Source organism: Silene latifolia, chromosome 1 (genome assembly GCF_048544455.1).
Source record: "Silene latifolia isolate original U9 population chromosome 1, ASM4854445v1, whole genome shotgun sequence".
Lineage (NCBI taxonomy): Eukaryota > Viridiplantae > Streptophyta > Magnoliopsida > Caryophyllales > Caryophyllaceae > Silene > Silene latifolia.
In genome coordinates this window covers 147615669-147687757 of record NC_133526.1, presented here as the reverse complement: position 1 = coordinate 147687757, position 72089 = coordinate 147615669, and the positions used below count along the sequence as shown (strand labels likewise).

General features: G+C 37.3%; 5 protein-coding genes and 1 long non-coding RNA gene across 10 annotated transcripts; 3 read left to right on the top strand and 3 right to left on the bottom strand.

The window, feature by feature from the left end:
• Positions 1-31258: 31258 nt before the first annotated feature.
• LOC141610481 (uncharacterized) lies at positions 31259-33643 on the top strand. 2 transcript variants are annotated; one of them, XM_074428616.1, is made up of 5 exons: positions 31259-31606; positions 31950-31980; positions 32120-32248; positions 32349-32431; positions 32614-33643. In XM_074428616.1, exons 3-5 carry the CDS (start codon positions 32181-32183, stop codon positions 33399-33401), a joined length of 939 nt encoding a protein of 312 aa, XP_074284717.1. In that variant the 5' UTR covers positions 31259-31606; positions 31950-31980; positions 32120-32180; the 3' UTR covers positions 33402-33643. The 2 variants fall into 2 exon arrangements, with proteins under 2 accessions (XP_074284717.1, XP_074284718.1); XM_074428617.1 differs by lacking the exon at positions 31259-31606 and having other exon boundaries at positions 31948-31980; positions 32106-32248.
• A 5514-nt stretch (positions 33644-39157) lies between these two features.
• Positions 39158-49121, bottom strand: LOC141610465 (uncharacterized). The gene is made up of 11 exons (XM_074428615.1): positions 48948-49121; positions 48813-48875; positions 47475-47600; positions 46877-46979; positions 46166-46236; positions 45982-46086; positions 40571-40604; positions 40214-40314; positions 39921-39980; positions 39661-39864; positions 39158-39562 (listed from the first exon to the last, which is right to left on the bottom strand). Exons 1-11 carry the CDS (start codon positions 49044-49046, stop codon positions 39452-39454), a joined length of 1077 nt encoding a protein of 358 aa, XP_074284716.1. The 5' UTR covers positions 49047-49121; the 3' UTR covers positions 39158-39451.
• A 3118-nt stretch (positions 49122-52239) lies between these two features.
• LOC141610434 (pentatricopeptide repeat-containing protein At4g02820, mitochondrial) lies at positions 52240-56530 on the top strand. 4 transcript variants are annotated; one of them, XR_012528339.1, is made up of 5 exons: positions 52240-52642; positions 53522-54825; positions 54965-55010; positions 56042-56099; positions 56226-56530. XR_012528339.1 is itself a non-coding variant. In XM_074428614.1 (2 exons), exons 1-2 carry the CDS (start codon positions 52349-52351, stop codon positions 54773-54775), a joined length of 1548 nt encoding a protein of 515 aa, XP_074284715.1. In that variant the 5' UTR covers positions 52240-52348; the 3' UTR covers positions 54776-54926. The 4 variants fall into 4 exon arrangements, 1 of the variants encoding a protein (XP_074284715.1); XR_012528340.1 differs by having other exon boundaries at positions 55918-56099; XR_012528341.1 differs by lacking the exon at positions 54965-55010.
• Positions 56531-57340: 810 nt separating this feature from the next.
• LOC141610417 (uncharacterized) lies at positions 57341-63769 on the bottom strand. Its single transcript, XM_074428613.1, has 7 exons — positions 63320-63769; positions 62398-62538; positions 61059-61259; positions 59502-59598; positions 58661-58764; positions 58314-58365; positions 57341-57839 (listed from the first exon to the last, which is right to left on the bottom strand). The coding sequence occupies exons 1-7, from the start codon at positions 63541-63543 to the stop codon at positions 57630-57632; spliced, it is 1029 nt and encodes a 342-aa protein (XP_074284714.1). The 5' UTR covers positions 63544-63769; the 3' UTR covers positions 57341-57629.
• Positions 63770-65822: 2053 nt separating this feature from the next.
• On the bottom strand, positions 65823-67974 carry LOC141606320 (uncharacterized). Its single transcript, XR_012526686.1, has 3 exons — positions 67839-67974; positions 67631-67740; positions 65823-65961 (listed from the first exon to the last, which is right to left on the bottom strand). It is a non-coding gene; the product is annotated as an uncharacterized LOC141606320 (long non-coding RNA).
• A 1074-nt stretch (positions 67975-69048) lies between these two features.
• LOC141657619 (uncharacterized) lies at positions 69049-70053 on the top strand. The gene is made up of 2 exons (XM_074464908.1): positions 69049-69566; positions 69654-70053. Exons 1-2 carry the CDS (start codon positions 69049-69051, stop codon positions 70051-70053), a joined length of 918 nt encoding a protein of 305 aa, XP_074321009.1.
• The last annotated feature ends 2036 nt before the right edge of the window (positions 70054-72089 follow it).

Here is a 72089-nt window from a genome sequence, read left to right as displayed (position 1 = left end):
TAGAGGCAGTGGTTATACGCTCTGGCAAGTTAGAGACAGTGGTTATACGCTCTAACGGACGTTTGCTCTATTCGATATGCTTTGTTGCTAGCTTTGTGCCTTCTGTTGTTGTGGATTGTGTGTCACCATGTTTTCTATGCTTCAATGCTAGCGATGTGCCTTAGGTTTTTGTGGGTCGTTTGTCGCTACTGGTCTTGTAAGTGTTCATGGTCTAGTGATTGCATATGATTTAGGTTTGCACGATTTCAATCGTCTAAGGTTGATAAGACATGGTAAGCTTTGTTGGGTTTTCATGAGTATAGATGATCTTGCATGTTTACTGGTTTTACATTTCATTTGTTATTGATTGTTGATTATACTGAATTGTTGTAAACATGACTGGGAGAGCATCTAGTTACTTCCGACTTATTGTCGACCCCCCATTCTCAGGTTGTTCAGATTGTTGCTGACTGGTTGATGCTTGCTTGCGGAATGTGCGAAGCGAGCTTAATAATAAATTAGGAGTTTGCCTTAAGTTTTTAGAACCTTCTGAATAATGTATTAGTTTGGTTTGGATTTAGTAGCGAACCGGATTGGTCAGGTGTTTCCGCCACCTTAACCTTTTTATCAGTATCGTACTCTGATATTTATTTTATACAAGTTTTTCCTTTGTTTTATAATCCGGGTTGTTACAGTTGGTATCAGAGCGAACACCCTCCCAACTCTCGCTTAGTTGACGACTAAAATAATGACCTAGTTAAACGAGTGAGAGTAATTGGGGTAGAAACCAATAGGATTGGTTGGTTTTCTTATGTTGGTAAAGTGTGTGAGTAGTTGTTTGGAGTGGTACTTAGGTTCTACCACTTATAACGAGATTTCGTTCTTGCAGATGGTGCGTAACGCGAATGGTGAGACCGATGTTGACCGCATCAGGAGATTAGAGACCGCTTTGGCATCTATGACCGAAGGTTTCACCAACCACCTCAACAACAACAACAACAACAACAACAACAACAACAACAACAACAACAACAACAACAACAACAACAACAACAACAACAACAACAACAACAACAACAACAACAACAACAACAACAACAACAACAACAACAACAACAACAACAACAACAACAACAACAACAACAACAACAACAACAACAACAACAACAACAACAACAACAACAACAACAACAACAACAACAACAACAACAACAACAACAACAACAACAACAACAACAACCATCCGCAGCAGACTGTGTTTGATCGCTTTGCTCATCACCGTCCTCCGACTTATGATGGGGCGATTGATCCTACTTCTTTGGAGGCTTGGATTCGAGAGATCGAGAAGCTGTTCCTTGCTACTGGATGTCCTGAAGATCAGATGGTGAATATCGCCACCTATTATCTGAAGGACGAGGCCGACAACTGGTGAGCTCTTGCTAGAGCTGGTCTGGAAGTTCAGCCAGGATATGGTTGGGCTATTTTCTCTAAGGCTCTGAAGAAAAGGTTTTATCCCAAGGAGATGCGCTGGCAGAAGGAGCAGGAGTTCCTTCGGTTGCAGCAAGGTTCCATGACCGTTGAGGAGTACACCAACAAGTTCGTGAAGCTGTCACGTTTCGTTACTTCTGTAGCTATGGACGAGGTTTCGAGGACTCGTCGCTATGAGAAGAATCTAGCTCCTAAGGTCCGGACTGCTATGTCTGGTATTCCTTCAACTTCTTTCCAGCAGGCTTATGATTGTGCTCTTAGCATCTATGATTCATTTCTTACTACAGAGGCTGAGGAGGGTGCAAAGAGTAAGTTTGTGAAGAGGCCTTATGTTACTCCCAGTGCTTCCCAGAAGAAGCAGAAGTTCGAGGCTCGTTCGTCTTCTCCGCGTGTTCAGGGTCAAGCTAAGAGGGATTGGTCTTGCTTCAGGTGTGGAAATGCTTACCATCCTGGTAAGGACTGCGACGGTAATGTTCTTACATGTTATCTCTGCAAGTCACCGGGTCACAAAGCTGTTGACTGTCCTCAAAAGCCGAAGAATGATGCTCCGAAGACTAGTTCGCCGAAAGCTGATGCTCCGAAGACTGGGCGAGTGTTCGTTATGAGTCATGCTAAAGCAGATGCTAATCCATATGTGGTTACGGGTACCTTTCTCGTTCACTCTTTATCTGCTTTCGTTCTTTTTTATACGGGTGCCTCGATGTCTTTCGTATCCGAATCCTTTTCCGTCCGAGCTGGACTCTCTTTTTCTTCATCCGTTCATACCTCTATATCCCTTCCTACGGGTGAGATTGTTTCTTGCTTCGTTCATTTCAAGGACGTACCTGTCAGTATCGCAGGGGCGATCCTTCTTGCCGATCTCGTCCAATTCAAACTCAGAGAGTTTGATGTGATTTTGGGTATGGATTGGTTATCTCGCTATGAGGCTAGGTTCCTGTGTCGTGATCAGAAGATCGGGTTTAAGAGTTCCACAGGTTCGAGGGTTTCTTATCAGGGTGTTAGGGTTACACCTACGGTCAAGTGGGTTTCTGCTATGAAGATGGTTAACATGGGTAAAAAGGGTCATCAGATCTATCTGTGCTGTGTTCAGGGTGTTTTAGTTGAGCCTAAGTTAGAGGATATCCCTATGGTTAGGGAGTTTCCCAATGTCTTTCTTGAGGATCTACCTGGTATTCCTCCTGAGCGAGATGTAGAGTTTTTGATTGAGTTGCTACCTGGAACTGGTCCCATTTCGAAAGCTCCTTATCGTATGGCACCAGCTGAGTTACAGGAACTCAAGAAGCAACTTGAGGAGATGATAGATAAGGGTTTTATCCGACCGAGTGCTTCGCCGTGGGGTGCTCCTGTGTTGTTCATCAAGAAGAAAGATGGTAGTATGCGGTTGTGCATTGACTACCGTGAGCTGAACAAGGTTACTATCAAGAATAAGTATCCTTTGCTGAGGATCGAGGATTTGTTTGATCAGCTTCGTGGTGCTAGTGTGTTCTCGAAGATCGATCTGAGGTCAGGTAACCATCAGATTCCAGTTAGGAATGAAGATATTCCTAAGACTGCTTTTCGTTCTAGGTATGGCCACTATGAGTTCGTGGTGATGCCGTTTGGGTTGACGAATGCACCTGTTATTTTCATGGATCATATGAACCGCACTTTCAGTGAGTATTTGGATAAGTGTGTCGTAGTGTTCATAGACGACATACTGATTTACTCAAGAGATAAGGCTGAACACGAGAATCACCTTCGGGTTATCTTGGAGACTCTGCGTAAGCAGAAGTGGTGTGCTAAGTTCTCAAAGGGCGAGTTTTGGTTAAAGGAAGTTACCTTCTTGGGTCATGTGATATCTGGCGATGGAGTTATGGTTGATCCGTCGAAGATCCGAGATGTGGTCGATTGGGAAAGCCCAAGGAATGTGAACGAGGTTCGGAGTTTCCTTGGACTAGCTAGGTATTATCGTCGGGTTGTTCATTATTTCTTCAAGATCGCAAGACCGATGAATCAGCTAATGAAGAAGGAATCCAAGTTCATTTGGACAGAGGCTTGTGAAGCTGCCTTTCAGGAGTTGAAGAAGAGGTTGAGTACCGCCCCTGTGTTGACTCTACCAAAAGAGGGCGTTGAGTTCGATGTTTTCTGCGATGCGTCAAAGTTTGGGTTAGGTTGTGTCTTGATGCAGAAGGGTAAAGTTGTGGCTTATGCTTCCTGTCAGTTGAAAGTTCACGAGATGAACTACCCGACTCACGATCTTGAGTTAGCAGCAGTGGTGTTTGCACTTAAGTTGTGGCGACACTACTTGTATGGAATCTCTTGCAACATTTATACGGATCATAAGAGCTTGAAGTATATCTTCACTCAGAGAGATCTTAACATGAGGCAGAGACGTTGGTTGGAGCTGCTTAATGACTACAAGATTGAGCTGCAGTATCATGAGGGTAAGGCAAATGTGGTTGCCGATGCTTTGAGTCGCAAGGTGTGTCATGCTATGAAATCTGTGTTGGTGTTACCTGATGACTTGAGTCGAGAGTTCCAGAAGATGAGCCTTGAGGTAGTTCTTCCTGGTACTTTAGATTTGAGTGCGATGGTTGCTGAACCCGAGATCCTTCATGAGATCTGAGTTAAGCAAAGAGAGGATGAATACTTAGAAGGAGTTCGAGTCGCTATAAGCGAAGGGCGCGCCAGAGACTTCGACGTTGAATCTGATGATGTTCTACGATTCCAAGGTCGTTGGTGTGTGCCTAGCTGTGAGGTCTTAAAATGTAAGATTCTCAAAGAGGCTCATAGTACTCCCTATTCGGTTCATCCTGGTGGTGATACAAGGATCTGAAGCTAAAGTTTTGGTGGCCGGGTATGAAGAAAGAGATCGCCGAGTTTATGAGTCGTTGCTTGGTTTGTCAGAAGGTTAAGTTCGAACATCAGAGACCTAGTGGTCTACTGCAACCTTCGGAGGTTCCCACATGGAAATGGGATTCGATTTCGATGGACGTCGTTATGGGTTTGCCGAGGTCGTCGAGAGGAATGAATGCGATTTGGGTCGTGGTTGATCGTTTGACTAAGGTTGCGCATTTCATTCCAATGAAGGAGACTTGGAGTCTCGAGGAACTAGCGAATGCTTATCAGCATGAGATCATTCGTCTTCATGGGGTTCCTAAGGATATCATCTCCGACCGTGATCCGAGGTTTTGTTCTCAGTTTTGGAAGAAGCTGCAGTTGGCTTTGGGTAGTGAGCTTAAGATGAGTACGGCTTTTCATGCTGCAACTGATGGTCAAACTGAGCGTACGATCCAGACGCTCGAGGATATGCTGCGAGCTTGTGCTTTGGAGTTCCAAGTTAGTTGGGAGAAGAGTTTACCGCTTGTGGAGTTCTCCTACAACAACAGTTACCAAGCTAGTATTCAGATGGCTCCGTTTGAGGCACTTTATGGTAGGAAGTGTCGTAGTCCTCTGTGTTGGGACGATTCTAGTGAGGCTGTCGTTCTTAGCCCAGAGTTGGTTCAGGAATCGATTGAGCAAGTGAGGTTGATCCGTGAGAAGCTTAAGGCAGCCCAGGATCGACAGAAGACGTATGTAGACTTGCGGCGTAGGCCGATTGAGTTTGACGTTGGCGATAAGGTTTTTCTTAAGGTTTCGCCAATGAAGAGTGTCAAGATATTTGGGCTTAAGGGAAAGCTTAGTCCTAAGTACAATGGACCATATGAAGTGCTCGAGAGAGTTGGCGAGGTAGCCTATAGGTTGGCTTTACCTCCGAATCTATCAAAGGTTCACGATGTGTTCCCTGTGTCGCAGTTGCGTCGTTACCGCAGTGATCCTTCTTATGTTCTACAGGCTGATGTTATCGAAGTTAAGCCTAACCTGACTTATGAGGAACGTCCTGTTCGCATTTTGGAACGTCAGGAGAAGAGGTTAAGGAATAAGGTTGTACCTTTGGTTCGGGTTCTGTGGAGGAGTCAGAAGTTCGAGCAAGAGACTTGGGAAACTAAAGCGTCTATGCGAGAGAAGCATCCACATCTTTTCGAGTGAGGTAGTTCTCTTATCAAGTTTCGAGGACGAAACTTCTTTTTAGGGAGTTTGATTGTAACATCCCTAATTTCCATAATATAATTCTTTAATTTATTTTCCCATATTTCATATTTTATTTTCCGGGAAAATATCCGTCTCTTGTCTTTTGGGCTCGTTGGGCTCGAAAACGGTGAAGACCCGCTCCTTCCTTGGGTCTCACGTGTTTCTTGGTGTAGATGGGTGAGTTTTGGGCCTAAGTTTAGAATAAACCCATGAGCTTCTCTATATATAAGAAGGGAAATCATACCCTTGCTTCTCTTTTCTCACAAAACCCTAAACCTAATCTCTTCCTTCTTCTCTCCCTCTTTGTGGCGCACGCCCTACCCCACTTTTAGGGTTTTCGTGCGCCTCCTCCTTTCTCCTCCATCATCATCTTTCGTGCTTAGATCGATCCTACTTCTTGGATCTATCTATCTTCTTCGTAAGTTTTATGTTTTCGCATAGTTTTATAGTTTTTATAGTTTATATATATATAGTTAGTATATTTATTAGATTCGTTATCTTTGGCATGTGGATGATTTCAATAAAGGCGTGGAAACTAGACCTGGAGAAGACGTTTATATCGTTGAAGACGATCTCTAGGATTTAATTTGCTTAATAAGGTAACTAGTGTTTTCCTTTAACTGTGTTTATGCCAATTGATGTAATTCACATGATTTAATAATTGATTTGTGAAATTGGTGCGTGTCTGATTGTTGATTATCATGTTAATTATGTTTTCGCATGTTTGTATATGATTTAATGTTTTAATTATGTCCCGTATATTGTTTACATGTTTATTATGGGTGTCATGAGCGCAATTAGGGTTTACGAACAAACCCTAGTGGCGGCATGATAGGCGGCCAAGAGTGCTCTCCAAAGTTATAGCTTAAGCTAGTATAACCTTGATGATGATTCAAGTGTTATAGCTAAAGTAAATACAACTTTGGGTAGTTACTCTAGTTATGGCTGAAGCTACTATAACGTTGAAGTACGAGTTAAGGTTGTAGCTGGAACTAACGTACCCTGAGATTTATGGCTCAAGGTTATGGTTGGAACTAGTATAACTTTGAGTTTCATGTCAAGGTTATAGTTGAGGTAAGTATAACTTCAAGTTATATATGTTAAAGTTATAGTTGAGGTTACTATAACCTTGCATCCAGAGTTTATGTTATGGTTAGGGTTACTATAACATTGAATGGTTAATGTTAAAGTTATAGCTGAAGTTACTATAACATTGTTTGCTTATACTTGTTTCATATGTTGTATTGTGTTCAACGTGTTATGTCCTTGTGTTTGCATATAACTTTGGTTACTCTTGTTTATATGATTAGTAGGATGGTCAGTTATACTATCCTATGGGTTGAGTCGTGATGTTGTTCACGCATGTTAGTACTGTCAGTTATACTGTGCATTGGTTTGTTTGCTAGTTTGAATAGATGACGGTACTATCAGTTATATACTATCGGAATGAACCAACGCTACCCGTTGATGCGGGATTTATTTTGGTCTATGTTCGGGGGTGGCCAGAGGCAGTGGTTATACGCTCTGGGTCCCGAGTGTCGTTCGGTTTACCGAGAGTCTGGCCAGGTCTTAGACATATAGACAGTGGTTATACGTTATGCATAGTACCGTGGATGCAGTGGTTTACGCTCCACACCGATGGAGGCAGTGGTTATACGCTCCGTCAGCTAGAGGCAGTGGTTATACGCTCTGGCAAGTTAGAGGCAGTGGTTATACGCTCTAACGGGCGTTCTCTCTATTCGTTATGCTTTGTTGCTAGCTTTGTGCCTTCTGTTGGTGTGGATTGTGTGTCACCATATGATTAATAAGGTCAACCACGTGTTCTCAAATTTCGAGAGGTCAACAAGGGCTATTCTATACTAGATTTGATCAACTCAAAAGGTTTAACAAACTAACTAATTCCAAAGTACGATACCAATCCATTAAGCAACTTCAATGTCCTATCGTATTCCTTTCAAGGCCTACAATGATTAGTGCTAACTATCATTCCTTTAATTCTCCACAGGAAACATCGAGACTCTCAAATAAAGTATCTCAGGTTCATTCCATATTATGTGCTAAGGTAGTATCCATGCTCAATCATCTATAACAAACAAGCTCTCAATAGACATAAATCCCAAGGTGTTTCTCATTTCACTAAGTTCTCATATCAAGCACAACTAACAAGACTAACCAAAGGATCCCAAGTTATATTCTCCTATACAACTCAAACCCTAAACAATCAATTTCTCAACTCGTTCACGCCCTCCCATGATACATTCTCTCAAAACTGGGTTCTCTTGAACAAGGGAACTATCCTGCGGATTAAAAGGAAGGTGCCCACAAGAACTCTTATTATAAGAAGAAAACGAACCAAGGATGAATCGGAAGAAAGAATAGAAGAGTAGTTACCAAGGCGAGAGAAGAGGAATTAATAAGACGAATAAACAACGAAATTGGAAGATTAAGGTAGGATACACTGAATACGAAAAGAAGTATCAAGAAAGTGGAAGCATTCTTCATTTGGCATAACCAATCTTCAACATTCGGCAACGGCCACTCAGTCTTGGTCACCAACGAGTAAAATCACGGTCATAGCTTCAACGGCACAAAAATTAATAACTAATTGCATTATCAACGTTTCTTGGAGAGCCATCTTGCAAAATAGAACATTGGTTAGAACCTAACAAATAGCAATCACAAACAGACTACCACATAAAAATCCTAACTCTACCCATCCTACCCATCTCTCAAGTTTATTATTTAAAGGTCAAGTGATTTTAGGTGGGGTGCACAAACGTGCGTCGGGAGCAAATATTCTCTGATACCAAGTGTGACACCCTTAATTAACGGGATAATTAAACACGTAAAATCTACAGAAAAACTGGTAGGATATGTTTGTAATTGGTTCAACTAGACAAAACCTGTAATTTTTAAAACTTTTCCTAAACCATTCACAAACATCTCCAAATTTAAGAGTGCCAATACCTGCAAAAGCTAATAAACTAATTTACATAACCACGCTAAAGACACGGGGATATAATGATACAAACCAAAATAGAAAAGGGAGACATATGTCCCTTCAAAATATATACAAAACCAAAAGTTAAAAGGTTTACTATAAGAATAGCCAGACTAGGTCCAAGGTTCCTTATGCTCACTAGCTCGTCTGTGACCCCATCTAAATCTTCAACCTGTCAATCGCATTTTATACAAACACGAAAGCCACAATTCAGTGGGGAGTAACTTCGAGTCCTCCCAGCCACGAAACGTCATATTTAATGTAACATGTAATAAAACATGTAAACAACATGATAAACAATTTAATTATCAAGTATTCTAACCTATGACCCCTAATCGACCAAAATAAACTATCATGTGAAACATATAACAAATAGTAATCCAAACTTTATCAATTGTAACCGGCTTACATCTCACCTATTACAATTCATAAAATCACCATACAAGAAAGGGCAATATATCAAAGACATGCATAAGTTCTTAGTACCGTCAATAGTCACTCTGTAACTCGAGTCTATACCACGAGGTAGGGAAGGTAATCGAACCGGTATCTTGGCTCAGCGGTTAATATTAATAAAACATGGCCAAGACACAACACAACCCTAGCCTAAAATCACAAGCAGACCTAGACATGCGGATACACACCACCGCACCCAAGACCCACAATTTTTCTAAAACAAAGTGAGTACCCTAAGGAGTCCACCAAAGGGTTGGCTAGTACTTAAGCTGACCACTTACTATCAAAATAAGTAACGAGGTCATGCCCCAACTTGGATATAAATCCACTAGTCAGGAACACAAAGGCTATTAAGCAGTGAACATATACTCGTCAGAGACTATAAAGACCTATCTATGACAAACACAACAACCTGCAAGAAAGTATTTAATACCAATACCATTTCTAGCAATATTAACAATATTAAAGGCTTCAGGGAATCTATGGTCATTTCTACAATATAAGACACTATTAAATTCAACCAACTATACATGTGAACTTAAAAACTTGATAAATGGCCTAAAACAAGAAAAAGGCCGATTATCCAATTCATATAAAATTTCATCCAACCGAATTTTTACCCGCAACCCCACCTGCGGCAGCACGGGTTAAATTGCGGTGCCAATCACACAATTGATCGACATCGAATCGTCAAAGGGACCAAGGCTCGATTTTTCAAGACAATCATCAAAACATGGCAATTATTGCTATAAAATTTATTTTGAGCCTATTCATTACAATTTCATTTTAAAATCTATCCTAACATGTGTCAACTACCATAATAAGCATACTTTTTACTATTAACACAATTTCACTACTAACATGATTCAATTCAAAGTGTACTCAAGTGTAACTTATACTAAACATATCATTAATGAACCCGAAATGACAAATATTGCATGAAAAACCGCGAAACAAGCAACGGGCTGACCCGAGCCAGCCGTGGGCCAGCCGTGGGCCTGCCATGGGCCTGCCGGGCCTGTCGGGCCTGCTGCCGCCACCCCTACTCCTCCATTTCTCCGTTTTTGTTCATTTTAACATCGTCTGAACATTAATTAATCGTTCCCAATACTAACATGTTAACTTAAACTATGAAAAGACATGTATTAGACATGCATGCAACCCATTTCATCATATAAAAATTAACTACTCAAACAAAAATCACAAAAACATACAAAAAGCAAAGAATGTGACGATTATTCGTCGAGTAACTCGAAATATGTTACCTTAAGCTAGAAAATGAGCAATTAGCACCTTAAAAACCAAACCCTAACAAGCAACTAGCCGCTATTTTCGACAATATACGAGTCCCCAAACTCGTCTTCCAATTCTTCACCTAAATAAACAATAAAAACACAATAATAAGTATAAATACCGAAATTATGCCAAAATTCGTCTTAAAACAACTTCAAGAAAACTGAAATTAAAATATACCAGGAGGTAGATCTCGAAGAGAGGATTCCGAAAATATAAATTATGTGAAAATCCGTCAAGAAATGAAGAAATTATGGCGAAAACTAGCTTGGATTCTTAAGTTTTAATGGTGTTTTGGTTTTGGAAAGATAAAGAATGTAAAGGAAGGTGAGAAAATCAGAAAAAAGGAAGGGGGAAGGAGGTGTCCGCGGGAAAGGAAAGGAGGAAGGAAAGGAGCGGGTTTAAGTCGGGATTTTACGAGTCGGTTTTGGCTCGTTTCGATAATAATTAAAACCGTTTGTCAAACGCAAATTCCGACAAGACCAAAGTTCTTAAACACGAGATTACAAGAAAATTGAATACCCATACGACCCATTTCCAAAATCGTTTGCCCAATTTTCAATAGAATTGTCATTTTCCCCCCGATATGCCCTTATTTCGAAATAAAAAGTTTTTACACGGTTTAAACTATTTTTAAACGTTTCGAAACTATCAAAATAAATACTTTTCTTCAAAATATAATAAAATTATATTTCTTTGAATTATTTTTACTTTAAATACATTAATATCAAATTTTACTTGATTAATAAATTACTTCCGAAATATATTAACGGTCCGAAATTACGGGGTGTTACAATCACCCCTCCTTTTAAAAAGTTTCGTCCTCGAAACTTAGAAGGAGAAATTACAGTAAACAACATCTTCATAATATAGTTATAAGAAAATATAGGTATCTTTTCAATGAAACGGTGATACTCTCGTTGATCAGACAAGAACATCCACATTCATATCAAGATATAAAAATATTTCTACACCAATAAATGAGAAAACCCATTATTGGGACGTCTCCAACAACGAGATTTAACATTCACTAATGTTAAAACCACTGAAAATCATAAAAGCATTTTCAAACTTTTAGTTTAAAGTTCTATAATAAGAATAATATCTTTACTAATTATGATTAAACACGGCTTAGTAACTCGGAAAAAGAGTAAGAAAAGAAATACCTTACGGAAATAAATCAAAATTTCATTTTCAAATCTTTAAAAATAGGTTAGGTTTGCAGAAGTGACATAAACTTTTAAGAATGAATCGAAACTGGTAGCTTGAAAGTTTAGAAGTCGTACAAAAAAGGAAAGTAACTTAGATAGCATAAAAACAAAGTATGTTAAGAGAGCTCAAACTTAACCAAAAAGAGAGCTATAATGAATTTCATGGGGTAAGAATTGAAGTCGAACCTAACAGGGTGTCAAAGATGGAGTTTCAAAGGTTACCAACATCAAACTTATGAGAGGAGTATGATGAAGTAAGGAAGGGAGGTATGAGCGGTAACGCTCATGATCCAGGAAGAAGGGAGATAAGACAACAAGGAAACGCCAGACACTCTTATCTCAAACAACAACATCACTCAAAACGGTTCCAGAAACTTCCTAACAACAAAACTCATAACCACATCACTCCCAAGGGTTTCCTCAATCGCTTATGTTACCTCTTCCTAATATATTCCCTGGAACAAGATATTTCACTATAAGTGTGATCTCATCGCTCCAAATCCTCAAACACCCCGAAACAACTTTCACAAGCCTAAGGTCAAGGCTTCCAACAAAGTTATATTCGTATACAACTAGTGTCAACTATGGATTCCTCAAATATTCTACAAGGTTCTCATTTCAAAACAAGGTAGTAACATACCAACCCCAAAATCCGAAAAATCAATAGGATCACAAGTTCCTCTATCCTTTTACTTATTAAGGATTGCCAAAAGCGGAACTACACTCAGCTACAACACCGTCCCATCATCTTAAGTACTCAATGCGACCTCAAGGTCTATAAAACTATAGGATTAACAAATTCTTCTCAATACTAAGTCTCTCTCAACTCAAGAACTCTCAAGAGCCAACTAATACCAAATCACATCACCAATCCATTATGGTCATCAACATCCCCAAGGAGTATTCTTTCAAATTTGACATCCTAAACTTACTTACCATCAAATTCTCAAGGAACAAGGTCATAATTGTAACAACACTTTATCACCTCAGAGTTCCTAAAACCATAAATTGAAATTATGTTCCTTAGCCTAACAATTGGTGTCAACCATACCATTACTCTTTCTAGTTACCAAAACAAGTGCTAAAACCTCCCAATAATGTAGCTTACTCTCACTCTCATACCATACCTCAAGTAGTAATCAATATTACTCACTAAAACTAACTAATAATCCCACATTTAACATTTCTCACACGGTAACATATACTTTATCAAACCCTCATCTCCAAAGTGATTATGGAAGCCAATCACAAACTCGACTACTTAGTCAATCCTATATCCTCAAGTCACATCTCACTAACTCTGTAAACACGGTCAACAAGGTACCAACTATACTAAGGAGATAAGGAGTGATAACGGGATAGAGAAACGGTAAAATATTTTCGAAGGGTGCATGAGCCTGACAAGTTAGGAAACTAAGGAGTCGGACCGTAAAGATAACGGTCGGCAAAAATAAGAGGTATTCGAGTTAAGAAGATATCTCGGGCAAGAAGAAGACACGTAAACTTTGGCATAAAAACAGGGTTCAATGATCGTTAAAGAGAAGGAAAGGAGAAGGAGAAGAAAGATAATGAAAGGGTCACTGCTTACCAAACACTCATCAAAGCTTATGATCGATGTGATAAGGTTACATCACTAAGGTGCTCAACAAAGCCCCAAAAGTCTACCAAATTATAAGACTAACAAGGACTCCACAATGGTAGGTATTCCTCAACTCAATTGGTTCTAAGAGCCAAAATCAATTCACCACACAAAATCATTTGTTACCACCCATGTCCCAAAGTATCTCCTTTACAATTCTCGTCATTGAACTTCACTTACTATGCCATCCCCAAGTACCATAGCTTGTCTACTCCATCATCTCACCACTTAATACTTCTAGTCTCCGATACCATAAATTGGAATCACATCTTTGAACTCACGAACTACATCGAACAACATTCCACCAAAATTCCCAAATCCAGATATGATTAATAAGGTCAACCACGTGTTCTCAAATTTCGAGAACCTTCTGAATAATGTATTAGTTTGGTTTGGATTTAATAGCGAACCGGATTGGTCAGGTGTTTCCGTCACCTTGACCCTTTTATCAGTATCGTACTCTTATATTTATTTTATACAAGTTTTTCCTTTGTTTTATAATCCGGGTTGTTACATAAATCTTACAGTAACTAATACAATAATAAAATATAATAATAAAAGATGGGATTTACACCCTCAGACTTACATGTTAGCGTCGGAGATTTAACTAAATCGACTTTTAGTAGTAACTCGACTCGATCTATGCAAATACAAAAGTGCCCTTGGAAAAAGATTAAAAACAAATTGATTAATTGATTATGGTGTAGTGGTCAAATTGGTCGGTCATGCAAAACGAGGTTGGTACTCAGAAGGATCCGAGCTTACGTGGTCGAAAGTTCAAGCACGTAGACGCCAATAAACAAGAGCACGGTCTTAGAATTCAAAGGGAGAAGAGAAGGGCGGACACTCGCGTGAGAAATATGAGGAACGAAGGTCCCTATTTATACTAATCACACGCAGAAATTATGGTAAGAATAGGAAAAGATGCGGAAGAAAAGATCCGAAAACAACCGACTTAGGTTAAACACGGAAACTTAGACAAAAAGAAATCCCTGGAGAAAAGGCGCAGCAGGTGCTGCGTCCCTTGGAAGAGGCGCAGCACTTAATGCGTCCTTTCTCGGGTAGGATCCTTCTGCGCGAGAAAACGCGTTTGATAGCATGTCGTATTTTAGGCATAACTTTCTCTACAAGACTCGGAATAAGGTAATTTCGGTGGCGTTGGAAAGCTAAGAGAAAGATTTAGAACTTTCTGTGAAATAGGTCTGACCCAAAAAAGTATTTATGACCTCGTAAAACGGGCCTAAAGGTCGGGTTGTCATTTTAGCCAAATGAAATACACATTTTGTAATGTAAACTTTAAGTTTAGCCCAAAGAAGTGACATGGGACTCAAAATGAGATATACTCATAACATTTTATGACATCTTAACATTAGGCAGACAAGCACATTGCTTTTGACTCGGGATCTGATGGTTTTAGGAAATGAAGACGGTTTTTGACCCGGACTTCAAATGAACTCTAATTACTGCCAAAACGACCGTAATGACACCTAGATTACAACTAAGGGGTAGACACAACTGTATGAGTTACCTTTTATTAACCGATTTACGAAATGTCATATAATATCTACATGTGCTAAACATGCAGCCCAATCATCACTGGGTGTTTGGCGGGAGGTGCAGAAACGAGGTATATACAACTTTCATCTTGTTGATTAGTTTAGATTACACCTCATCTCAACCCAATTTGTGACACCCTAAGACATAGCTACTTGCGATTGAAATCTTAAATCAATACCCGTCCCTTGGGATCCGACATTTACTTACCTCTTTACTAAGAGTAGTTTGTGAAGTTATAAATATTGTTTTGGTTGATAGCTTTGACGACAAGACTATTCCACACCACCACTCCTCTCCCTCACTCCCCTCGCACACACCCAATCTTCCCCCCCTTCCCTCTATATTAACACCCACCTTCACTTATCCTGCCACCCCCATATACCACTCCCACAACCACACCGCCTCACTCGCGCTGACCCCCCATTCTCAACATTTCGAGACCACCGTATGACTACCAGCGCCATGAATGAGATTTTTAAAACCCGTGTACTTGCAGCCACCACCACACCACCCATTTCCTCGCTTCCCAAAAGCCCCCACCAAGCCCTCCAGAACCCTGACTGAAATGCCGCTATGAACAATGAGTATTGTGCTTTAATTGCTAATAATACATGGGAATTGGTTTCGTGTCTGACTGATGCTTTTGTCATATGTCGTATGTGGTTATATTGTCATAAATTTAAGTCTGGCAGAACTCTATGGCGCTACAAGGCTCGTCTTGTGGTCAATGGTAAATGTCAGCAGGTGGGCTGATAGGCTATCGCACACCTATGCAAAAATAAATACCCTAGACACAAATGAATGTAGTACGCAGGGGTCGAATCCACAGAGAGACGGTAATTGTTAATTAGTTGTTATGGAGTGAATTTTATCTTGAGTCGATGCGGTTGATTGATTGATTTGATTTATGTTGATGTAAAAACAATAATAAAGAAAGAGTTTAGGGAAGTCGGGTCACACATGCAAAAATATGTAAATGTTTTATGTCAAACTCGGATTAGATAGTAATGATAATTGTTTAGGCTTAAAGACACTCACCTATCGATATTAGTGTCAACCATAGACCGGGTCGTAGAAAAACTCTCGTTTATGACTAGGTCGTCCTACTACACATGCTTAGTTTGATTCATTTTCGTGCCTCTGGACTTATAAAAACGAATTAACAAATTTAATCAAAGATTGTGATCAAGAATCAAAGATTAACAATAAGGTACAAGCATGTTAAAGAAACTATTATGTGATCACTAAACATCCTAATTTATCATGTTACAAATACTTTTTATGCATGGCTCCCTTTATCCCCTAGACAAGATATACTACTCTTGCATTATGTAAATTAAGCTAATGATGAACGAAATGATAAACATATTGATAAAGAAATAATACTAGAAATAAATTACCTCAACAATGGAAATTGAATTGGAATTGAAGAACAATGCAAAAGGAAATAACTTGGAAATGAAATTGTAATTTGTAATACTTAAAGGAAATGATAACAAACTAATGAAAACTAAACTACACTAAGCTAATCAAACTACTGAAGTTTAAAGAAAATTCTATTGGAAAAATGTGTGTGAGAGAGGTGTGTAAGAAGTGTTGAAGTATACACCCTTTATATTGGAAATGAGGGGTGAAACTTAGAGTAAATACAAGGAGTCAACCTAAAGTATTTTCTCTTAATTGCTTGATTAATTACCAAAGGATTCCTAAGTGAGTTATTAACTCAACTTCAATCCTCCGGTTAAATGCTTAGTGAGCATCCTAAGAGCATCCAATGAACATCCCAAAGCCTGCTTCAAATCTCTTCACTTCTTGATTAAATGCCAAGGGGATCCAATGTGAGCCACTAATCCCATCTTAATTCAGCCGGTTAAATGTGATATTAGCATCCAAAGCTTCACTAAGCATCCAAATTTTCCACCGGCTTGACTTTGCATAAGACCTTATTTTGCATTTCTCATTTTAATCCACATCTTTACGCATGAAAAACCATGTAACACTTCAAGGTTGGTCCAATGTTTGCTTCTTTACTTAGCCTTACTTCTAGTTACTTGCACAAGTGATGGAATAAGCTTCTTAAAGCTCAACTTCCTACAAAATGTGACAAAATATGCAAAGATAACTAGAATACAATATTAGCTCGTAAAATCACTAAGGTTAGTGCAATAATCATATATATTAGAGCCAAAATAAGGAGATAAAGTCTACATAAAATGGACTTATCGTGGGCATTTATTGTGATAAAACTTTTAGCCTGTTGGTCAAACCAACGATGATACGTGTTGTTCTTAGCCTTGGCCTATACATCAGTTGGACGTCAAGAATGCCTGCTTACATGGGGATCTTGTTGAAACTGTTTATATGCATTAGCCAGCCCTTATCAGTGGTTCGCGACTTTTATTTTGTCAAAAGGATTTTGATGAATCATATTTATATATACTTTTGTGGCTCCCTTTAAGTTGTTTTTTATGCGATTTTCGTGCTAATTACGTTATTTATATGCTTTTTGCATTAGAATGTCGATACTGCCGCTATTTGGCGTTTAAATGCAGGAATGGTGCATTTATGAAGCAAATGAGTAAAGTGGAGCACCGCGGAATTGGCATGATGAAATACATGAAATATGGCACGAAAATCTAGAAATGTGAAAGATAAGAAGTGAAGATTACACGAGAGAATGCTGAGAAGTGTGTATACTCGATCGAGTTGACCTGTACTCGATCGAGTAACCAGTTAGCTGAAGACTTTTTCCGACATTTCCTAAAAGTCGTGTAACAACCCGGATTATAAAACAGAAGGAAAACGTAATATAAAGTAAATATCAGGGTATAATACTGATAAAAGGGTCAATGTGGCGGAAACACCTGACCAATCCGGTTCGCTACTAAATCCAAAACAAACTAATACATTATTCAAAGGTTCTTAAAACATAAAGCAAACTCCTATTTTATTATTAAACTCGATTCGCACATTCCCCAAGCAAGCATCAACCAGTCAGCAACAATCTGAACAACCTGAGAATAGGGGTCGACAATCAGTCGGGAGTAACTAGATGCGCTCCCAGTCATGTTTACAAGAATAGAATATAACCAACAATTATTAACAATTGAAATGCAAAACTAGTAAACATGTGAGACCATCTATACTCATGAAAACTTGACAACAACTCACTACAAAACAATGGCATAAGAAGATAATTATTCGAAATGTTTACTCCAAGTCAGATAACATGTGACGACGCATAACACAAACCACATTATGACATCATGCACATCCTAGAACCACTGTGACCATGTAACATGTGACCAAACCAACAACCTACTAGAGTGTATAACAACTGCCTCTAGTCACAAGCACGGTGTATAAAATGAACGCCGTTAGAGCGTATAACAACTGCCTCTAACTGTCAGAGCGTATAACAACTGCCTCTGAACTAACGGAGCGTATAACAACTGCCTCCATCGGTGTAGACCGTATAACAACTGCATCCAAGGTACTATGTATAGCGTATAAGCACTGCATATATGTCTAAGACCTGGCCAGACTCTCGGTGCAATAACTGTACACCAAACGACACTCGGGGAACAGAGTGTATAACAGTACCGCCTCCCCCCCCCCCCCCCCCGCGACCATAGACCATACCCCGAAGGGTTACATTAGTTCATTCCGTTCGGTATGTAACTGATACCTCACGTCATCTATACAACCAGCCCACAAACAATGCACAGTATAACTGACCATACATACATATGAATAACATCACTATCAAATCATAGAATAATATAGCTGACCATCCTACGATTATATGAACAAGAGTAATAAATGATATATGCAAACATAGCGTTATGAAACTGAACACCACATAACATGTGAAACAAGTATCAACCATTCAATGTTATAGTACTCTAACTATAACTTTTAACATTAATCATTCAATGTTATAGTAACTCTAACCATAACATGAACTCTGGATGCGAGGTTATAGTAATCTCGACTATAACTTCAACATATACGACTTGAAGTTATACTTACCTCCACTATAACCTTGACACGAAACTCAAAGTTATATCAGTTCCAACCATAACCTTGAGCCATAAATCTCAGGGTACATTTGTTCCAGCTATAACCTTAACTCGTACTTCAATGTTATAGTAGCTTCAGATATAACCTTGAATCATATTTCTAAGGTTATGCCTCAAACAGCCATAACTTGAGTAACAACCCAAAGTTGTACTAACTTCAGCTATAACACTCGAATCATCATTAAGGTTATACTAGCTTAAGCTATAACTTTAGAGAGCACTCTTGGCCGCCTATCATGCCGCCACTAGGATTTATTCGTAAACCCTAATTGCGCTCATGACACCCATAATAAACATGTAAATAATATACGGGACATAATTAAAACATTAAATCATATACAAACATGCGAAAACATAATTAACATGATAATAAACAATCAGACACGCACCAATTTCACAAATCAATTATTAAATCATGTAAATTACATCAATTGGCATAAACACATGGAGGTAAGGGATTTGAGTACTAGCTATAAGTTCAATGTTACAATGATTTATGCTTTCAATGATGTCAAAGAGAGGAAAGAGCTTTGGGCAAAGCTTATAGCTTTTAAAAGAATTTATAAGGGTCCTTGGGTTCTATGTGGGGATTTCAATACTGTGATGGTCCCTTCTGAAAGGTTGGGTGGCAATTCTACTTTTGAGGAGATGGATGATTTTCAGCAATGTGTCAATGAGTGTGGAGTGACTGATTGTTCTGCAATTGGGTCGTTTTTCACTTGGAATAACAAACAGGAGCCTGCCTCAAGGGTTTTTAGTAGACTTGATAGATGTTTGGTTAATGATGAATGGATGAGAGACAACCCTCTTGCTTATGCTCATTTCTATCCTGAGGGGTTTTTTGATCATACTCCGTGTGTGGTGCAAGTTCAGAATGATGTGGAGAAACCTAGGAGGGCTTTTAAATACTATAATATGTGGAGTCAGGCTATAGAGTTTAAAGACTGTATTCAGCAGGTCTGGAATCAGATTGTTCCTGGTACTCCTATGTTTCAGGTTGTCAAGAAGTTAAAAGCTCTTAAAGGGCCTTTGAAGCATCTAAACAAAGAGAATTTTGATGATGTGGTGAATAATAAAGCTAGGGCTTCTATGAATTTGGAGTTTATTCAACAAAAGCTCAGGGATGATCCTTTGAATCCTGTGCTGTTGAATCATGAAAAAGAGGCTCTTGATAGCTTTAAGTTCCTGGAAAAAGCTTGTGCTGAGTTTCTTCTGCAAAAATCTAAAGCTATATGGGTGGATCAGGGGGATGATAATACTAAGTACTTCCACAATATTATTAAAGGCAAGCAATCCAGGAATAAGGTTATTAAAATTGAAAATTTGAAAGGCAACTGCTGTGAGGATCCTAAGTCCATACGGGGGGCTTTCCTGGAGTTTTATGAACAACTCCTTGGTACTGCTGAACCTGTTTTGAATATTAGCTCTTCTGTTGTTCAACTGGGGAAGGGATGCACAAGTGCTCATCATACTGTTCTCCTTGCTCCAGTAACTAAAGAAGAGATTAAGCAGGTTATGTTTTCCATTCCTAGTCACAAGGCAGCAGGCCCTGATGGCTACTCAAGTGCCTTTTTTAAAGATTCTTGGGATGTGGTGGGGGATTCAGTGTGCTCTGAAATTCAGGATTTCTTTCATTCAGGGAAGTTATTGAAGCAGCTGAATCATACTCTCATTACCTTGGTTCCTAAATGTGCTTTACCTCATAATGTGACCCAATTCAAGCCCATTTCTTGCTGCAATGTACTGTATAAGTGCATTGCAAAGTTGTTATGTAACAGGCTCTCTGAGGTTTTGCCTCATATCATTAGTGACAATCAAGGAGGATTTGTCAAGGGGAGGAGCATTGTGGAAAACATTTTGATCTGTCAAGATATAGTTAGACTTTATAATAGAAAGGCTATCTCTCCTAGATTCTTCTTGAAGGTGGACCTAAAGAAAGCATATGACTCTGTCAGTTGGGAGTTTTTGGAACAAATTCTAGGGGCTTTGCAGTTCCCTGCTCAGTTTATTGATCTTCTGATGGAGTGTGTGAAAAGTGCCAGTTACTCCTTAGTCCTCAATGGTGGTATTTTTGGTTTTTTTCAGGGGAAAAAAGGACTTAGGCAAGGGGACCCCTTGTCTCCTTTACTCTTCACTATTGCTATGGAGTACCTTAGTAGGGTTTTAGCTTTTGTGTCTGACACTATGCCCTTCAGGTTTCACCCTATGTGTGGTAAGCTTAAGTTAACCCATTTGATGTTTGCTGATGATTTGCTCCTGTTTAGCAAAGGGGATGTGGGTTCTATCATGATACTTTTAAGATCTTTTGCCACCTTTTCTAAAGCTTCAGGTCTGCAAATGAGTCCCTCAAAAACTAGTGCTTATTTTAGAGGGGTTCCAGCTTGGGTGAAAGAGGAAATTCTGCTAGTCTCTGGTTTTCATGAAGGTGAACTCCCCTTTAAATATTTAGGGGTTCCTATCACTGCAGGTAGGCTGACTAAAGATCAGGGCCAGGTATTAGTTGAGAAGGTAACTGAGAGAATTAAAAGGTTTGGTACAAGACACTTATCCTATGCTGGTCGTCTTGTTCTGGTCAACTCAGTCCTTACAACTTTATATAACTACTGGATGAGCATCTTTATCATTCCTAAGGGGATTCTGAAGAGGATTAATGCTCTTTGTAGGAATTTTTTATGGGATGGCAAAGTGGATTTTATGAGAGTTCCTTTAGTTAATTGGGATAGTGTGTGCTCTCCAAAGGAAGAAGGTGGTTTAGGAGTCAAGAATAGCTTCATTTGGAATGTCATAGTTTGTTGGAAAACTAGTCTGGTGGGTTTTTTGCAGTCCTGATAAGCTATGGGTGAAGTGGATTAATCAGGTGTATTTAAAACATGAGAATTGGTCTGATTACAATCCCAGGGGAAATGTTAGCTGGGGTTGGAAAAATGTTTGTCGTGTAAAGGACAAACTGATCTCAGGTTATTCTCATGATACTTGGTCTCTTGATATGAAGGGTTACACTATCAGTAGTGGGTATGAGTTTTTAAGACCTCGTGCTCAGGCTGTGTCTTGGCATAAGTTCATCTGGCATCACTGGACTGTGCCTAAGCATAGATTCTTGGGCTGGTTGTTGGTTAGGAAAGCACTGCAGGTAAGAGAGAAACTATATGCTTTGGGTATCTGTCAGGATGACTTCTGTCTGCTCTGTGGCAGTGCCTCTGAGTCTCATCAGCACCTGTTTGAAGAATGTATTTACAGTAAGCGTATCCTGTTAGGGATGGCACAACGTTGCAGGATATCTTTGCCTACTGGTGATGTCTTGCACTGGATTTGGCAGCAATCGTGGTCTCAGGTTAAGAAGGCTCTTCTTATTTGCTCTTTTATGGCTTGTCACTATTTTATACGGGGAAGTGGTGATTGACCCCCATAACTTTGTGCAATTGTGAAATTAACCCCCATAACTTTCAATTGGAGTGATTAGGCCCCATAACTTACATAATAAGTGAAATTAAACCCCTTTGTCAAAATCTCACGGGAAATTAAAATATATTAGATAAAAAAATTAAAATATTTTACGAAAACAAACAGATTATTATTTTTATATAATTTCAAATTTTTTACTGTACAATTTTTGTAAAAAAAATTGAAATTACAAAATATTTTGTTAGATAGTTGTCTTAAAATTAGAAGTCGGAATAAAAGATTTCATGACAAAAAATATAAAAAATAAAATAAAAGGGTAAAAAAATATATTAAAATTTTTCTATTTTTCAACATTTTAAAATAATTCACATAAAACTGTTAATTGTTTGTTTTTTTTTTTTCAAAAATCATACCAAATTACATACGTATTTAAAAAAAATTATGTGTTTTCGTAAAATGTTTTAATTTTTTTATCTAATATATATGATTTTTTTTTAATTAATTTTTTAAACTTTTATTTTGTATTTTTCATAAAAACATAACCATTTTTACTTTTGTGATATGATAAATTGAATTTCCCGTGAGATTTTGACAAAGGGGTTTAATTTCACTTATTATGTAAGTTATGGGGCCTAATCACTCCAATTGAAAGTTATGGGGGTTAATTTCACAATTGCACAAAGTTATGGGGGTCAATCACCACTTCCCCGCTATTTTATATGGAAGCAAAGGAATAGAGTAAGATGTGAGCTTGTCCTTGAACACCCTGATCTTGTTAGCAAACAGGTTAATCAGGTTGTAAAGTTGAGGATAAATGTATTTAGAAACTCCATTCTAGGTAGGGATAGGATGTGGTTGTCTAGTACTGAGTTATGTAAGTAGAACTTTTGTTCTCATCAAATTGTTTGTACGAAAAAGTAGGTTGTAATAGCCTTGTTTGAGCTTAATGGAAACTTACATTTCATCAAAAAAAAAAAATTGGCATAAACACAATTAAAGGAAAACACCTAGTTACCTTTTTAGCAATTAATGAAAACCTCCATAAAGAAAACGACCAACAAAGCCTTGTCTTCAACACGTGTCAACATCCCGAAAAGCGACACAAAAAATAAAAGCACAGACCGAAACCCTTGAAAACGCCATGAAAGGCTATTCTTGTTCTTCACCCATTAAAATAAGAGACCTTAAAGGTAGGTCTAAAGGTCCATACAAATAATCTCCATAAAATTATTTGGAGAAGAATATGTTGTAAGTAGAGTTGGCAAATAATGACACGACACGAAAACACGACACGAACCCGACACGAAATTAACGGGTTTGGGTTGAGGCTCAATGACCCATTTATGTAAGTGGGTCGACACGAACACGACACGATATTTAATTGGGTCGGGTTTGGGTTGAGCTCTCTAAACACGAACCCGACACGAATGACCTGTTTAATAAATTAATCCTAATTTTTTTATCTTTCATCACATAAATATACTTAAAACTTTCCATATATTGACATGACACGAAAATACGACCCGAACCCGACACGATATTTAATTGGGTCGGGTTTGGGTTGAGCTCTCTAAACACGAACCCGACACGAATGACTTGTTTAATAAATTAATCCTAATTTTTTTATCTTTCATCACATAAATATACTTAAAACTTTCCAAATATTGACATGACACGAAAACACGACCCGAACCCGACACGATATTAGCGGGTTAGGGTTGAGGCTTGATGACCCATTTATGTAAATGGGTCGACACAAACACGACACGAGATTTAAACGGGTCGGGTTTGGGTTGAAAGGTTTGTGACCCGTTTACATGTGACACGAACACGAACCTGACACGACCCGATCTGTTTCTCAGGTCTAGTTGTAAGGATAAGAGCAAGGATTGTAAAAATATAATTTGTGTATGAGTTTGGAAGAAGGAAAAATATTCATCAATGGAGTCAAAAGGAGAAAAGAAGAACAAAAGAGAGAAAAGGAGGAGGGAGGCGTGTAGCGTGCTGCGGCACTTTCACGTGAGAAAAATAGGTGGAGCAAGCTACTTGTGAGCTTAGGGTTTTCTTTTATAAAGGGATTAATTAGTAGGCTTTGGATCCATTAGCTCATACAATGGATTATCTGATTAGTAATCCGGTTGGACCATATTAAAACGCTTGGAGGATTTATATAAGAAAAAGCAGTTGTTAAATTAAAATAGTAAAATCGTGCCCGGACATTTTAACCCTTCCAAAAGTAGATTAAAATGAGAAATAATAAAATAGAGAACGGAAGATATAAACATATATTTCCAAAATATATTATTAAACTTCAAAATAATTAATTTAATAAAATACTTTTATAATCAATATATATATATATAAAGCAGAAACTTTTCGAGCGATATTAGAGAGTCCAACTTTTTTAGAAGTGTAGATTTAAGTTTTTTCTACTTAATAGTTTATGATAAAATTATCCTAATCAAAGTAGATCTAATAATTTATGAGAAAGTAATCCTAATCCTAATAGAAGTAAATCTAATATTTTATAAGAAAAAAAATACTAATAGAAGTGGATCTAATAATTTATCGATTATTCTTTACTAACATAATAATAGAAAAATAATTTTATAAAGAATATTTATTTTAGAAATATTTATAAAGTAAAAAAAAGTCATATAATAAACGTATAAAAGTGTTAAAATTGTATAGTTTATAAACATATAATTAATCTTTGTGAGAAAAAAAAAAAAAAAAAGATCATAATCTCTTACAAACATAAATATTGTCAAAAATCTAAGTTGTTCAATTTTAACTATTTGGTGAAATAATTTGTGTAGTAATAAAGATAATTTTATTTAGAAACTTTTTTGAATATTTAAAAGATTTACAAAAGATTCGAGTTGGTAATTATAACCAAACCTGTAATTGTCTTATACAAAAACCTTAGGACATAAACTTTTCGAGCGATATTAGAGAGTCCAATTTTTTTAGAAATCCTATAATTTAAAAAAAAAAAAATTATTCTAATAAGAGTAGATTTCTAAAAAAAATATTAAATTAATAAAATTATCCTAATAAGACTAGATTTCTTAAAAAAAAACAAATTTTATTTAATTTTATATCCTAATATAAGTAGATTGAATTTATTAAATCACACACATATATGTAGATTTTAGTGATTATAAATTTATATGTAATTGTGAGTAACAACTTCTCATTTTATCTTAAGTTGAAAATGAACTAAAATGTCATTCAATGTATCCTAATAAAAGTAGATTTATAAAAAAAACAAAAAAAAATTATCCTTATAAAAGTAAATTTCTTAAGAACAAAGCAAATTGTATTTAATTTTATCCTAATATAAGTAGAAAACAAATTTCATTTAATTTTATCATTATATAAGTAGATTAAATTTATTAAATCGCACACATATATATAGAGTTTAGTGAGTATAAAGTTATAAGTAATGGTAACTTTAACTTCTTTTTCTATCTTAAGTTGAAAATGAACTAAAGTGTTATAGGAGGCAGTTTAGTACTTTATATTCAACGAGTATTTGTGATATTGGCATAGTGTTTTTCCAGTGAATTTCTTTTGTAGGAGAAAATAATATATGGAGAGGATTTGTGTGATTAACAATATTGAAAACACCTTTAAATTTTGAGTTTCTAAAACGTTTATTTGACTACTCTACGTTGTTTTATGTTAAGACTGGTAAAGCAAGGACCAGTTGTTGTATCAATAGGACCCACATTATCATTATCCTATACGGAGTGCTATAAAATGCAATTGTTTCTTCAAAGTACCAAATATATATAGATGAAACAAGTGTGTAAATGAGTAATAATGTATGCCGACAATTGTTCTTATTTAGAGTCTACAAAAATGAGTATTAGCTTGAAATAATTTCGTATATCTAGGTTATAGGTACAAGATTCATGTAAATAATTACATACTAAAGTTTAGTTCATTTAAAAATTTACATAAATTCTCAATTAAGATGGACATTATCCATCTTAAGCTTAAAACGGGTCAAATATATACCAAATCACATGACAAATTGCTTAGAAAATGTTAAATTTTTTTGTCTTTATTACCACTATGTGATAGTCTTTGACCCGTTTTAAGATTTAAGACGGATATTCCATCTTAAACAAGACGTACTTTTTCAATCTTAAATATTCCGTAAGTAATCGTACGGTAACACAAATTTTTATCTGGTCTTGAACTACTATAATACGATAGCTTGAGCTTCAAAATTAATTTTCACTAGAACGTCCAAAGAAAATCAAATAGTTACCTTATCTAAGCAATAAAAAATTAAAGTATACTTAGTGTAAGATAATAGTTTATTCATTCCATTTTTATTGTTTTATTTTCATTTTGAAAAATTTAAGAAATATAGGTGATATTACTACTCTATCCCTTAAGTAAGAAGAAGAGGGAGAATGTCATCTTAATAGAATGAGTAATAGTATAAGATTAGGGGTAATAGTAATAGTCCATCGATTTTATCATTATCAGGGGATGGTTGATTTGGGATAAATTTTGGAGAAAAAAGGTCAATAAAAATAGAATGAGTGGATTATTTAATGCTCCGTATGAGACTATAGTGACGTTTATGTGCATAACATCCCACTTTTGCCGACCATTTTCAAGTTATGTTAGCAAATCCAATATCTGCAAACTACTTAAACATAAATGACAGTATAAAACTATAAATAAATACCCCGTATATGAGTTTTGGGTAGAGGTATGATTTTGAAGTGCCCTAACCATGTTAGACGTTGATCTGATCATACTACTAAGTCAGGACGTATTACTACTACGTATATAATTTAGTTTAAGTGGACTATAATACAAATTTGACTCCTAATTCTATAAATAATCTTTTATTACATTATTAATGTATCCCAATAAGGTAATTATATTAGTTCGTTGAAATAGTATACCAAATGCACAATTCGCTTGAAATTTCGAAAGATAAACTATTAAGTACGATGTATATAATAGAAGAGGAGAACCAGAGTGAGTTCTAATGTTTAAAAGAATTGATACGATTCGATAACTTTCGGCCAACCTTAAATTTGTATCCAAAAATACTATATTCAGCAAGTCACAGAAAAAAAAAATCAGCATTTGGCAGGGTATAACAAAATTTTGGTAAATAATTAAGATAGTAGGGGAAAAAAATGTTTAAATACGAAGTACTTTAGTTTATTGGAAACGAGAGAAATGTTTAATAATTTTTGACAAAAAACGCTTATAAAAGCGAAGTCAAAATCAAAACCAATTAGACATTGTATATTTTCTAAAAAAAATGGGCATATAGCCAAACAGAGCTATATAATGATGGTGGTAAACATTATTAGTAAATTAATACAGAGAAACATATGTATATACTCCATAATTGTGATGAATATAATAAATAAGCAATTGGTTCATAATAAATGTTAACATTTATCGTAAATATAAGAATAGTAGCACTACAATAATAAATGTTAGTCCAGTGGTAGCTGGGTTAAACCTTGAAGCTTGCAGAAATGCAGGAGTTGAGAGGTCCCAGGTTCGACTACCAGTTGGGGCGATGATCACTTGGCCACTGCAGCCCCCGAAGGGGGTGGCTTACATGGTCCATGTGGTGGTGCGGGAATGCATGGGCCCGGGGGGACTCAAACCCCTTGTCATAAAAAAAAATTAAAAGAACCAAGTGGTGTTAGTCAAGTGGTAGCTGGGTTAAACCTTGAAGCTTGCAGAAATGCAGGAGTTGAGAGGTCCCAGGTTCGACTACCAGCTGGGGCGATGATCACTTGGCCACTGCAGCCCCCGAAGGGGGTGGCTTACATGGTCCATGTGGTGGTGCGGGAATGCATGGGCCCGGGGGGGACTCAACCCCTCGTCATCAAAAAAAAAAAAAAAAAAAAAAAAACTCTATTAAAAGTGTTCAATTATATCAGTGCATTTGTTTTGGTTGGAGTGAATGTAAATGACGATTTATTAGGCCGGTATTAAATTGTACATCATGTCAACTATGGGCGTTAAGACATACATAAAGCTAATATTTACATCTTCATAACTCTTGAGGTAGTTATGGTTTCCACCATCGTTCACACCCCTTCTCCATATGACATCCTTGCTTTTAAATGAGTCATTTTTTACTTTCATTATACGCGACTTTGACTAGGTATTTGAGTTAGACTCGGCAAGACGAAATTTGCTCTTGAAAATTTCACAATAAAGTGCATACACAATGAAGTTAATATAAATCATATTGCCAGTTAACTAATCCTATAATCAAATTTTTTAATAAAACTAATATAGATCTAATCGGATATACAAGTAATACCTACTATCTATCCTAAACTCTAAAAAATTAAACATTTACTCCCTCCCTGGTCAATAGTTTACACTATCCCTTTTTGAGTGTTTTAGTCAATAGTTTACGTTTCTGTTTTGGGTATGTTTTATACTCTCTACTTTATCTTTTAAAAATATAAAATCAATTCCTCTGTCTTTGTACCTTGGTCTTTATGTATATATTTCCTCCATCTCGATCAATAGTTATCTACTCCCTCCCATCCACTCTTTTCTTCCCTATTTCCTAAAACGGATTATTCAGGTTTTCTTCCCCTTTTCTTTTTGAGAAAGTTTTTATTAATATTATACTCCTACCTCTCTCCAATAACCAAACCCCACTCATCTCCTATATTAATATTTAATTCTAATTATTCATACCTCTCTCCAATCACCAAACTCCACTCATCTCCTTTATTAATATTTAATCCTAATTATTCATACCTCTCTCCAATTACCAAACCCCGCTCATATCTTTATCAATATTATACTCCCCGCCCTTAATCTCCGTGCCCACTTCAAAGAGGAAGAAAAAAAGTGGATGGGAGGGAGTATTACTTTTGGCACAAAGATTAAGGAAATAAATATGAGTGAATTTGGACCACATGCACATGAGCCACAAAAGGTTGCCAAAAATGGAAATAGATAACTATTCAATTATACACCCAAAAATGGAAATAGATAACTATTGATCGAGACGGAGAGAGTATATGGAGCATATGTAAACAATTTATTAAAAGATTTGAGACAGATAGAGTATTTAGTTATTGGAGTAGTTAGTTATTCTCTAAGATATAAAAATACATCTATATAATAGACATGCAACTTTAATGACTCATATCTTCATAGATATACAAGGGGATAATGATGGGTTCTCAGATACAAAAATATATTTCGTGTTTAACCGGAGACAATATCCATTGAGGTCATGCGACGCCATGACGATAAATAGAGGCAAGGGGCAGTCACTTAATCATGTTGAAATTTATATGAACTCAGATTTTAGTCATGGTTAGCTTTAAGTAACAACGTAAAAAAACAACATCACCAAGGGATGAATGCCCTACACTGATGATAGGGAACAAGTATACCAATGTCACACGAAAGATATTGTTTACATGAAGTTCATAGGAAATATCAGTCTTAATTGTAAATTATGAAAACAAATTCTATTGGTTAAAGATATAACAAATTCTCCAAACATGCTACATATATGATCGAGATACCTGTTGTTTTGCGTACCCTCATTCAGCTTTTACACCGTCTTATGCTTACATAGTCGAATATATGGGTAGATATTGTAGGTTAATCTAATTTGCGAAGCACATAAAGGTTAGCTTCGATTATCACATGTTTATTTTTGTAGAATTAAACCACATTTGGCAATACTGTTTTATGTTAACTAAAAATTGATGGTGCCTACAACAATAAAAATAGGTAACTACATAATTGAATAATACAACTGTCTCTTTGGATGTTATACAACTGATATAATTAATACCAAAGAGAGTAACTTTTACATTACAGGGACTGAAGATCCAGCAGTAATCAACTAAATCAACCAGAAGTTTTGTGCATTCCAATTTTTAACATATTTGGACTTTTTTTATATTTAGTTTAGTTGACTTCTGCTATACAACTGATATAATTAATACCAAAGAGAGTAACTTTTATATTACAGGGACTGAAGATCCAGCAGTAATCAACTAAATCAACCAGAAGTTTTGTGCATTCCAATTTTTAACATATTTGGACTTTTTTTTTTATATGTAGTTTAGTTGACTTCTGCTACCAAACATGGCAATGTAAACCAACGTTTGCAATATATTGTTCAACAAATTCTTGGAACATTCAACATGCACATTGTTAAAGATAATCTTTATTAGAGCCCCGTGCATCGCACGGGCTTTCCAACTAGTAAAATATTATTATAAAATACGGGGTGTTACAAGTCGTCTAATTTGTAATATATATACTAAGCTCGTATTATGTTTTTAGGTTACACTTTATTTACCATTAGAACTCCTAAAACTCGTAAGTTAAGTTGGCTATCATTATTTTCGGATCTACAATTCCTTTTACAATCATTTGCTACGGTACTTTAATCTTTCTTTAATTATTATTCAATCTAGTTATTCAATTGCTTAATTGTTCTTCTTACATACTTTTAATTATGTCTCCTTTTATTATTATTGTGGTTAATTCTCTTATCATGAATAGCTAATCACTTCATCTAGGGTAAAGGAGATCTAGGTTGATTAGAAGGGGGTCAAGGATTTAATTGTTAGTAACAAAGCATGAATTATCGTTTGATATAGGCTGCGATAATCAGATAGGTTAAGTTTAATGATAGTGATTGCATGTTAAACTGAATCTAAAGGGCATAACTAAATCGATCGATCTTGTGACCTTAGGTAATTCGATTGAGCTTACAATTGATTAAAATACACCCCCGGATAATTGACTTAGTGAACCCGCTCCCTAAACCTTTTAATATTATTATTTACACCGTTTATTTTATTGCAATTAGTCTTAAGAAATCAACCAAACCAAACCTTCAAGAAAATAGTTACTTTTAAGACACTTTAAATATTAACAAACTGAATATTACCGTCTCCCTATAGATTCGATACTTGTCTTGCCACTAACTATTAGTTAGTAGTATTATAGGATTATTTTGGTTTAGTTGATACAACTTTAACCTTATCAGATTTCGTGGCAGCATCTATGATCCGTCGTTGGTTCATTTTTCAACGTGGTTCCGATATGGCTTATTTACTTCTTTATGTTGATGATATTGTTTTAACTGCGTCGAGCACATCTTTGCTTCGACAAATTATTGGTGACCTCTCACAGGAATTTGCAATGACGGACCGTGGCAACTTCATCATTTCCTTGGAATACAGGTACATCGCGGCTCCACGGGCCTCTTTCTATCTTTGAATCAATATGCTCGTGATATCCTTGGCCGAGCATCTATGGCCTCGTGTAATCCCGTCTCTACTCCTGTTGACACTGTGTCAAAATTAAGCTCCACTGTTGGCTTCAATCTTGTCGATCTGTCTCTCTTTATCGTAGCTTGGTAGGTGTGCATTCCAATATCTCACTATTAGAGCATCCACAATGGTAAGCTAGTTGGTATTAGCTTACCTTTGCCACATCATTTTTTTGAGCAACAACAATTTCAAGCTACAAGTTACTCCAATGGTGAACCATTTTTAGTATTAGCTTGATGAGACCTAACTAACACACTTTTTTATTAATTTATTTAATTCTTAATTACTAAATAAAAAATAAATGAGACAACTATTTTTATTTGGTTTATTTTATTTTCTTGTGGGACCATTTGAGCTTAGGCTTGATGAGCTACTAGCTCAATTTAAGCTAGTTGATGTGGAGTCTTTCGATAGTTAAGTAAGAATTTAAATCTTTTTATTCGCAAAGTTCTTTTTATACTCGCCTGACATCACTTATGTGGTGCAAGAGGTTTGTCTCTTTATACACCCCCTCGTGAGTCGTGAGCCTCACTTTCAATTTTTATAGTGTATTTTAGCCATTTTTCTTACCTATTTAAAACTTGCTTGTTTCACTCGTATTTCCTCGTTGACTAGTGTTTTGAAATTAGTCATGAAGAAACAAGCAAAAGCCAAGGATTGATACGGAGGAAGAAAGAAAGGCGTTGGTAAATGGCGCGAAGGCTAACCACCCACTTCTTAAATTTCCAAACTTTCTTCTCAAACATTTCTTCTTACAGGTATTCTATTCTATATTTCTATTCCTCTCTTTCTCTCCTTATATTAATTTTATAAATCATAAGTATTCATGGCTTATTTCATTTATTCTTTTTTTGTCAGGTCTCAACTTTTACGTGATTCCCTTGCTCCCAATTTCACCCATCCACTTGTATATAAACTTTGTCAACCCACTTCATTTCAAGGTATTCTGTGTATTTTTTTTTGTTGGATGTTAATCATGCACTCCACGTGTTTGTTGAAATTCCTCACTTACTTCCTTTGCCCCAAGATTGGAATATATGCCATTAATGTTATATATATATATATATATATATATATAGGGCTGCATTGTGGAGTTAACTGAATATTGAATTGATATTCACAGTATCAAGATTTTATGCTAGAGGTAATAAAAAAGACTACGATCTATTTGGGCAAGGAGCACCAGGTAGTAAAGAATTCAGGAAAGCATGGACAAAGCAGCTGGATGAAGAGGACTGTGTTTGGACCGGGAGTGAAGATGATACTGATTCTGAGAAACTATCCCCTCTTCAGAAAGAAATTAGGAAAGTTAAACAGAAAGCCAAAGAACATTCGGATCGTATAAATGCTGATGATAGTGACGAGCTTTGGAGTGTATGGTCTGGAAGTGATGAGGAAAAGACTCTTTGGACTGGTAGTGAACAAGATTCTGACCGGGATATTCCTACTGAACCATATCCAAATGAGAAGAGCGATGCATATATTGATAAATTATTTGAGTTTGAAGAAACTCCAAAATATAGGACTCTTATGGAGGTATTGAAAGCTGAAGATGAGCCGGAAGAGTTGTCTCCTGGGAAGAAAGCCAGAAAACTTGCTGTCGAGAATGCCCTGAAAAAGCTCAAGAAAGGGCCAGATGGAAGGTACATGAATGTCTGGGAAGTAATGAGTGACTTGGATATATTGATTGGTGCATTTGAAAATATCGTTTCTGGACCAGAATATGCTGAGCTTAGGCAAGGAGGCCCCAAGAAACTGAACATGGAATTTTTCAAGGACATACAAGCAAAAATGAGGGATCCAAACTACAAGTTTTCTCCTGAACTGAAATTGAAACCGAAAACTAAAATCGTGCCGAAAAAGAAATGGCAGAAGACAGAATCTAGACGCAGGAAAGATCGAAAGCGGTAGCTTCATGGTATCATGTTTTCTTTGTTTAATTCATCATCCCTAAAGAGTTTGTTCAGAATTGTAGGAGCTATTAGTAGCATATGGGAGTCATGCATTTAAGTTAGGGGAGTGGAGGAAGTGAAGAACACCTAGAACATCTGATTACTGATTTCAAACAAAAAGATTTGGGAATATTATCAACTCTGTTTTGTAGGTTCATTGTTGGACACTTGGACCCCATAGTAATGTGCCTTTACGATTCAGACAATTTGTTTTTTTTTTTTTTTTTTTTTTAGGTAATAAAACTAGATTGATCCTCTAATGTAGGACCAACTTATCTCATCCTTTCGAATGATAGAGGTAAGTTGAAATCACCGGCTTTCAAACCACCTCGAAAGAGTTGGACATGAATGTCCAATAGAAGCCATAAAGTCGGCAACTTTGTTGGCTTCACGAAAGTAATGTTTTATTATCACTTCATTAAAGAACTGAAGATCTAATTTTACATCCTTAATAATACTAGATATTTCCCAAGGAATTTGCCAAGTACTACGGATTGAGTTGATAACAGATAAATTATCACCTTCTACAATTAACTTCGAGATTCCTAAGTATTTAGCTGCTAAAATGCCTTCTTTTAAAGCGAGAGCTTCAGCAACAAGAATACTATTAGATCCGCAATTTTTTGCTCTTAGCAAAACGACTTTACCATTATGATCTCTTATAGAATATCCTAGAGCAGCTTTGTTACCATCTATTTTTGATCCGTCAAAATTTAGCTTTACAAACCCATTTTTAGGTTTCTCCCACCAAATTTCCTCCTTACTAGTAGTATTTCTAACTGACACGTCTTTATCAGGATTGTTAAGATCCTTATATCTAGTCTCATTCCAAATCTTGATGTTATTATTACATAACATGATAATTTTGCTAATATTAAAATGAACATCATTAAAAATAATGTCATTTCTATGAAACCATGCATTCCACCAAATAAATACAATATTAATGAAATCGGCTTTTGGAATTAAACTTTTAAGATGATTAAGTTTCTCTATAAAGCTCTGACTTGCAATATTATCATATATTGCCAAAAAATTGTTAAAGTTAATGATATTCATGTCTTGGATGACCGATGCAATCAAGGGACACTTGAAAAAGAAATGATCTCTATCTTCAATTGGATGATTGCACAAAACACATTGAGGTGGGACAATTATATAATTTCTTAGAAGCCTACTTTTCGTAGGGAGACCATCTACACAACTTTTTCAAAGAAAAAAATTCAATTTTGGAGGAACATTTAGTTTCCAAATCCAGTAAAATTCACATTTGTTAATATTTCTATAGAACAAGCCTTGTGCTAACCATGTCGCTGTTTTGGTCGAAAAATTTCCATCCACAGACAATCCCCAAAGAAGGGTATCTGGAATATCATTGTGTGGCAATGGAATATTAACTATCTGGTTAACAATATCATTACTTACTATATCTGATAATTTACTAACATCCCATTGTTTATCAGGGGTTATGAAATCTTTAACCAAAAGATTTAAATCAAGGTTACTATGACCATCTATATTTCTAGTAAGAGGGTAAGAAAAGACCCAATTGTCAGTCCAAAATTTGATATTGCTACCATTACCTACCTGCCATCTCAACCTCTTTCTAAACATGTCCCGAATACTCATGAGTTTACGCCATTGCCAGGAGCAAACTGAATTAGGCTTATGTTCAAAAAGTGAATAATTTCTCAAATATTTCTTAGTTACCACTTTGACCCATATATTATCCTTTTCCATAAGAATTTTCCATAAAAGTTTCATTTGAAGGGCTTTATTAGCTACTTCAAAGGATTTTATTCCTAATCCACCAAGAGACTTTGGTAAACAAACTTTATGCCAACCAATTAAATTAGGAGAACGCTGTGTAGGATTCTTATTCCATAAAAAATCTCTATTAATTTTGTCTAATTTGTTATGGATACTTGAGGGAAGGAGGAAACTTTGCATTTGAAAGGTTCCCTTCGAGGCAAGGTTAACATTAACAAGAACCAGTCTACCAGCTTGCGATAAAGAATTCGCTTTCCATTTCGATAATTGAGCGCAAGAGGAATTAATAATACTTTCAAACATATTTTTAGTAACTCTGCCGTCAATTAAAGGACAACCTAAGTACTTACCCAAATGAGCTTCTTCGTTCATACCAAGAATACCTCGAAAAGACCCATGAAGTGAGCGATCAATATTTCTAGTGCACTGGAAAGTCGATTTGTCGAAATTAACAAATTGTCCAGAAATCGTGCAAAAATTATCCAAAATAGATTTAATAGTTCTACAGCTCTGATTAGAGGCTTTAGCAAAAATGATAGTGTCATCCGCAAAAGTTAGGAATGGAATTTTTTCCAATCCAGATCCAATTCTAATACCAATATCACTAGAACTAATATCGCTATTCTTTTTGTAGAGATCTTGCTAAAACCTCAGCACACATAATAAAAATATATGGCGAAAGTGGATCTCCCTGTCTAATACCTCGAGTAGGTGTGAACACGTTCCCCGGTCTTCCATTTAGAAGAACCGAGAAAGAAACAGTTTTAATACATTCCATAATCCAAGAAATCCAAGTAGGATTAAAACCCATTTGCGTAAAAGTCTCTTCAATAAAGTTCCATTCAAGTCGATCATAAGCTTTCTCCATATCAAGTTTAATAGCAATCCATCCCCCTTTACCTTTTTTACGCTTAAAAGAGTTAAAGATCTCATGCGCTAGAAGGATATTATCCTGAATAAAACGATTAGGTGTAAAAGCACCTTGATACGGATGTATAACCTTATGTAATACACTTCGGAGACGAGTTGCTAAAATTTTCGAAATAATTTTATAAATTGTTGAACAAAGACTAATTGGCCGAAAATGGTTTGCTGATTGGGGGTTATCAATTTTAGAGACTAATGCTATAAAAGTATGATTGACTTCTTTAAGAAGTTTACTAGAATGGAAAAATGCTAAAACTGCTTTGGTAACAGAATTTCCTACTATATCCCAGTATTTTCGAAAAAATTCTGCAGGATAGCCATCAGGTCCAGGACTTTTATCTGCAGCTAAATTGAAAACAGTTTCTTTAACCTCTTCCTTACTAACCTTACTCGTAAGAAAGTTGTTATCTTCATCCGTTATTATTCCACTAATAGACCTAAAGTCCTCATTTTTATCAAAATGACAAAGATGATTGTTTGTAAACCTCAATTTGAACTCATTAGATATTTCTTGTTGAATGAGATCTTGATCAATAAAAAGAGCACCATCCTTATTAATGAATTGCTTAATACCATTTCTACTACGTCTAATTGTAGCATGATTTTGAAAATACTTAGTATTATTATCTCCAAAGTTAGCTTTGTCTATTCGAGTTTTTTGTTGCCAATAGATACGTTTGTAGTCGAGGAGGGCATCACGCTTTTTTAGCCATTTCAACTGTGCGACTTCTAAAACCGATGAATGAGAAGAACCAAGTTGGTTTTGTATATTCTCTAACTTTTTTTCAGCAATCGAAAGTTGTCTAAAAATATTTCCGAAAGTAGATTGATTCCATTTTTTAGCCTTTTCCTTCAAGAATTTGCATTTTTGGGAAAGACAAAACATATAAGACCCCTGAAACTGGTATTGCCAACACTTTTTTACCAATTTACTAAAATCATCTCGAAGAGTCCACATAAGTTCAAATCGAAAAGGCGGGGCTTTCGTATGAAATTGGTCATGAAACTTCACAGAAATTGGACAATGGTCAGAGCTAGTGAACGCATGATGCACAAACTGCATGTTTGGATAAATACTAATCCAATTAGGAGATGCTAAAGCTCTATCAAGGATTTCAAAAACATTTTCAGAACCAGCTTTCCTTTTTCTCCAAGTGAAAAAATTACCGGAAAAAGGTAGATCCACACAATTAGTATTACTTAAAAACTTAGTTAATCTTAAACAACGTGCATTGGTAACTTTTGCACCTCCTTCTTTTTCACTAGGACTCTTAATCTCGTTAAGATCCCCTAATAATAAGAAAGGCAAATCAAGATTAAGAATAAAGTTCTGAAATTCATTCCAAAAGTCTGTTTTTTCGGCCGGTTGAGCAGGAGCATAAACAAAAATAAGGCAAAATACCACATTATTCGTTAAGTCACACACCTCACAAGCAATGAATCTGTTCGACTTAAAAGTGACATTTATCGAAAAGGTCATGGAGATAGACTCTTTCCAAAATAACCAAATACCACCTGATAAGCCAGTACTAGGGATAAAATCACAATTATTGAACCCATAATTAGCTATCAGATGAGGTTCGGGCTTAGAAGTTGATTTAGTGTCGCAAATAGCTAAAATTTAATTCCATTTGACGAGCAAAAGAAATTAAGCTCTTGGGCAAAATTCTTTCGTTTAGTACCCCTAACATTCCAAAATGCAATATTCATAAGACATATACTGAGGCAAAAAAAATGCATAAGTGACTTTATAATGTCACAAAGTGCTAAAAGCAGCCATAACCTACCAAGTTTATGTGCCATGTTACGAATACTAAGGATTGTAAGAACAATTGGATAAGATCCAAAACTATGATTGGTTCTAATTAAGACGACAAATTCCCGTTCAAGCTTAAGAGAAACAAAGTACTGAGAATCTGCCTTGCTCAAAATATGAAAGCAAATTGTAGCCCAACAAGTAAAAATAAAATCGTGGTCACACTCAGCAAGCATGATAAACCTCGCTAGAAAAGGCCAACAATACTGCATAAGATCATCAAAGTGAAAAATACCATCCTCAATAAAGAACAATATCTTTTCCTTGATACCTTTAGAATAGCTACAGAATGAAAATATGCCAAAAACTTGAGACAATATGAATTCCATAGTAGCATAAAAAAGCGACAACTTTCCGTCGAGGCTAAAATAAACACTCTTAACTGACAACAATCTAGCATGAGAACTTTCAACTTGGGGAGAGCCTAAAACCAAAGTTTCTTTGATGTAGACAAAATACTGATAAAAGCTCTCCGGTTCTAAGTTGGAGAGCAAATCAATGTCCACAAACAAAGAAACTGAAGAATTAGGGGAAAAGAGGGATTCCAAGGAAATGAAAACCTCAAAAATGGACAAACCGAAAGGGTAATGGCAACTTACTTCAGACAGAGGTGACCTAATTGAAGATCTAGAACCCAAAAACAAAGACAAGTTTGTCATCCGGGAAAAGAATCTCACCTGTGGTGACCTCGAAACAGAAGGAAACGAGATTTGATCTCGAGCAGAAATAGGTGTCTTAACTGAAGAGCTAAACGCCAGAGCGGACTTTAGAATTCAATTTGATTCTCTCCGGTGTTGTATTTCTTTATTTGGTAAGTACATGGTAATTATTTTTTCACATACGGACTTTACTTTTTTTCATTTACTTTCCATCTAATACCCTTCTTCTATGACTAATGGCAACGTCAAAGACATGTTAATATAACACTAGCATTGTATCTCTAATACAACTTGATTTTTGTGTGTGTCTGTATTGTGCATCATGCTGTATTTACATTTTGTTTCATTTCCTTCCCCGGAAAATTTGGACCCAAAATTACTCCCAAACAGATTTCCATTCCATGTGCATATAGCTCCAGACCCTGGTATCCAAATAACTCTGCCAAAGAGCACCGGCGAGCTCCAGACCCTGGTATCCATTGAGGCATTGATGCGAGCAGAGGACCACAACCAGGGAAGATCATTCAAAAACTGCTCTTTCTATTTTAAAAAAAATTAAAATTCAAGATTAAGCAAATATCCCTTTGAAATTACATTTCTAACTCTGCCTTTGTTTGTATAGATACGAATTATATAAGCAACTAGCTAGGGATCTCAAAAATGGTACTAAAGTTCAAGGCACCTTTTCTATTCGCTTATAAAAAAAGGATGCGAACCACAAAAAATGAAAATTAGATTTCTTTTTTCTGCCTCTTTTGACTTGTCTTCATAGCTTTAGCGATTATAACATCCGTTGCTACTTTTCCAAGGATGCCAAGTGAAAAAGTACACCAGCTTTCATCTATCGCGTTGCAGTATTATAAGTTTCTGCAATTTCAGGCCTTTCAAGCCATTCCAAAATGAGGTTGCATCCATAACTTTCTTTCCTGAGACTTGAACTTCTAAGACCTGTACCGTGACCATTCAATCCGGTCACATAATTGAAAACCAGGAAGCTTATTCATGGACAGATGGAGTACCATGATAAAAGGAACCTAAAGTATTACCTCCAATGCAGTCTCTTTGCCACATGGAAAGATCAATGCACCATTCCTGAAAGTTACAACATCATCCTCAGCAGTCCGAATGCTGGCAGCATTGGAAACTCTGGTCGTGATGATTTTAAGATCTAGGATTTTCTTTACAACATTTGCGGTGTCCATAGCTTGAACCCTAACTCGAGTTCCAGGCCAACCTGCAAACGCACGAACCTGGAAATGTTGTGTCATGACGCTGAAATTCATGAGCAAAGCCATGAGAGTATTACCTTGTTGTGTACGACAAAAGCATCTTGATCAAATGATAGCCATGATTCTTCTTGAGCAATCTGCACAAAACATGAACATTCATTAACAACCACACAGTTATAGTTATACTCCCTCTTTCCCTAAAATAATGACAACATTTGACCTTTGCAATCAACTAGTTCGACTTTGACTGTCATCAACCAAATTTGTAAACCAGGGGAATCATCTTTCTTAGTTTATGCCAAACTTATACAGGAAACCACTGTGCTTGAAAAATTGTTGATTTGTGAAGGTGTGGATGTAGAATGGGTACCTTGGGAGCCAAGGTAGCGTTAGAATCATCTTGAGGTCGAGCTTTATTACTTGCTGTTCCGTCAAGTATTGACGGAAGCTCGCGTACTAGAAGTCCGGATCCTGTGAAAAATACAACACAGTATTAACACGGAGTAAATTAAACGCATTATGACAGTACAGGATAAGCTACTCTTAAGCTGCTCCTCCTAATTTATAGTCCCAATTAAATGCATTACAACAGTACAGGATTAGCTCAATGCAAGAATAATAAGATATAAGTAAATTAAACGTGTGAATTATTATTAGTGAACTATCCCATATATATCAAATGGGAACTTGAATAGTTGAATGATAAAAATGGTTGAATGTGACACACCCAGACCAAACAGCAAATCCAGCAATTCTGGCGCCTGCATACAAATTGATAAAATAACATTTTGTAAGTCGATTGCACTAGCCGCTTGATAACTTCATACTCCCTCCATTTCAATTAAATGTTCCACTCTCCCCTCAAAATTTACCTCAAAATTATTGTCCCCTTTCTAAATTTAGCAAGTATTTACAGTATAAATCACTCATTTTTGCCATTCAATTGTATAAATGCTTGAGTCTTCGCTTATAACAGTTTTGCATTAAGACTTAAATCATAACGATGAGTATGCTTATTATTTTTATTCTTCTTTTTATTTTGATAATACTGTTACAACAAATGGCTGGAAATAACGAAATCCCAATGCCAAGTGCCACACTTGGACGCGAGTCCTGGCTGAAAGCTTTCATGGACCACATGAATCAGTTCACACGTCTGAAAAACGACGGATCCAACTTTGCGGACTGTGCGGAATGCTGCCATTGCTGACGGTAAGCTCAAGTACTTAACTGAGCCAATAACGGTAAACCCAGGCCCTAATGTAGGAGTTAACGAGTCACTTGCTTATAGTGATTTCGTCATAGTAGCGGGTGCGATAAAGAACGTACTCATCTTTGCAATGGAAACCAATTTGCAGAGACGCTTCATTGCCCAGGTGCAAACAAGATTTTCACCACGCTCACTAACGAGTTCTCAAAAGCACCGAGAATCGTTACTTATGAGCATACCTGTCGCTTCTTTGATGCGAAACTCCAGAAGGGTCAACCGGTTAGCCCACACATTCTTAACATGATTGAGAATGTCGAGAAAATGGAGGCACTTGATTGCAAAATCAGTGAGAGCATAGTCATTGACCGTATGCTTCATTCACTTCATGACGGTTTTGCCCTTTTCAGGGCAAATTACTACATGAATGACTTGAAGAAAAGTCCTCATGAGCTACACTCACTTCTCGTACAGACCGAGAAGGATATGAAATTGAGTGGGAGCATGAAGCAAGATGTTCTCATGATTTCCAACAAGAATAAGGGTAAGGGCAAAGCTCCGCGACCTAAGCGTAGGTAAGCCAAAGTTTAAGAAGCCAGGAAACGGTAAGAGTGGGCCTGGTGAGACTAGTGGCTCACAAGGCAAGGCAAAGAGCAAGGGCGGTGACATTGAGTGCCACCATTGTCACAAGACTGGACATTGGAGGAGGAACTGTCCCGTGTACCGTGAGGACATAAAAGCAGGCCGCGTCACTCCTGTTGGTATGTCATCTTATATTCATATGATTGGGTACTTGATACTGGTTGTGGTTCTCATCTGTGTAATCATTTCCAGGGCCTAAAAAACATCACACCTTTCGGAAAAGGTGATGTGGACCTGCGAGTCGGGAATGGAGCTAGAGTTGCTGCAGTCTCAAAGGGAACATATGTAATCCAACTCCCTAGTGGTTTTGAGTTATATTTATATAACTGTTACTATGTACCCAGTTTGTCTAAGAACATTATTTCTGTTTCCGTACTTGATAAGGACGGTTTTTCATTTTCAATAAAGGATAATAGCTATATTTTCTCTTTTAATGAAATGATTTATGGCAAAGCGGTTTCCATGAATGGAATTTACATCTTAGATCAAACTACAGATATATTACACGTGAATAATAAGAAATTAAAGGTTGGTGACAAAGATCAAACCTATCTATGGCATTGTCGAATGGGACACATAAATGAAAAACGTGTAAAGAAACTCGTCGAGAATGGGACTATTCCCGCATTCGATTTTTCTACATATGGCACGTGTGAATCATGTCTCATTGGCAAAATGACTCGAATTTCCTTCAAAGGTGTTGGAATGCGCGCTAGTGACCTATTAGGACTCATACATACTGACGTATGTGGACCTATGTCAATTACCGCTAGAGATGGCTGTAGATATTTTATCACTTTCACGGACGATTTGAGTAGATACGGATATGTCTACTTAATGAAGCATAAAAGTGAGTCCTTTGAGAAATTCAAGGAATACCAGAACAAGGTTGATAACCAACTGGGTAGAAAGGTTAAAGCACTCCGTTCAGATCGGGGTGGCGAATATCTTTCAAATGAGTTTGATCAACACCTTAAAGACTCTGGAATCGTTTTAGAGTTAACTCCACCTGGAACACCTCAATTAAATGGTGTGTCCGAACGGAGAAATCGAACATTACTTGATATGGTTCGATCCATGATGAGTCACACGGTAGTACCTGATTCATTATGGGGTTTTGCTCTTTTGTCAGCTGCTCTTATACTTAACCGAAGTCTGACTAAAGCTGTCGACAAGACTCCATATGAAATGTGGAAGGGAACGGTCCCTAACTTGTCCTTTATTCGGGTTTGGGGCTGCGAGACTTATGTCAAGTGGAGACACGAGGATAAGCTCGGCCCGCGATCGATCAAGACATACTTTATTGGTTATCCAAAAGGAACGTTTGGTCATTACTTTTATTCGCCTACCGAACAACGAGTTTTTGTTGCGGCTAGTGCAAAGGTCTTAGAGAAAGAATTTCTCGAGAACAAGACAAGTAATAGAACCTTCGTGCTGTCAGAGATTCCAGAACCAACAACCGAGGAACAGATGGAGGAAGTTGTTCCTCCAACTGATGATACGGTTAACATTCCTCAGGAACCTAGGAGGTCGGGTAGCGTTTCTAATCCTCCGGACAGATACATTGGTATGGTCGAGGAGAGTGACGTTTTGCTTCTAGAGAGTAATGAACCCGCTACCTATAAAGGTGCCATGACCTGTTCCGACTCAAAGCTATGGCTTGAAACCATGCAATTCGAGATGGACTCCATGTATGAGAATGACGTATGGGATCTAGTTGATTTACCTAATAAGGTAAAACCTCTACAGTGCAAATGGCTTTACAAAATAAAGCGTTACGTAGACGAGCGCAACCGATACCTATAAGGCACGACTAGTGGCAAAAGGTTTCACTCAAGTGCACGGATTGCATTATGATGAAATTTTTGCACCCGTAGTTATGCTGCATTCCATTCGGATTATCTTAGCGATTGCCGCTTTTCATGACTATGAAATTTGGCAAATGGATGTGAAAACCGCCTTCTTAAACGGTTATTTGGAGGAGGAGTTGTACATGGTACAACCCGAAGGTTTCATAGATCCTGAAAATCCTAAGAAAGTGTGCAAGCTTAAGCGTTCCATTTATGGACTTAAGCAAGCTTCTCGGAGTTGGAATCATCGTTTCGACCAGGTGATAAAAGAGTATGGTTTCACTCGATCGGTCGAGGAACCATGCTTATATATCAAGTCGAGTGGGAGCAAGATTGTTTTCTTGATATTGTATGTCGATGACATACTCTTGATTGAGAATGACATTCCTCTCTTATCTTCGGTTAAAGGATGGTTAAAGAACCATTTCCGGATGAAAGATCTGGGTGAGGCACAACGATATGGGAATCCGTATCTATCGAGATAGATCACGACGGACGTTATCACCGAGTCATGAGTCTTATTTGGATAAGATTCTTGAAAGGTTCAAAGATGACCAACTCAAGAAGGGAACCTTCCAATGACGCCGGGATGCATTTGAGCGAGTCTCGATCACCCACGACGCCTACGACGCTGAAGGGATTGAGCGCGTGAGTCGTGTTCCTTATGACATCGGCCATAGGATCAATCATGTATGCCATGACATGCACACGCCCAGGCGTGGCATATCGTGAGTATGACGAGTCGGTACCAAAAGAATCCGGTGAAACACATTGGATAATGTTAAAAACATCCTTAAGTACCTACGGAGGACTAAGGATAGGGTAGTGACTTATGGAGGAGATACTAAGCTACGCGAATCGGTTCGCAGATGTTAGCTTCCAAACGGATCGAGATTATTCAAAATCTCGGTCGGTTCGTCTTCACTCTTAATGGTCTTCACGGTCGGTGGAAGAGTTCCAAACAGGATGTTGAAAGGATTCTACCACCGAACTGAAGTACTATCTTTGCTTCGGAAGCAAAGAAAGGAAGCTATATGGATGCGTCAATTCTTACAAGGACTTACGATAGTTCCTAATTCGAATGACCAGATCACTATCTATTGTAACAATAGAGGTGCCATCTTACAGGCTAAGGAGCCAAAGTCTAGCAACAAGTCTAGACATGTACATCGGAAAGCTCACCTAATCCGTGATTACGTGAAGCAAGAAGAGATAGTGATTGACAAGATAGCTTTGGATGACAACATCGCGGATCCTCTCAATAAATCGTTGAATTATGATAAGCATGAAGGGCACGTTATTTCCATGGGAATTAAATGTGTTCCTGAGTTGTAGTAGTTGATTATGGATTCGATACATTATCCTTTTCATATACTATTTATAACTTCATCGTTTTATTTCATATTTTGTTTTTCATGTGGATTGTCTGAAACTGACAATTCAACGCCATAAAGTGAACTGAATTACATTATATTTGTTTTGGTCCGTAATCGCCTACATGAGCTGATAACTCTGGCTATTATATTGTGCAGTCGATTGATGGTGGGTACAACGGGCCATAAGTCAAACAGTTGGCTGATCGGATGCGAGTTATAACGATACCTCGTAGGACAAAATTTGTGACAACGTAATGGAGTCCTAAATGTTTAAAAACATTCGGTGCCAGGTCGTGGAGTGGACGTCCATTGTGTTCCTAGAGTCGATTCTTTTGACTATCGACTGTCTCTTGAGTAAGGCAGTTTTTGGGTGACTTTGGTTTCTTTCTCATGGTCTCCCGTAACAGGAGGCTAAGTAGATTTTTTCTGGGTCATTTCATACTGTGCTTATATCTGCAGGATTCGAGGTTTAGTTATTTCTCAGGGCCACTCGAGGAGTTGTAACTGAAATGCATGGCCATGCTCGAATGATGATTCATTTATCAGTTAAGTTACTCTCTAGTCGGGGAAACCACTCTTGATATTGATCACTTGTTAGCTTTCTTAAATCCATCCAAAATAGAAAGTAGGACAAAATAAATGAAATGGAGGGAGTATTACTTAAGTGAGACGGTAAACTGAGAGCAGATGCACCCCCAAAACCCCAATTAACTACATAAGTATTTACACGAGGAAAGTTTAGCGAGTCATTTTGTTCTATTCCATCATTTTTCAAAGCCAAAGAACAATGAGACCTCGGAACTATATTTTTGATATATTTAACCGTATCACCCTATCTAATACATCATTTTTGGTAACTGCATGCTACAGTACTAAAAGCATCCATCAAAAGAAGTATTTACCGTAAGTCTTATTAAGACAAGATTAAGGTGAACTATGATGGCCTCATGGGTACATTATCAAAAACCAAATATCAAAAAGTTCATAGCCACAGACCACAGCTACACAGGCTATACTGGAATGGAAGATCGCGAGAATTGCAGTTCGTGCAAAGCATGCGTACCTTAATATTTTCATCAACAGTAATTCGTTCAGAAGCAATGACAGGACCAGAGTCCAACGCTCTAACGGTGAATGCTAATGAAACACCCGTTTCATTCACACCATCCTGGAAAATTTTCAATCTCGATGACTTAAAATATCAAGAATCGGTCATTTTACAAAGAGATTCATAAAAGCATTTTAACCTGCAATGCTCTTTGGACAGGAGCAGCACCACGATAAAGGGGCAGCAAACTCGGGTGTATGTTAACTGTGCCTATGTAAAAGGAAAACAAAAAACTTTCAAGTTTGGGTTTGTCCGAAGACGAGCATAAATCCGAAATCATAAGAACAAAAGAAAAGGATCCTCATTGATTGTTTATCAACAGAAACTGAAGCTAAAGTTTAGGAGGGAAAGCCATATTACCAAAAGACGTATGCACTAATCCAGAGTATATTTGTGTATGACAAAAACGGATACAGATTTTCTGACATTTCTTTTCAAAATCAGGAATATACAAGGGTATTTCAGTCATAAATCCCTTGAAAGAGTAGCATCGATCCTTCTCAACATGACCTCTCTTTAGGAAGTAGCAATTATTAAGGGCATAAGGCAGTGCAGGTGGTAAAAACAAAATTTTAATGTAGCTCTCAAGTCTCAATCAAGCATCAAAATAAATGTGCCCCATCTGGATTACCCGTTCTTTGCCAACTAGCTATCTATCAGGTCTATAAGCCTCAAGCAGAAAACACAATGGGGTGACTCTCTAAATCTTATAACCTACGGCACTTGCTACAAGTCAAAAATGAGATTAAGTATCCTCTCCTCCCTCCTTAAAAAAAACTACGAGAAAATAATTCTGAATAGATAAACCAGAAAGCCGGTGATTATGATCAGTCAAGAGATAGTGACCTACCATGTGTTGGAATCTTCAGAAACTTGGTGGGCAGAATATTCCCATATGCCGCTGTGATACATAATTCAGGTTCTAAGGCTTGTAAACTAGCCAAAAATGATTCCTGTGTAGCATAGCTACATGAAATTATCATTGAATGACATTGTTTATCATTTATTACACGAGTTAGAGAAAACAATAGCTAATAACTATAACAAAGTTCTTTAGATGGAGAACAACTTTTGGACTAGTTTGGCTAACATATACATAGGATAGGAAAATTCTCAACTTGGAGCTTCTAAAAATCATAGTCCAGACTCCAGAGTTGAATATTTGCCATAACAGACTCCCAAACATTGTTGGACATGAATGGACAAAGCGAAAAATAACAAGTAGCGTCATTCGAAAGATTATATCCATACCCAGATCCAAATTACTAATGGTTCATATGAGTTGAATCAATTACAATGCTCCCGTTAATTTAAAAACCCGAGCTTCAGTTGACGCCAGGGTTTACCGTCATGTAAAAGTTGACAACATGTAAGTATTAATATGAATTGGGATAACAAAAAATATCTTAACTTAGGCCTTTTTTAGATAAGAAAGAGAGTATAATCACCTCACTGGCACGGTAGGGAGTTAAAATGAGATCTGGAGAAAAGCCTCTATCCATTGCATATTGTGCAACGGGAGAGGGAGGTGCCATTCTGCCCCTTTGAGGCGGTTGGGTCACAATTGCTGCAACCTAAATCAAAATTTGTTTGAAATAAGACTCAGATTTCAACAAGTATAGCATATCTCAACAAAAAAAGAACGAACTTTATTTTCGCAGTACACATTTTACTCATTAGAGTACATTTATACTAAAATTTCCATTATCTACCCTTGACTAAAAAACATCAACCCTAATTCTCTCTACCTTCTTTCTATACGACCTTCTCACTATTGTTAAAATCATTAACTTCCTTCAATCTCTTTGAAATTATGCAATTATGAATGATTATTCGAATATAGAACAAGTATTTAATTCACTAATGAAATTGACTCTTTGTTATAGTTTTGTACTGTGTCTTTTTTAATTAGGGTTTATGTTCAAATTGATTATTGTTAATTGGTGTGGGATTGTGGGTGACATAAATCCGGCGCAAGTGACCAATAGTGGTGGTGTTGGTTTGGCTGGCTGGCGAGTGTTGACGGGTAGCCCACCCAAGTGGTCGCTGGTGTTGAGGGTTAATGTCGTATAGAAATTAGAATACGGAGTAGAAGCGTAGTACATACTCCCTCCATTCAACTTTTATCACCCCACTTTAATATAATACCTCTCACATAAATTGGAGAAATGGGGTGATAATTGTTGAATGGAGGGAGTAGTTAATTAGCCCAATTGCATTTACTTAGTACCCACCAACTATTATTGTACTACATATAGAAAAAGTAGTCAGCGTCATTAGTAATGTACATAGTAGTACTCCGTAGTACAGCAATTACATATGCATTAATAAACTCCCTAATTACACCAACGCAGTAATGTATCATCGACAACAATAATCGGAACGAAATTAGAGGAGAAGAATGGAGGTGTGAAATTAGAGTGAATAGATTAGAGAGATTAGAGAGGGAAAATGGAGAGGGGAAATGAAAAGGGTACAATTGTCAACAGTATATGTGTACTGCGAAAATGAACACCCAAAAAGAAGATCCAATAACCCAAGGTATTATTTTAGCGCAGCAATGAACAACAGATATTCTATGAGCCATTTTTGCCCATAGTTGACATATTTAATAAAGATGAAAACTTTACAAGTAATTTCATCAAATGTCTACAACAGCAGCAGCATTACCCCATTGTCTCAATGGCTCCCCCGAATTGTGGGGTTGGATGATTGGATGAAAAATAAAAAAAGCTGTAATCCCACATAGATAAAAGTTAAGAGAAAGATGAAGAAAAGGGAGAAACCTGGAAAAAAGAATCTGAAGACTGAGATGCATTGAAAAGAGTGTCAAGTACTTGAACACACACCTGCACGACAATAAACATAAGGATGGAGTAGAAAAGGATGAATACAAAAAAGATGCATTGAATTAGTAATACCTGGGGAGTTCCCAGAAAAACTAATGGCTTCTTCTTCTTCAAGGAAGAGGGAGTGGTGAGACAGCAGAAACAACGTCTTAGCGTCAAGCTTGTGTTCATCTTGCTCTCTTCCCTTCTACACCCGCTATCTTCTCCTGCACAATATGTTTTGGGTTTTGGCTCATGCTTTTTCACCTCTGCACATCCTCATTTACCATTTATACCCTTATCATTTTTATTTGGAATTTTTAAGGATACCCCTTGTCATTTTTTCATCCCTCGTCCAAATGATTTTTAATCGAGATTAATTTGATGTAATTACATTATACAAATTCATTATACTATATAGTTTATTAGTTGTACAGTTATATAAATATGTTAATTTTTTAACATAGACAAATATAATATAAGTGGTTATATTTTAGAAACTATGAAAAGCTAAATAAATCAAGATTTCCAAAAGATACGATATTGCATAATATGTATATTTGTACTTTATTTTGAGTATAATAATCAACGCTTTTAATTGACATTCTAATCTAATCTTTAATATTTATTTAAATATGTAAATTTAATACAATGAGATAATCAACTGGTTTGAAAAATAAATTTGATAAACACAACTAACATAGGTAATGATTTAGCGCAGAAATAGCTTTGTTTGTAGTGAAAATACTTATAATAACATTGAATGTAACAAAAATGATACTCCGTGGTAATCACTCATATAAGTAGTAAAAGTAGTAACAATAATAATAGTGGGGGCATGACCCGAGCTTTGCCTGGAGGAGCTTGTGGGGGGCGAAATCTTTGTTGATGGAGGGTCTTCTATGGAGGATTGGAGATGGGAAATCAGTGAGGGTGTGGGAGGATCCGTGGCTGCCAGGGGAGCGGGGGCAGAGGGTTCCTTTGCCAAACATCGAGGCTGAACCATCCATGTGCGTGGCTGCTTTCATCGATAGAGAAACGGGGTCGTGGAGAGAAGAGGAACTTCATGCTTTTGTATCTGAGGACGAGGTAAGTCGTGTCTTATCAATACCGTTGAGTAGAGATTGGGTGGAGGACGCTCCTTACTGGTGGGCCAGTCGAAACGGGGAGTATACGGTAAAAACGGGGTATTGGTTGGGGATGGAGCCGTTGAGGGGCACGCATTTGCATAGGGAGGAGGGTGATGGCTTGTGGAACGCGTTGTGGGGGTTGAAGGTCCCACCAAAACTCATCCATTTCCTTTGGAGAGGGTGTGCGGGTATGCTGGCGGTTAGGACAAACTTATATCGTCGTCATTGTTGTCCGAGTGAGCTGTGTGTTTTGTGTGAGGAAGAGGTTGAGACGGATGTCCATGCGGTGTTTCAATGTGGCTGGACACGGAGGTTTTGGGTGGCGAGTGGTTTTACTGAGGCTATGGATGGGGCACCTCAAACCTCATTCCGAGATTGGATAGCTTGGGCGCTGCAACATATCGATGGTAATGCAAAGGGGAGGTTCCTTGCTCTCGTTTGGGCAATGTGGACCATAAGAAACTCTCGTATCTTTGAAGAGGAACCGTGCAACCCGGATGTGGTGGTTATGGGGTTCGAAAGGATGGTGGCGGATTACCAGAACCTTGCTAGAATGGAGGGGGAGCAGGGAGGGGAAGCGAATGCAGGGAGCAGGGATACATGGGCACCACTGAGGGAAGGAGTAATAAAAATCAACACGGATGCGGCATTGTTGGAGGACTCTACTGTTGGAATGGGTGTGGTGGGCAGAGATTCCGCGGGACAGGTGGTGCTGGTCGCTTGCAAGAGAGTGAAGGCAAGGTGGACGGCAGAGATGGCGGAGGCTAAGGCTATGTTGTTTGGAGCAGAGGTGGCGCAGAGGATGGAGTTCGGCAACGTTAGCTTGGAGACCGATGCCCTGAATGTGGTACAAGCTGTCCGCAAAGGTGTGAAGATGCGAACTCCGTTTGGCTTATGTATTCGGGATGTGGGTAACCTTGCTAGGTCGATTGGATGTAGGGGTTTTTCTCATGTGAAACGGGGGGGTAACACAGTGGCTCACTGGTGTGCTAGACTTTGTTCGAGTGTTGGTGAGGAACGTATTGTTGTGAACGATTTCCCGACTTCCGTCCTTAGTTTGGCGGATCTTGATTTGATTTAATAAAAGTTCGCATGTTTTTCAAAAAAAAAAAAAAAAAAAAAATAATAGTGGGGGTAGTGAAAGTAATAGTAGCAACAACGAGAGTATTGAAATTAATATTATTAATGCGGACTAGTAGAAGTAACAATAATGACCATATGAGTAGTGAAAACAACAATATTAATAGTGAATATAGTGAAAGTAACAGTAGTTAACCATTCAACTCAAGCAAAAAAAATTATTTATTTAAATATATAACTTCGATAAAATTAACGGGAATAATTAATTTATTTAATCGTAAAAATAGCAGGATTATTTAAAAAAAAAATAGTGACTGCGGGAGTAGTCATTTTAATAGTATTAACAGCGAATACCATAAAAATTATAATATTAACAGCGGGAGTAGTGAATGCTCTCATACTCTGAAAATAAATTATACATTCCAATTATAAATGTTAAACGTATGAGTTAAGCAAGACTAACATAGTTTTATTTCAGAGAAAATAAAATTTGACGATAAATAGAGGTAGCTTAAGCGGGATCGGGCACCAAACCTAGTATGCTAAAGGTAAAAACATTATATATAGTGCGCGTATATTGTGCAAAATTTAGACTAGTTATGTAGTACACTAGTACGTAGTACTAATATTTAGGTCAAATTTAGAGTAAAACTAGACTTGTCAAACGGGTCGGGTCAGAATACGGGTCATGTCAAATACAGATCAGATGAAATGCGGGTCGGGCATATAGGTCACGGGTCGGATTAGGGTTGAAATACGGGTTAGAAAATAGTTTATAACGTCTTTTTTCTTTACAATTTGTTTAATCAATAAATATTTTTTAAAAAGTAAAACCTATTTAAAATTAATAATGTATTCATATTCAATATTTATATTAATTATATCGACATAATTATAAAAATAAAGTTTTTTTAATAATTCATTTATTATTGAATATTAGAAAAATTATGTAAATTTGATTTTTTATTTGTGTTTGTAATTTTAAATACTAAAAATAATAATTTTAATTACTATTTCAAATATAATATAAAAATATTAGTAATATTTTAATAAAATTATTGATTTACCTTTTGATCCGACGGGTCGACTCGTTTAGGTCGGGTTCCGACCCTAAAATAAGGGATCATTTCGAGTTCGGGTTAATCATACATTCATACCCAGTAAAACGGATATATCCGCGGCAAGTAAAGCCAACCGATTAGGTTACAGTACTGTCGTTGTTTTGAACTGGAACTATAGTGTGAAATTTATAGACGTAAAGTGCAGTACTGGAAAGAGGGAGAAATGCAACGGCGACGTGCGATAGCCACCGCGCTAACCGCTGTGCGCAACTACCGGGCGACGGCGGCAGTACCAAACTCCAGCAAAATTACCCCACCGCCACCCCCATCATCATCATCATCATCATCGAGAAAAGAAACATTGGGCAAAAAGCTATTGAGTTTAGTACAGCCTAAACGCAGCGCAGTGGAGACAATTTGTGAATGGAAAGACCAAGGTCACTCGGTTCGCAAGTACGAGCTTAATCGCATTGTTCGTGAGCTTCGTCGTCTCAAGCGCTTCAAACACGCCCTTGAGGTTTCCGCTTAATTTCATCTCACTTCAGTTTTAAATAATACTTTGACCTAGGAGTAATTCTGTGTCTACTCCTTCTTTACCATTCATTTAATAAGAAAAAGGTTGATCGGGACGGAGAGAGTATATCATGTACTGTATATTAATGCGTTTGTTTAGGTTTTAAGGCCCGGGTTTGACGATATTATCAATGTAGGAATTTATTGGAATTTCATTGCATTTTGTATCTTCACTCATTCATCACCATGGAGTTTTATTTACTTCCAAATTTTATACAAAATCAAAAATTTTAAATTTTAAATTTCAAACTTCAAAATTTCTGGATTCTAATGCTTTTTAACAATTGAAATTCAACTTCATTTATGAGTGTGACTAATTTTGGGTGATTGTGATGCAAATTATTTTGTGATGGAGAGTGTGGTGTTCTCTTGGACGTGATGTAACACGAGGAGAAAGGGAAAATGCTTGTGCAATCGCGTTAACATGATCTTAAAGGATGCCTCACAAGCAATAAGCCAATGACGAAGTAGGATTCCAAGTTTCGGGGATAAAGTATATTGCTAGTAATGCCCCCCCCCCCCCCCCCCCACTCCGGCTCTGCCACGGTTTACTGACTGTAGTGAGCCTGCCCTGTCATACCGAGGGATTATTAACAGCTGACCCATACGAAGATTCGCTAAACAACTCTTAGTTCTTGTAGAGATGATATGCAAGGGGAAGATGGTGCATTTTAAGTAATGTGCTGGCACTTGGCAGTAAATGGCAAATGCCTACTTATATACTCCACCCTATATGAGATAGTGTTTTAATAATAATGTGTTGCATTTCATTCATCTTATACACTCACTATTTTTGACCCTTCAACATGGTTCATTTCCTTAGATTTGTGAATGGATGAGAAAACAACAAGATATTAAGCTGTTATCTGGAGATTACGCTCTTCACTTGGACTTGATTGCTAAACTTCGCGGCCTGAATAGTGCTGAGCAGTTCTTTTTGGATATGCCTGAGCAAATGAGATCGGAACCGACACTTTCATCGCTGTTGCACACATTTGTGCAGCATCGTGCCTATGAAAAAGCTGAGGCTTTGATGGAGAAAATGTCGGAATGTGATTATTTGAATTCCCCTCTTCCATATAATCACATGATGACCATGTACTTAGAAAATGGGAAGGTCCAGAAGATTCCCAACCTTATCCAGGAGTTGAAAAGGAGTACAACTCCGGATATTGTTTCTTACAACCTGTGGTTAACCGCGTGTCAGTCTCAAAATGATGTCAAAACTGCTGAAAAAGTTTTCCTCGAAATGAAGAGCGCCAAAATTGAGCCAGATTGGATTACATACAGCATATTAACCAGCTTGTATGTTAAGAAGGAACTAACTGATAGAGCCAAGTCTACTTTGAAGGAAATGGAAAAAAGAGTATCCAAAAAGCATCGAGCTTCATATGCCTCTCTCATTAGTTTGCATACAAATCTGGGAGATAAGAAGGGAGTTGACAGAATATGGAAGAACATGAAGTCACTATATCACAAACTAAATGATGCCGAGTACACGTGTATGATAGCATCCCTCATAAAGCTCGGGGAAATAGAGAGTGCAGAGAAATTCTACAACGAGTGGGAGTCGATTTCTCCCACCGGTGATCCTCGGGTCTCTAACTTATTAATTGGAGATTATATCAAGAAGAACCAAATTGAAAAAGCTAAAACCTTTTTTCACCGGGCTGTGAAGAAGGGTATGAAACCGAGTTACACTACTTGGGAGCTTCTTACTCGGGGTTATCTAAAATCTAAGGAAGCAGACCTAGTTCTGTACTACTTTGAAAAGGCTATTTGCAGTGTGAAAAAATGGGAGCCTAATATTGCGTTTGTTCGTGAGATATATCAGCTTCTAGAAGAACAGCAGGACATAAAGGGGGCGGAGAAGTTGCTGTCAGTACTTCGGAATGCTGGGTATGTGACCACTGAAATCTATAATTTCCATCTTCGAACTTATGCAAAAGCTGAAAAGATGCCGACTGTAATTGAAGAAAGGATGGAAAAGGACAGCGTGTTACCAGATTCTGAGACCAAGGAATTAGTTAAATTAACTAGCAAAATGTGTGTTAGCGACGTCTCAAGTTGCCTATAACCTGAATATGTATCGCAGCAATTTGTTTTCTTTTTTGGGCTCTGGGAAAGGTATATATTCTTGCTTCTAGCTCAATGCAATTTACTATAATTCTGTAAGGATGTTAACTATTTGTTTTCCTTGTAGATGAGTTATTCTCAGTTTTTTACAATTACATCTGTCTTAATGTTTGTTCTGTTGTCGTAACAGCAAGGGGCCGAAAGGAGCACTTGAGGCTCTTCGGCCTAAGTTGCAGGTACATCTCAATTTTGTGGAACTCCATGTATCATCTAAGTTTTACAAGCTTAGATGCCAGTGGGATGCTTCAGTTCGTTTCTTTTTTTTAAAAAAACTTTATATTTTCTTTTCAAGTAAGCATCTGTTAAAGAACGTTTCAATGTTTGCGACACAAAATGTCAAGTACCTTCTTCTTCTTCTTCTCCTAGAATGCATTTGGCTTATCATCCTTCACAAATGTTGGGCTTAAGGTCGAGTCACCCTTGTGAAGATGCCATTGTAGCCTATGTTACTCAGACTCGTTTATAAGGATCTGACAGGCTCTGTTTTTAATGAAAGGTTTGCTTAATGTGGCTTACCACAAGGTGTATCACCGTCATATCCATGTCCGAGTGTCAAGTGTCGGACAAGGGTACTCGAGGAAATAAAATAACATAGATTGTAGCACGTGAATAGGTCAAGCAGCTGCCTGACTGTAAAATATTTGCGACTGGTAGCTTATTATACTACAATGATTATAGCTCCCAGTTCAATTGCACAAACTGTACTACTATCGAATGTAGTCACATCTTGCTCATTTGTGGGACGAAAGAAATACGATGGTTTTATACGCTAATAACTAATGCTGGCTGACTAGCTGTGGCTGCTAATGCAAGTTTGAGTTGGTTTAAAATCTCAAGTAGTGTATGGTATGATTCTCCTTCACCGCTTCAATACTCGAATCCTATCATATTTGCGTCCATTGTTGGGAGAGGTAGTGTCTTTGCTCAGTTAGTCTCCCGTTCCCCTGAGATTGTCTTGTTACGTAATTAGTGGGTAAAAGGACTTTGAGAGAGTCTGTTTCTTTTGCGAATTTGTTCTCTTTGCTACTTTCTTTGCTACTTCATACAACTAGCAGCAGCTTAATTCGGCGAAAATTGATGCAGTCTGTAATTAAACATGACGATGGTGAAGCACTGAAGCTATGTACTTGAGAGACGATTTTTGCATGACTACTACTCTGCTGTCTTTTTTGTTCTTCTCAATCATTTCACGTCTATTTTTGTGTAGCATTCTCAGCAACAAACACGATACCGCAAGTCTCACTATGCTCCATCACAAGGCCAAGGTGAAACTCTTTGCTCAGAAAAAAAAAAAAAAAAAAAAAAAAAAAAAAAAAAAACCCTCAATAGACCGTGTAATTTCTTGGCCAATCATTGTATATGCTGAGTTGAATTTTACTCCCATGATGTAGGTGGAGGAAGTACTTGCTGCGAGGAACAAACTGCTAGTCAATGAGACGACACTGCAGCCTTACAGTCTTACTCAAGATTTGCTGATTGTTATTCTTCGTCTTTATCGGATAAAAGAGTAATGCTATGTTGTTTTTAGGCTAATAAGACAGGAGATCTATTCACAAATCAAAGAAATACCGTCTATTATGAGCTCATTGTCACAGGTGACCGATCTCTCATTGTACCAAGAATGCCTGTCTCTCACGATTTAGCGCAAGCTGCAACTACATAATTTGAGTATCTAAACCTGTCATTGTCTATTTCATTTATGAATTGCAACTACCTGAAGGCTACGTAACACACACTTCTTTTAACCAGCCGTCCCGGGTCCGACATCGTGTCGGACACCGACACTTGTCCGAAACGTGTCGGACACCTATAAAGCCGTGTCTAACTTTCTACATTTATTTGGGCACGTGTCCGATGCGTGTCCATGTTATTTGCGCCGTGTCCGACCCATGTCCATGGTATTTAGACATCATTTGGGATGAATGATGCTCTTTAGACATCGAAAGGGTTTGATTAGAAGATGAGTTTGGATGAAAAATGAAAATGAGTTATAATAAGGGTAAATTTTACTTTCACTTATTTTAGTTTACTACTGTATTAAATACTTGTACAAAAATAAAATCGAACGTTTATAACTATAAAATATATATTTTATTAAATTTAAGTAACGTGTCTCGTGTCCTAAATTTCTATCAAAGGTTGAGGACCCAACCATCAAAACTAACACGAACGAAATATGAAGAAAGTCAAACATATATATATATATATATATATATATATATATATATATATATATATATATATATATATCCCTTATTCACTGACTGCAATTTCTCTCTCTGTGTCGTGTTGCGCCTTTCACCTTACAGATAAAAATATACTGATATTTTTGGCATAAACCCCATAAATAAATACAGAGAAAAATTACAAAACGAGAAGGGGATTCGAAACTGCTACCTGCTGCAGAGTGCAGACAGCCCTTAAATCTCTACCACTTGGCCAATTAATTCGTCCTTCTCAAAATGATAAATATATGAGAATAAATTGAAAAAAGGGGAAACAAAAGTGGTGGAGAAGTTATGACAATAAGAAGATTAAAGTCTCTAGAGAGAAATAATTGGCATAGTTACAAGGAAACAAGGTCCCTACAAGACTTCATTCCATTGTATTCAGATACATTCATGATCCGACAATATGTGCAAAACACCCCCAAAATATTCTGACCATATTGAACAAAGTAAACTTAGCTAAGCTTAGTAAGGATGTGTTAGTCAATCCGGAGTGAGCTTTCAAAATGCATTTATCCGCCACAAACAACTTAGATTGTATTCATTAGCATTCAGGTAAAACTTATTTCAGTTGCGAAGAAATGCTACAGTTGCAACACGGGATCCCACAACACCCCCAAACATAAATGTTGGGTAAGAACGAACATGATCAACATACTGGAAACAAGGAGGAATTGTTAAAGCGTCCTGCTCATTTGAGTCTCCAGCATATCTCTGGTTGAACCTCTCCACCTCTCGCACTATCTCATCTTTGGTACTGTTGCAAGAAGTTATAACCTGTAATCATGGAAAAGTTTAGAAAAGAACAACATTAAACAGACAATACCTTCACCATTTTTTTCTTTGAAGCTTCGGCTGGTCGGTGGGAAGGGGCCAAACTATTTTGAGTAAACAATAATATTCCCTACCACTTTTTTGTTTGATTTGTTATTCATAGTTTCATATCACCTCGCATACCCATGTTGGAAGTTTTAAGCAAAAGGCACAAGAAGAGAACTTTTTTATAAAATAGTCGTCTGGCGCTTGGACACATACCCAAGCCGGAAAATTCTTGACGAGACTGAATAACATAGACTGCGTATGAGGCAATCACTGAATCAAGTTGCTTTTGGGAGGAACTTGATTTTCCATTCTCACTTTCATCGTTTTCCCCACACACAAACCAAAGAGTAGAAAATGTTTTTCTCCATACCAAACACAATCATAGTATTGATGATTAATTCCAAACAAATAACCAAAAGCAGAACTTACTAGTAGTCCACCAGGTGCCACTAATTTTGCGACAGAATCCCAGTACATAAGCCTGAAATTAAGAAACAAGATACAGAACGTCAGGGATAAAACCGCATGTTTTTTACACAAATATCTACTATAAGTCTATAACTCTTATAAGGGTGTTTGGGTAAATAACATACGGACGGTTTTACAGTAACGCTTACGTAAAAACAGTATTTGTGTCTTTATATACACATAATAAATGGACAACTATCAAGCTCAACAAGAAAAAGGAGAAGAAAAAAAGAAGTATGGGTGCCTGACAAACTCCGAAATAGGAGACTCGAAATAACAGCCCTGCCATTGAAGATTATAGCACATACCTTTTAATGGGACCATCAGGATGCAAACCAATTGCGTCCAATGTCCCCTTATCCATTACAAGCTGAAACTGTCTTTCCAACTTTGTGTCAAGAACATCATCAACCTGATTTAAGAAACACATTTTAGGCGGTACCCATTTTAGGCCACAGTACCGTAACAAGACAAGTGCCCAATGCAGCAGCAATTACCAGAAAAAGAAAATATGTTGGAGGGTACATTAGGTTAAAACTAATAATAATAATAAAATCAAACGAAACGAAACTAACAGCATAACTTACACAACCGCCTGACAGTCACAAATAATTCCCAACCTATTAGGTCAAAAATATGGTCAACACATAACATCATGGCCTTTGAAGAGATCCTTGTCCTACCCCCACGGCAAATCCTCAAAGAAGAAGAAGAAGAAGAAGAGGAGGGGGGAATCTAAAGGAACACGCAGAAAAAGAACGATCGTACAGAGAATCCATTGCAAAATTACAGAGAAGAGAAATGTGACTGATAGCTGAAATGTGCAGTACACAAATATCTTCACGGCAACATTATCTTAAAATTATTCTATAAGAATGCATTTTCAATCATCCTTCATACGCCTGGGGACTGTCTGGGAGACGCAAGTTAAAATAAGTTTGAATCCTAAAATTTTATCTAAGCAAAATTATACCAGAAGATTCGGCCAATGAGGTATCTTGTTGGCTCTTGTTCTCTTTCTTTCAGCCGACTCCAGTCAAAACAAATAGCCAGAACGAGTTTGTACTTGAGTCTAACAAATAAAAGTTGGTACAATACAAATCACAGAGAACTTATTTTCATCCATCAAATAATGGAGTAAAATCGTACCAAGAAGGTAAGATTAGTGAGCCCATCCCTCTCAGCAAGTCCACGAGCGAGATCAACAGCACCTTCACTGTAGTCAACGCCAGTTAAATCTGAAAACCTAAATCCAAAATTTACCATATATATAATTCATCAGCCATTTATAGCGATTTAAGAGGCCAAGAAAAATGATTTTTAACAGTTTTTGTTAAAAAAACAGAGAAAAAAGAAAAGAAAAAAAATTCAATACTAGGCATAAACATAAACATCTACACAGTACGATTTCTTAAGTTATGACGACTGGGCCATAATCTTTTTCAATCAATCTAGTTCATGCCATTCTTCCTTGAAAAATTATCTATTACCCCTTTCCAAAGAATGCTCATAGGTCATATCTTAATTATATGGTAGTCAAATTCTCACCTAAACAAGTTTTTACGTGTAAATATATATGCAAATACTCCCATCAGCTGTCGTACCGGAGCGTTACTTCAAAATCAGAAAGAGTGATGGCCAAAATACCCATCATTAGTTAGTAAACAACGGTAAAGATCATATGTTGCCATATGGATTTCCTTAATATGTGGTTTTACAATGACGTGGAAAGTTAATATGTGGTTTTACAATGACGTGCAAAGCAAAGCTACAGGTGAAACAGATTTTTCTGCAATAAAACGTGTACAACTGGTCACCAAACTGGGCAAGCATCTTCACTGAAGTCCTTTACATTTAAAATGATCCATCAAATGCTAATATCCGATGGCTCCGTGCTATATATCCTAGAGTTACCCAGCAATATTAGACATACCAAGACATTAGCGAAATTCTGTAATCTAATACTCCCTCCTATTCACTATTTTCTTCCCTATTTCCTTAAATGGATTATTCAGGTTTTCTTCCCCTTTCTTATTTTGGAAACTTTTACTCTTATTTTATTCATCTCTCTCTCCTACTACCAAACTCCACTCAACTTTTACTCTTATTTTATTCATCCCTCTCTCCTATCACCAAACCCCACCTAACTCACAATTTCTTATTTAATTCCTAATTATTCATTCCTCTCTCCAATCCACAAACCCCACCATCTTCCTTTATTCATTCTTTAATTATCTCCTAAAATCTTGTGCCCACATCAAAGGGGAAGAAAACACCGAATAGGAGGGAGTATGTTTCTAGCCCAATAAATTACAAAGTAAAATATCCGTCCTTGTAGTTGCGTTGTCACAGCTTTAAGCTTCCACAAATAAATTTTCAATCAAAACAAGTTAATCACTGCACAAAGCATGTTTAAATAGTCTAAAAACAACCACTACGCAAAAAATCATATTTCTCATTACACCTGAGTAAACAGAAGTGCAAAGGCTATGAGCTCTAAAGAAATCGCCGAATGAGTAGAATGATTAAATCCCATATTTAGACACCCATTTGGCCATATCCCATGATTGTCAGAAATCACTTTCCCGCAACTGCTAGATAGAAATAGAAAATGCAAAGAAGCATTGAAACACGGAAGCCATTCAACTATTACAGTGATATTTCAGTCTAATGAGTGCGGAAGAGCAGAAGAGGTTTGATTATTACCCATGCTTAGCAATCTCTTGAAGAAGCAGACCATTACCAGTTCCCAGGTCAAGTACACTCCAACCTGACAAGTCATGAACTTCATGCTCAATTTGTTCAGTTTTGTCATCACTGGCATGATTTATCATACAACGCCTTGACACATCAATGCACAAGCTCTTTGTCCAAGAAACAACAGTATCCATAACTTCAGGTCCAAACCTATTATAAAAAATGCATGAAAAAAGGCAACAATCAACAAATGTAGTTTACTCATACAGCCCATTACCTGGAGACATTGGATATAGAAAACAAAGTACTCCCTCCATGCAAAGCTAAAAGTCCTGTATTCCTTTTTGGTCCATTCAAACCCAACCTTATTTCTGATTTTAGCAAATGTTTTTTTCCTCCAAAATAGTCTTCATGGCATTCATAATATTACAAAAAACGTCACTAAATAAAGTTCATTAATATCCTAACTCACCACATAGAAACAAATCAAATCCATAACCCCCAGCCCAGCCCTCCCTTATCCTCACCAGCCTCCTCTCCTAGCCGCACTCATCGGCCCCATCTTACCTGCGCCAGAACTACCCAGCCACCCATTCAACACCGGTGGGAGAAACACTACCACCCCTGTTAACCCAGCACACCTCACTACCTCAGCTACACAACCCATCTACCCACAGCACAGTCGGAAAAAAATCAACCACCCAATAAATCAATCCAGAACCCCCGACCACCAAACACATCAACACACAAGCTCTTGAGCACCTATCCAAGCAACGCACAAAGTGGTGGGTTAAGGACGTAAGTGGTGGAGATCAAGGAATCTGTTGGTGGGGTTAAGATCAAGTAATCATGGAAGCTTTTAATCACTTAGCCACTTCCCTTACTTTTATTACGTGCTATTGCTTTCTTACAATGAAAAAGGGGTTTGGGGATGTAGGATACGAATGGGGGGAGTTGTTGATATAGTCATTCCTCAGTAACAGAAAAGGTGATTTGTGGTACTTTTTACTACGTATTACGGTATTATGAAGCAATTCAGACAAAGAGGAACTCACAGAATTGTAACAAAGATTAATCTATGCAAGCACAATTCTAATTCACAATTACGATCAAAAAAGGACTAGTTTCCTAGAATCAACGTATCACATGGCATCTCATCAAACACCACTAAACTATTCATAAGTAGAAGAGGAAAAAAATACTAAACGCAGATACGAAACATGCAACACGAGAACACTAGCAAAGAACTGAAATGGGTTATCAGACCAAAAAAAACACAAGAACAGATTGACAGGTAGTGGCATCGAACAAAACCAGGTAGAAAGGAATTGAACAAAGCAACACTCACCAAATTTCACCAGCATGGCCATGTTGACGGAAGTTCTCCAGCTCTTCTGAATAAGCAGAATCCCAATAGCTCTGAAGGCCGAGCATAGAGGCTACCGCATCTCCGTCTTCATCCTCTTCTTTGTAGGAATCTTTGTCGGAACTGTCACTCACAAAACAAAATAAAAAAGATGATTTACTTTTGCAAGTACCCATTACATAATTTATCGTTCACGTAACCTAACTAGTTCCATAACAGTAGAAATCTCCACTTGTTTGTATTAAACAAACACTTTCCATAACAGTAAATCCTCACTCTCTGGTACGAGTATCAAATGAACACTCATCCTACAAATCCGCAATCTTCTTAAACAACTATTCCAAAATATCGCGACTGACCACAACAAACCCTAGTTAGTCACATTTGCAAATAAGGACTTTCATTTTCTAATTCTTCTACGATAACAGACCACAACCATTGTTGTCAACACTAAAAATGAAGCTAAAGCAAATTTCTCAACAACAGGCCTAATTAATTCCCATTCATCAAGACAAGAAGACCTAAATATTCAGATATTCAAAATCCTCAACTAGTAGATTTGATTATCAGAAGCAATAAAACAATGGCGAAACTAAGGGCGCTAGCAAGGGCGAATTTCGACATTCCTTTCTCCAGTTTACCTTATTCCATTAATAGTTGCCTCCACACATATTTTGTTTTGTAATGGTTCCGCCACTGCTCAAAAAGCTACCAATCAACAACACGAAAAACACCTAAAAACCTCATTTTTTGAATTCTTTAACAACTAAAAAAGCTCAAAAAGCAGCCAAATTAAACCATAAAAATTCAAATTCCACGACAAAACACTAAAAAAACGTGAAGGAATTAATAAAGCTAATCAAACAGTAAAAAAGGAAGAAAAAATATGGGAAAGAAGGAAGACCTATAATCGGAAGAAGGGCGAAAATTGGCAACAACGAGATCTTCAGTAGCGTCAGCGTGTCGCTGTTCATCGTCAAGCGTGCTACCGTATTCGCTCTTGATTGACCAAGAATCAGCGGCGATTGAGCGGTCGTCGTCGGAAACAAGATCTCCGGTGACCGGAGTTCGAGGCTGTTGCGGCAGCTCCACCGTGTCTTCCGCCGGTGGAAGCTTCATTCCCGCCATTGTCAACTTGTAAGAAGGTAGCGACAGAAATGAGGGAAATTAATTGATCAAGAAAACCCTAGAAAGTCAAGAATTTTGGGTGAAGAGGAGAGGATGCTTTTGTACTCAATTCGGTTGTGTAGATAGAAATGGAAGAAGATCAAAATCAGGTTTTTTTTAGAAGGATATTGGAATTGGTACTCTCTAGTCTCACCCAAGTTGAAGCTTACCCTTTTTAGTTGTTTCGAAATTTTTTTTCACCATACGATTTTTACTTATTACCGTATTATTTACACTTTTTTTTTCCATTTGTTACCCTTACCCAAAAAATTCACGAAATTCATTTGATGTCGACATAGGCGGTAAGAAATGGAGGGTGACAGGGTTTTATGGGTGGCCGCCGATCCAGGATCGACATTTATCGTGGCAACATCTGCGGTTACTGGCATCCCAATCTCAAGATCTTTGGCTCTGTTTTGGAGGTTTTAATGAAATTTTATATTCAATTGAGATGAAGGGGGTCACCGGGCTCAATGGCAAATGAATAATTTCAGGAATGTCGTAAATGATATTGGAATTCGTGATCTTCTTTATGAGGGATATGATTTTACTTATGACAGTGGACAAGTTGGTGATGATAATAGGCAAAGCCGGATTGATAGAGCTATGGTTTCGGAGAGTTGACAACATATATACCTGTTTGCCAGGCTAGTTCATCTTAATAGGGAATGGTCTGATCACTATCCCATTAAAGTTATTTTTGATGGGCGAGCTAGTATGGCAGGAAATCATTCACGGAAATTCCGTTTTGAGCAGTTATGGGTTGGGGAAGATGGGTGTGAGGAAGCTGTGAGAAGTGCGTGGAGTAGTGATAATGAGGGGCTGATGTCTTCTATTAGTAACTGTGCGAAAAACTTGTTAAAATGGAATGAGATTAGTATAGGTAAGATATTAAGGGAGCTTACTAGGAAGAGGAACCGACTCAAAATTCTTAATGAGGGTGATCGAACGGAGAGTCGAGTACGAGGAAGAAAGCAGATTGTTATGGAGATTGATAAACTGTTAAGACAGGAAGAGCTCTTTTGGTGGCAACGGTCACGAGTGTTATGGTTACGTGATGGGGATCGCAATACGAAGTTTTTCCATAGAAAGGCAGGGCAAAGAAAATAGCGAAATCATATAGCTAAAGTGAGTGATGAGGACGGGAGGATTTATGAGGGAAACGAGGCTATATTAGACTATGCAAACACGTATTTCAGCGACCTCTTTACTTCGATACAGCCTCAAGTCGCTAGTGGTCTGTTGGATGGTGTAGATAGTAAAGTCACTAATGAGATGAATTTGATCTTGGCGGTTGGATATTCAAGTGACGAGGTTGTTAATGCGCTGAATAAGATGCATCCACTAAATGCTCCTGGAGATGGCGGTATGAATGCTTTATTTTTTCAAGCATATTGGCATATTGTTGGACCCTCTATGACTCTTTCGGTTTTAGATATCCTGAATGGTGCACCATTTCCAGAGAAATTGAATAAAACTAATATTGTATTAATTCCAAAGAAAAAGGCGAAGGATAAATTAACTAACTTTCGACCTGTAAGCTTGTGTAATGTGGTTTATAAGTTGGTTTCAAAGGTTCTTGCCAACCGTATCAAGTAGTTCTTAGGAAATATTGTGTCGGAAAACCAGAGTGCATTTACTACTGGGAGACTTATTTCAGATAATATTTTAATTGCTTTTGAGTTATTTCATCATATGAAGAATACTCGGAGTAGTGGTGGGCATATGGCACTGAAGCTAGATATGGCTAAAGCTTATGATCGGGTTGACTGGAACTTTCTTGAAGCGGTTTTGATACGTATGGGTTTTGAGCAAGCTTGGGTGGACCGTGTGATGTGTTGTGTTCAGACTGTAGCATATTCGATTACGATTAATGGAGCAAATTCCAATGAGTTTGCACCCTGTGGCGGATTAACATAGGAGACAGTGGGGTCTTGAGACCCCACAGAAACCTGGAATTTTTTTGGAAAAGAGACTGACTTGTGCTTATAAATTTAATATTATGTAAAAAAGACCCTGTGACACCCTCATTCATTGCGGAAAAATAAACACGTAATTCTAGAATAAAACTGCATGGATATGTTTGTAATAGGTTCATTTGGGTAAAAACCTGTAATTTTTAAAACCTGAACCTGTTATAAAAGTATCCAAATGGTAAGGTGTCAAACATGCAAGGTCTAAAATAAATCTCATAATAAAACATCGCTAAAGTCGCGAAACAAAGTTATACAACCCAAATATGATAAAGGGAGACATATATCCCTAAAAAGTATATAACATAAAAAGTGTTTAAGGGTCATAATAAAATAAAGCTAATCTAGGTCCCAAGGTTACTTTGCTCGCTAGCTCGTCCATGTACCCCATATATGCATCACCTACCTGTCAATCGCATTTTATACAAATACGAAAGCCACAGTCAGTGGGGAGTAACTCCGAGTTCTCCCAGCCACGAAATGTCATAATTAATATAACATGTAAACATAAGAATATGAATATGAATAATGCATAGCCTTAGCATATAGATGCTAGACAATTGTGCTTATCATGTGAACAATCAATAAAACAACACATAGTCCTAGCATGTGAATACTAGACCGACTCATACTACACTATCATGTGAATCACATAACATCCAGGAATCCAAACTCTATCAACCATAGCCGGCTTGCATCTCACCTTCTATGATTCATAGAATCATCAAACAAGAAGGACAATATATCTAGAGACAGGCATAAGTTCCTAGTACAGTCAATAGTCACTCTGTAACTCGAGTCTATACCACGAGGTAAGGTAAACACCCTAGTCCTAAACCTGCGCAGACCTAGCGACATGCGGAAAATACCGCATCCAAGACCCATGATCACACACATGAGTACCCCTAAGGAGTCCACCAAAGAGTTGGCTAGTATTTAAGCTGACCACATACTTCTACGAGTACGTCAGGAGGTCATGCCCTAACTTGGATATAAACCCACCAAGCTAAGACACAAAAGCTATTAAGCTGTGAACATACACTCGTCAAAGACTATAATGGCCTATCTATGACGATGGTCTAAGATACCAACACCACACAAGACAAGTAGGACACCCACTTAACCATAAGAGGGGCAAAGAGTCCAAACTTGCACACAAAAATGATCATACACACCCTAGCATATGAAAGGCTTCGCAAGAGCATATTTAGCTGACAATCCAACAATATCTCCAATATCAATAATAATCCAAATTCCAGCTAACCACTAGTACCATAATCCATGAGAACAAGCTAAAATGGCAAAGAGGCACCAAGACTCAAGCATTAGGCATCCAAAGCATCCAACAACCAACATGTGAAATGATAATTACAAATATCAAGGAATCAACATACAACATCCAATGACAACCAATATCACCTCAAAGACAAACCCTCGACCCGAGTCCCGCGACGGGTCATCGGTCAAATCGAGGCTGACCGGTTTAAACCTAGCTTGACCAAACTCGTTCGGTCAATCCTGCCCACTCGTCAGTCTTGGCCTACTTTGGCCCAAATCACAAAATTCATTACAATATCATTTTCATGCACTATTCCAATTTCTATCATGTGAAAGACTATCAACATAAGAAAATATATTCCAACTTACAAAATAACTAATTCCACAAAATTCTCGCATAATAAAATAGCATAAATAACCGTCTCACACAAGGGTAAACTTTTCTATAAATTTTATCGATAAAACGACGCCATTTACTCATACGGATTCCGAATTGAGTGATTCAAGTGGCTAAACCACCTAATTTTTCGACGCCGTTCAATCTGTCATATTTTTGAAAACATTGGAAATCGTCTCGGTCTGGTACTGACGCGTTCCAGCCAAAACACGGACTTGTCACAACACATAATTCCTCATCCAAATTTGTTCCAAACAATAATATACAAATGGGTAACATAAATTAAATATAAGCATACTTATCTTACTCCATTCATTTATCAAACAACAACAAACAACAACAAACAACAAATACAACTACTAATGTGACATCAATTCGTCGAGTAACTCGGAATAGTTACCTTAAGCTAGCAAAGAGACAAGTTATAACTTGAGAAAGCTTCTAAAACCCAAAATTACTCTTCATCTTCAACAACATATGAGTCACCTAACTCATCTTCAAATTCTTCACCTATAAGAACAACAAAAACACAATTATTAAGCTTAAATTCGAAACCCTAAAAAAAAGTGTCTTAAACAAAAATTGGGGGAAATGAAAATAAAGCTTACTAGTAGATGAAGGATGAAAAGAGGATTCCAAATATATAATTTTTATGCAAATTGGTGGAGAAATGAATGATTTATGGTGGATTTAGGGATTGTAAGGAGGATTTTTAGTGGGTTTTTGGTGTTTGAGAGAAGGAGGAGATAGATTGAGTTATGGAGGAAATGAAAATTGGAAGAGGGGACAAATTGAGGGTAGGTGGCCAGACAAAGACATGGGGAGATGGGTCATTTGTTTACGTTTTGGTTCGTTTCGACGGAAATTAGAAATATTCGTCGAACGCGATTTCCGAGAAAAGTAAAGTTCTTAAACACGATTTTACTAAAAGATTAAGTACTCATATGCCCAATATCCAAACTCGTTTACCCAACGACCGTAAGAAATGGGAAAATCCCAATTTTACGACTTTTATCCGAAATCTATTTTAACAAAGAAAAAGGTTTAAATATAGTTTAAATCACTTTTAAACATTTCTAAACTATCAAAAATGATTACATTTCTTCAAAATAAAATAAGGTTATATTTTATCAAATAAATTTTATTTCAAATAAATTAATATTAAATTAAAATAGATTAAAATATTACTCTTAAAATATAATAAAGGTCTTCAAATTTACGGGGTGTTACAGACCCCACTTGTACAATTTCTTCCAATATTTTATAGAAAGTTGAGTATCAAATTGCCTTTTGACTTTTCAACTCCTGACTTATGTGACCAATTTTTTACAATATTCATTTGTTTGTATGCTTTTTACGGTTCTTTCCAAAATAACAAATCCCTAAATATTGTTTTCTACTTCTTTTTCAGTTTTCCCCCCGTTTTTCTTGAAGTACCAATTTTTCATCTTCTTCTTCTTCTTCTTCAATCTCCACTGCAAATCTGCAATTCCATCTAAGATTACTACTTTATTAGTGCTACTTTATCGCCGAATGCCTAAATTTGATACATAGAAGGTATGTTATTATTAAATCTACTTATTAATTTTGAATTTTTTATCAAATGTAATTACCATATTTTTTTTTGCTTCTTATTTATTCTCCATTCAATTAGTTGGTTTACTTAATTACTTATCGTGTATTCGTGTGAATTAGAGTTAATTATCAATTTATCATTACAGTCTTATAATTTCGGTTCTTGACTTTAATTAGGGTTTGGTAATGGAGAGGTATTTTAAAAAAAATTGCTCAAAGGCCTTCTAATCCGAATAATTCTTCATGGATGGAATTCAAGTGCAAAATCTTCCAACTAATAACAGTAGCCCTGCGCTAAATCAATCTCATCAGAACACAAATGCAACAAATTCAAACATAAGAGTTCCGGTTGATATCAGCTCTCTTCCTGATGATCCTGCCGAGAGGATACCAATTTTAAAGTATCATGTTGACGACATGGCTTCAGTTCGGAGAGCATATCTACAAAATAAAACGATTCAACCTCGTGAGCATTCTTTTCCCTATACCAATTTTTCTGGGATTAATCGTTGTTTCAAGGCGAAGTGGTTTGATCAATATAGGAATTGGTTAGAGTACAATATAAAACAAGATGCGGCATTTTGTTTGTGTTGTTACTTACTTAAGACTGAAACCATTGGTCATGGCGGGGGAGACACCTTCAACACCAAAGGTTTTAAGGCTTGGAATAAAACGGATCGATTTAGGGTACATGTTGGGGGACCAAATAGTGCACATAACAAGGCTGTGAAAATGTGTGAGGATTTGATGAATGAGAAACAGTCAATTCGCATGTGTTAAATAGGCAATCTAAAAAAAACTAAGGATGGGTATCGGACTCGATTGAATGTTTCAATTGATTGTGCTAGGTTGCTTTTATCCCAGAGGCTGGCATTTAGGGGTCATAATGAACATGAAAGTTCAAGAAATAGGGGAAATTTTTTAGAGGTACTAGAATGGTACTCGGCTCGAGTTGATAAAGCTACCCAGGTTGCCTTGAGAAATGCCCCGAAGAATTTAAAAATGACTTGCCCACAAATTCAAAAACAAATTGTTAACTCATGTGCTATGGAGACGATTAAAGCTATAACAGAAGATCTTAATGGTGATTATTTTAGCATTCTAGTTGATGAGAGCAAAGGCAAATCACATAAGGAGCAAATGGCTATTGTTTTGCGTTATGTTGATAAAAGAGGGATGATAATGGAGCATTTATTAGTGTTGTTCGTCTACGCGATACTTATGCTTTGTCACTTAAAAAAGCAATAGTTTCTGAACTTAAAAGACATTCTTTAAGTCTTTCAAGAATACGTGGACAAGGATATGATGGAGCTACTAACATGCAAGGTGAAATTAATGGACTTAAGACATTGATAATGAGGGAAACACCGTATGCATATTGCATACATTGTTTCGTTCATCAACTTCAGTTGGCTTTAGTAGCTGTCGCCAAAAATCATAATGATGTTGCTTGGATTTTTGATAAGATCTCTAACGCTATAAATATAGTGGGAGTTTCGTATAAACATAGAGATTTCCTAAGAGAAAAACAAACTGAAAGAGTAGAAGAGACATTGCATATTGGGGAAATTCAAAGTGGGCGAGGGCTAAATCAGGAGCTTGGGCTTAAAAGGCCTGGTGCTACTCGCTGGGGGTTACACTACACATCAGTTTTAAACTCGGGAAGTATATTTTGTTCTCTAATTGATGTGCTTGATGCTATTTCCACTGATGGTTCCACGGGCGAAGATAGAATGAAAGCACAATGTCTTTTACATTATTTTCAATCATATAAGTTTTGTTTCCTATTTCATTTGATAAAGACTTGTAACACCCCAACTATCCGGCCAAGATAATTGGAGCGTTACCATCTCGGTTTTCCGAGATAGGGTTTCAAAACTTCAATAAAAAAACATTTTATTAATGTAAGGTTTAGTGAATTACATAAACGTAAACAAATGAATAAAAGTACAACTCATGACAACTATACTCTTCTAATCAATTAGACTCGTCTCGTGACTCATCAAGCTCGTCCCGTCTCCCGCGTACTATCCAAATAACCCTGTACTTAACCTGCTCCCCATATGACCAAATGATATCATATGGATCGACACAGGCCACCCCAAAAGAGATAGATGTCAATTACACAGACACAACAAACGTCAGTTTCATTAAATAAATAAAGTGTGACTCGACTCGAGTGTGGGAACATACAACATGACTATGATATGAATGAACCGCCATCAATAACCACCACCACGGTACCGGGACACGCCCAGACATACCGACAATCACACTGGTACCGGGACACGCCCAGACATATCGATAACCACAAATAGGTACCGAGATACGCCCAGATGTACCGGGTCCGGAAGCCAACCGGATCCCCTGCCAGACGTCGTGTCTCAACCACTGAGTCCCTCCGTAAATCAATCCATTAATGCGCACATCCCAGGGAAGCTCCAAGAGGCGACTTAAGCGCAAGACGGTCTCCCAACCGTCTTACGTCTCCAAAACAACAATAACACAAATCCTCCAACATATACAATCACAACCGTCATAATATGAAATGCATGACAGACCATATACACCATGACATGCATGTCATGGACACCAGTTCCTCAAATATCCCTACTCTTTGAGTCGTCATGACCAACAACATGCAATACGACTCACTCAATGCAATTGAATGACAAAGACTCATTTTATAAGCAAATACGATAATGAAAACTGAGTAGGATAAACCTACCTCACAGCAAATCCGTATAAGAAATCTGTCACACAACCTAGGCTCGTCTCATAAAACCGTCTCACAAAACCCATTTCCTAAAATACGATAATAATAAAAATACGTATAAATATACTAATCTAGTTATACGAATACATATAAATATGCTAATCTAATACGTATACAAATACGTATAATTATACGAATCTAATTATACCAATACATATAATTATATGAATCTAATACGTATACGACTAATTAAACCCGTCTTATACACTACCCAAAACCCGACACATCCCTCACAACACACGCCCTGAAACACCTCCAACAACCGTCCCTAAAATAGCCACCTCGCCACTGCCACCATGGGTTACCACCACCGGTGGTGGAGCACGACCAGCCAACACCACGACGCCTCCCCCCACGCGCCACCAAGTACGACCCAACCACCATAAATGACACCAACACTCACAACAACCACAACCCGTACACCCTCTTCTCACCCATGATTTTACGCCCTACCACCACCTATGCCACTACCTACAACCACCACCACACTCTCCTATCAACCCTTAAC

Excerpts from the sequence above, each read along its gene's own strand:
- LOC141610481 (XM_074428616.1), top strand. The coding sequence starts at position 32,181 with ATGGCGCGAAGGCTAACCACCCACTTCTTAAATTTCCAAACTTTCTTC. Across the intron at positions 32,249-32,348 it reads TCAAACATTTCTTCTTACAG|GTCTCAACTTTTACGTGATT; the intron begins GTATTCTATTCT and ends TTTTTTTGTCAG. Across the intron at positions 32,432-32,613 it reads TCAACCCACTTCATTTCAAG|TATCAAGATTTTATGCTAGA; the intron begins GTATTCTGTGTA and ends TGATATTCACAG.
- LOC141610465 (XM_074428615.1), bottom strand. The coding sequence starts at position 49,046 with ATGAACACAAGCTTGACGCTAAGACGTTGTTTCTGCTGTCTCACCACT. Across the intron at positions 39,981-40,213 it reads ACGCTACCTTGGCTCCCAAG|ATTGCTCAAGAAGAATCATG; the intron begins GTACCCATTCTA and ends TGTTTTGTGCAG. Across the intron at positions 39,563-39,660 it reads GCAAAGAGACTGCATTGGAG|GTCTTAGAAGTTCAAGTCTC; the intron begins GTAATACTTTAG and ends GTCACGGTACAG.
- LOC141610434 (XM_074428614.1), top strand. The coding sequence starts at position 52,349 with ATGCAACGGCGACGTGCGATAGCCACCGCGCTAACCGCTGTGCGCAAC. Across the intron at positions 52,643-53,521 it reads GCTTCAAACACGCCCTTGAG|ATTTGTGAATGGATGAGAAA; the intron begins GTTTCCGCTTAA and ends TCATTTCCTTAG.
- LOC141610417 (XM_074428613.1), bottom strand. The coding sequence starts at position 63,543 with ATGGCGGGAATGAAGCTTCCACCGGCGGAAGACACGGTGGAGCTGCCG. Across the intron at positions 61,260-62,397 it reads GGCCATGCTGGTGAAATTTG|GTTTGGACCTGAAGTTATGG; the intron begins GTGAGTGTTGCT and ends TTTTTATAATAG. Across the intron at positions 58,366-58,660 it reads CCTGATGGTCCCATTAAAAG|GCTTATGTACTGGGATTCTG; the intron begins GTATGTGCTATA and ends TCTTAATTTCAG.
- LOC141657619 (XM_074464908.1), top strand. The coding sequence starts at position 69,049 with ATGGATGGAATTCAAGTGCAAAATCTTCCAACTAATAACAGTAGCCCT. Across the intron at positions 69,567-69,653 it reads GATTTGATGAATGAGAAACA|GTTGCTTTTATCCCAGAGGC; the intron begins GTCAATTCGCAT and ends TGATTGTGCTAG.